The sequence below is a fragment of the Nicotiana sylvestris genome, chromosome 5, assembly GCF_000393655.2.
Source record: "Nicotiana sylvestris chromosome 5, ASM39365v2, whole genome shotgun sequence".
NCBI lineage: Eukaryota > Viridiplantae > Streptophyta > Magnoliopsida > Solanales > Solanaceae > Nicotiana > Nicotiana sylvestris.
This window is the reverse complement of record NC_091061.1, coordinates 19,821,012-19,893,100: the sequence shown is the minus strand read 5'-3', so window position 1 is coordinate 19,893,100 and position 72,089 is coordinate 19,821,012. Positions and strand designations below refer to the sequence as shown.

At 40.3% G+C, this 72,089-nt stretch overlaps 1 pseudogene; it reads left to right on the top strand.

Moving 5' to 3' along the window:
- Positions 1-31,199: 31,199 nt before the first annotated feature.
- LOC138868339 (uncharacterized) lies at positions 31,200-56,496 on the top strand (annotated as a pseudogene).
- Positions 56,497-72,089: the final 15,593 nt, after the last annotated feature.

Below are 72,089 nucleotides of genomic sequence, written 5' to 3'. Positions count from 1 at the left end.
GCAGATTACCATTACCACACAAGATCAAAAGGGCCCATTCCGGAAAGTATGTCTGGTTCGGACAAAAATGTTGAGGAGGAAAAGACGGAGATGCAAATGATGAAGGAGGAAATGGACAGGTTGAGACAAGAGATTGCTGGGATGCACCTAGCCTGGGCTAAGGGACAAACACCACCAATGCTTCCCCCTACTCCTACCCTTTCACCAGCTCGGACTCCGGAGTACCCTTCCACTGGTCCATCAGCGAGCTTCCCCATTACCCAATACTATCAGGGGAAACTTCCTATAATCCCCAAGCTTCACCACCTAAACAAAACCCTCCTCCACCAACTGTTCCTATTTTCGTGGCACCTCCACCCGCCACATTGCAAAAATCACCTGATGAACCAGTGTTTAAGGTTCAAGACAATCAATACTATCCTCCTGAACTCACCTTCAAACCACCCGAGCCATATACTTACACCCCTCACCTTCAGTTCCCTACAGAAACGGAGAGGCCAGCTAAGAATCCGGAGTAGGAAGAAGTGCTCCGTAAAGTGAAAAGCCTGGAGAAATGCTTCAGGAATATGCATGGATTGGGCAGCCAAGTTAGTGTGGCCTACAAAGATCTGTGTCCCTTCCCCGATGTTCAATTGTCGGCAGGTTTTAAGATGCCAAAGTTTGATCTATATATGAGGGACATGGTGATCTCATGGCACATCTACGAGGTTTCTGCAGTAAGATGAGAGGGGCAGGTGGAAAGGATGAGTTGCTGATTGCTTATTTCGGTCAAAGTTTAAGCGGGTCCGCATTAGAATGGTACACGAGGCAGGATCCCAGCAGGTGGTATACTTGGGACGATCTAGCACAAGCATTTGCAGGTCATTTCCAGTATAACCTTGAGATCGTCCCCGACCGTCTCACACTATTAAAACTTGAGAAAAAGCCCGGAGAGAGCTTCAGGGAATTCGGATTCCGTTGGAGAGAACAAGCGGCAAGAGTCGATCCGCCAATGAGGGAAGGTGAAATAGTGGACTACTTCTTACAAACATTGGAGCCAACCTACTTTGGTCACCTGGTGACGTCAGCTGGTAAATCTTTCAATGAAGTAGTAAAAATGGGCGGCATGGTTGAAGAGGGACTCAGGTCCAACAAGATAATGAGTTATTCGGCGATCAAGGCCACAACTTAGGCTATCCAAAGCGGCACGGGAGGTGCGCTCAGGAAAAAGAAGAGAGAGGAGGTCGCAACAGTTGAAGCAGGTACTTGGTCCAGGTCAAGAGGTCCAGCCCCTCGCTATCAAACCAGAGCCCATTACCCAAACTATCCACACAATCCATACAACCCTCCACAACCATATTATCCACCACAAGAGCCCCATTTCTCCGTCCATCACGCCCAAACTTACACCCAGCCTCTAGATCGTCCGCAATGGCATGCATCGGCTCCCCAACATACATATCCACCTCCACAAAACACATATCCACCACCGAGAGCATACATGAATCCTTCAGGGCCAAGCTTCCGCGGAAATCAGGCTTTCAAGAATGAAAGGATGCAGAAGCCGAGAACATTCACTCCGTTGGGAGAAACCTATACTACTCTGTTTCACAAGTTGAGGCAGATAGGCTTATTAAGTCCTGTTGAACCCAAATTGCCAAATCCCCTTCCCAGAAACCTGGATCATTCAGTAAGCTGTGAATATTGTTCAGGAGCTCCGGGGCATGATACTGAGAAGTGTTGGAAATGGAAGACTGCCATACAAGATCTTATTGATACAAATAGGATCGAGGTTCAGGCACCAGAGGCACCCAACATCAATGAAAACCCATTACCGGTGCACCATGAGGCCCGCATGATCGAGATAGTGCACGAAGGAGGGAAACTTAAAACACCCTCACAAACAATAATGATGATTCGTGCCAGTCCGAATGAAAATTCGACCAGTGGAAAGGCAGTGGTACGGTTGGGAAAGGCAGATGATAAGCCATTTGTGGTAATAGGGAAAGATTCGTCTATTGCTGCGAAAAAGCCAGAAACAGCCAAGGCAGCACTGCAGGGAGTATCAAGCACACCAGTATTGGTGGTGAAAGGGGTCCACGTGGAACCAGTTGTTATCAGACCAGTCATGCAGTTGCCGGTAACAAGTGAGAAAGCTGTGCCGTGGAGCTACAGTCAAGTGACAGTGATGCATAAGGGAAAGGAGGTGGTGGAAGAAGTACGAAACTCAGAGACTAACTCGTTCGGGAAGGTGTTTTGTTCCCGCAGAATTGAGAAGGGTCAATCCTGTAACAATAAAGAAGCCAGTAACAGAGGAAGAAGCAGAGGAGTTTTTAAAGAAGATGAAGGCACAAGACTACTTAATTATAGAACAGTTGAGGAAGACCCCGGCCCAGATTTCGTTACTATCTTTGTTAATCCATTCAAACAATCATTGTCAGACTTTAATGAAGATTCTGAACGAAGCCTATGTCCCGGACAAGCTCTCAATGAACCATTTGGAGAAAATAGCGCACACGATCTTCGAAGTAAACCGAGTAACATTCTCTGACGATGAGTTACCGGTAGATGGTACTGAACACAACAAAGCACTCTACCTGACGGTAAAATGCGAAGAATCGGTGGTCACTCGAGCACTAATTGATAATGGGTCAAGTGCCAATATTTGTCCTTTGGCCACTCTGAACAAACTAAAGGTTGCTGATGATAGGATCCACAAGAACAATGTCTGCGTCCGAGGTTTTGATGGGGGCGGTACTGATACAGTGGGTAATATCGTACTGGAATTAACCATTGGTCCAGTCGAGTTCACCATGGAATTTCAAGTGATAGACATGGAGGTGTCTTACAATCTTTTGTTGGGACAACCCTGGATCCAGGCAGCTAAAGCAGTGCCTTCTACACTGCATCAAATGGTCAAATTTGAATGGGATAGACAAGAGATTGTGGTACAAGGGGATGACGGCACACATGCCGTCAGTGATGCTATTGTGCCCTTCATAGAAACCGACGATGATAAGGGCCCATGGGTTTATCAGGTTTTCGACGCCGTCTCAGTAGACAAAATTCTTGAGGGTGGGGGCTTTCCACTTCCCAGAATCACAGCTGTAACCTTCATGATAGCCTCAGAAATGTTGAATAGTGGGTTTGCACCAGGGAAAGGTCTGGGGATAATCTGCAGGGAATGATCCAGCCAGTTTCCTTGCCTAAGAACTTGGATACTTTTGGGTTGGGATTCAAACCTACCGCAATGGATGTAAAACGGGCCCGCAAATTGAAGAAAAGAGTCTGGGTCCTTCCTAAGCCAATCCCACGCCTGTCTAGATCATTTGTCAAAGTAGGGTGCAGAAAGTTGCCAGTCCCGGAAGTCCTTGGACCCTTGATAGGGCCAGATGGAGATTTGAATGAGGGCTTTGAAAGAATGTTCGCAGATGTCAACATGATAGAAGTTGGAGAGGGTTCCAGTAAGGCAGACATACAGTTTGTGGGTCCTAAGACCAAGGTCAACAATTGGATAGCTACTCCTCTTCCTACTCGGAGGGAGTCCTGGTAGTTGGCTCTGATTTTCCTTTTCTGTTTTCTGGATTATTCCAGGGTTGTAATCCAGATTCCTTTTTATTGTGTTCAATAAAGTGTGAAACCTTGTTATCCCATAATTTAATAAAATGAAAAATTTCCTCTTTATTTCTTATTATATGTTATTTTTAATTTTGTTTCCTTCGTTTCTTTTTCTGAACAGTTCTTTTCATACTGGTTCTAACGACATGGCATGCACAACGGATCTTTAACCTAGTCTAAAAGATCAATCTGATTCCGAACTAACTATACAAGAGATCGATTATGATAATGAATCAGAATACGATGAGGATGAAGCATTCGAGGAGATAAACAGAGAGTTAAGCCAATTTGAAGAAAAATCCAAGCCCAACTTAAATGACACAGAAGCCATCAATTTAGGGGATGCCGACAATATCAGAGAAACTAAAATAAGCATCCACATTGCACCAAATATCAGGGAGGAATTGATCAAAACACTTATTGAGTTCAAAGATGTTTTTGCATGGTCATACGACGACATGCCGGGGTTAAGCACAGATTTAATGGTTCATAAATTGCCCACTGACCCGGCATGCCCTCCCGTCAAGCAGAAATTGAGGAAGTTCAAAACGAATATGAGTGTGAAGATTAAAGAGGAAGTAACCAAGCAGCTGCAAGTGAAGGTTATTCGTGTCACTCGATATCCTGATTGGTTGGCTAATGTGGTGCCGGTGCCAAAGAAAGATGGGAAGATCAGGGTGTGTGTCGATTACCGCAATCTGAACAAGGCAAGCCCAAAGGACAACTTTCCTTTACCCAACATTCATATCTTGATCGACAATTGTGCCGGATGTGAGATCGGATCTTTTGTAGATTGCTATGCTGGGTATCATCAGATTCTGATGGATGAGGAAGATGCGGAAAAGACAGCCTTTATTACGCCGTGGGGAACTTATTGCTACCGGGTAATGCCATTCGGTTTGAAAAATACTGGAGCAACGTACATGAGAGCGATGACCACTATGTTTCATGACATGATCCACAAAGAAATTGAGGTGTATGTGGACGATGTGATCATAAAATCCAAGCATCAGGGAGACCACGTAGAAGACTTAAGGAAGTTTTTTCAAAGACTTCGAAGGTATGATATTAAGCTCAACCCGGCCAAATGTGCATTTGGAGTTCCATCTGGAAAGTTATTGGGATTCATCGTCAGTCGGCGAGGTATTGAACTGGACCCGTCAAAGATCAAATCTATCCAAGATTTGCCCCCGCCGAAGAACAAGACAGAAGTAATGAGTCTATTGGGAAGGTTGAATTACATCAGCAGATTTATTGCACAACTCACAACAACCTGTGAACCCATATTTTGGCTTTTGAAGAAGGATGTCGCGGTAGAATGGACGGCGGAATGCCAGGAGGCATTTGACCAGATCAAAGGATATTTATCAAATCCACCTCTATTGGTTCCACCTGAGCCAGGGAGACCGTTAATTCTTTATCTAACGGTCTTGGAGAATTCGTTTGGCTGCGTGTTGGGGCAACACGACATTACAGGAAGAAAGGAGCAAGCCATCTATTATCTCAGCAAGAAGTTTACAGTATATGAGGTTAAGTACACTCAACTCGAGAAGACATGTTGCGCCCTAACTTGGGTGGCTCAGAAATTGAAGCATTATTTGTCCTCATATACTACTTATCTCATTTCACGCCTGGATACATTAAAGTATATTTTCCAAAAGCCTATGCCCACATGGAGGTTAGCAAAATGGCAAATATTACTCACGGAGTTTGACATTGTCTATGTGACGAGGACGGCCATGAAAGCCCAAGTGCTGGCCGATCACTTGGCTGAGAATCCTGTTGATGAAAAATACGAGCCGTTGAGGATGTATTTTCCTGACAAGGAAGTAATGCATATAGATGAGTTGGAATTACCTGAGGAACCAGGTTGGAAACTTTTCTTTGATGGAGCCGCAAATGCGAAGGGTGTTAGAATATGAGCGGTACTTATTTCTGAAACATGACGTCATTATCCTGTTACAGCTCAGCTGCATTTCTATTGTACCAACAACATGGCTGAGTATGAGGCATGCATTTTAGGTCTGTGACTGGCTGCAGACATGGATGTCCAGGATGTTTTGGTCTTGGGAGACTCGGACCTCCTTGTGCATCAGATTCAGGGTGAATGAGAAACACGGGATTTGAAACTCATACCATATCGACAATGTTTGCACGATCTGAGCAAGCGATTTCGATCAGTGGACTTCAGACACATCCCGAGAGTTCACAATGAGGTTGCCGATGCATTGGCCACTTTAGCAGCGATGTTGCACCACCCAGACAAAATTCATGTTGACCCGTTGTACATCTAGGTTCGTGATCAGCATGCTTATTGCAACATGATAGAAGAAGAAGTGGATGGCGAGCCATGGTTTTATGACATTAAAGAGTACCTCAGGATGGGGATATACCCGGAGCAGGCCACCGGAGATCAAAAAAGAGTCATTCGGCGATTGTCAAATGGAATCTTCCTCAGTGGAGTTTTGTACAAAAGAACCCCAGATTTGGGATTGCTGAGATGTATAGATGCCAGTCAAGCCACGATAGTTATGACAGAGGTACATGCTGGAGTTTGTGGGCCACATATGAGCGGATATTTATTGGCGAAGAAGATTCTTCGAGCAGGGTATTATTGGCTCACTATGGAGCGTGATTGTATCAATTTCGTGCGGAAATGCCATCAATGTCAGATACACAGAGATTTGATTCATTCTCCGCCGACAGAATTGCATACAATGTCAGCGCCATGGCCATTTGTTGCATGGGGCATGGATGTCATTGGACCTATTGAGCCGGCAGCTACCAACGGTCATAGGTTCATTCTGGTGACCATCGACTATTTCACTAAGTGGGTTGAAGCTAAAACTTTCAAGTTGGTAACCAAGAAGGCAGTGGTGGATTTTGTTCACTCCCATATAATCTGTAGATTTGGGGTCCCAAAAGTGATCATCACGGATAATGGTGCTAATCTTAACAGCAATTTGATGAAAGAAGTATGCCAACAATTTAAGATTACACACCGTAATTCCATACCATATCGTCGCAAGGCGAATGGAGCAGTTGAAGCAGCCAACAAGAACATCAAGAAGATACTAAGGAAGATGGTAGAAAGATCCAGACAATGGCATGAAAAATTACCATTTGCATTGTTGGGTTATCGCACTACCGTCCAGACTTCAGTAGGTGCAACCCCTTATTTGTTGGTATATGGAACTGAAGCAGTAATACCAGCGGAAGTTGAAATTCCGTCCCTTCGGATTGTGGCTGAAGCTGAGATTGATGATGACGAGTGGGTCAAAGCCCGGTTGGAGCAGTTGAACCTAATTGATGAAAAGAGATTGGCAGCTGTGTGTCATGGTCAGTTATATCAAAAGAGAATGGCGAGAGCCTACAACAAGAAAGTGCGCCCCAGAAAATTTGAGGTAGGGCAGCAGGTGTTGAAACAAATCCTGCCACATCAGGCCAAGGCAAAAGGCAAGTTCGCCCTGAATTGGCAAGGACCTTTCATTATAACCAGAGTATTGTCCAATGACGCTTTATGTTTAACAAATATCGATGGGAAATGCGTCGACATGGCCATCAATTCTGACGCAGTTAAGAGATATTATGTATGATTTCTTTTGATTGTAATTGTTGTTTGTTTGTGGTTGGCATTTATCGGAGAATGAAATGACGGAGGCAATTCTTTCATATATCCAAACACTTTATCATTTGCTTCCCTTTTTGAGCTTTATTCATTCTTTCATATCCCTCTTTTGGAATCAGTAATTAAAATAAAAGAAAAAGAAAAAAAAAGAGAAAAACAATGATAATAAAGACAAAAGAAAAGTCACAAGAAAACAAAGAAATTGGGAACTACGTTTGACCTGATTCCTCAAAGAAGGATACGTAGGCGCCTCACGGCTCGGTCATAGTGTAACAAAAAAATAAAAATTCCCCAAGCAAGAAAACTGGGGCAGAAGTTATGTTTTAAAGTTTCAAAAAAGGTTTGATTCCAAGAGTTGTACTGTTTCACCCATCAAAGTTATTTTTGAATTTTTGATAGCCTTTTCTTTTAGTCAGACACGAAAACCCATATTGATGTCCAAAAAAGACCTCCCGATCAGTATCTGAGAAGTGCCAAGTCATGCAAACGGAAGTCGGGAACGACACTCTGATCCCCAGTAAAGAAGAGGATCGTAAACCGGAAATGAATTGATAGCCGAAAGAATCCCCAACAGAGAGAGTCATATTAGCATCACTCCAATCCCCAGCTGAAAAATAAAATAAATGAGAGAGTCTTATCGGTGAAAACCTTCACAAGCACCATAAGGCGACGGGAGTTAAGAGAAACGAGAGAGTCTTATTAGTGAAAACCCCTCGAAGGGCACTATGAGGCGACATGACAAGATTGACGGAAAGGATCCGCATTTGGCAAAAAGTTGAATGCCTGTTTATCCCCAGCAAAATGAGGCCATCCGAAAGATTGATTAATACAAATAGACTGGGTTGATCAATCCGAAATGCACGACATGATCATTAGGATCGGTTATATCATTCAGATAAGTTCTTTTCTTTCTTTTTTCCCAGCATTGGTTCAGAAAGACTTTTCTTTTTCTATTTTGAAATCATCACTTTTTCGTTTCTTGGTTTAAAGAGTTTACCTCCCCAGCAGTTTGTTTTTGAAAAGGATTTTTAGAGCTTACTACCAGTTGCCAAAATGGCGCAAAGCAAAATACGAATAGGACAGGCCAAAGATAAGGCGACAAAGCAAAAGAAGTTGGTCGCAAGACCAAATGATGAATGAGTCTAGATCCCAAGAGGACCAAATTTCCAGGGGATGTTGGAGAAAAAACGGAAAAGCAACAGTTAAAAAGTTATGGATCAAATTCCAAGAGGATCCCCAGCAGATTTGCGAGATACAGGAACAACTCTGACAGATTCTCGACCAAGCTCCACAATGGTCGGACAACACAGAGCGGGGAAGGAAGAGAAAAGAAAAACCATCCCCAGCAGGAATATCAGCCCCAACAAATAATATCATCCCCAACAAGTTTTATAGCAAAGCAGGAAAAAGAAAAGGGAAAAACCATCCCCAGCAGAAGTGGCACGACCATTCGCCCCGTTTTAAACTAACAAATTTTTCTTTGATTTAAAGCAGGGAAAAGAAATATTATTGACCGCAGGAAGACAGGGTCACAAAGAAGATTATTAAACTGGGGCAGAAATTTTTTCTCTCATTACGAAAATTTTCTTGAAAGCAGATAGCCATTTGGGAAAGAGAGAAGATAACACAAGTTTTAAAGGAAATAAAATCCCCAGCAGTATACAAGAAGGTAGATACAAGTTTTAAAAGAAAAGCAATCTTAGAAGAAGCAAGATAACCCAAAGTTGTAAAAGCAATGATCTTTGAATCAATATCATCCCCACCATTGTTAAAAGGAGGAAGATAATTCCCCAGCAGTGTTATTCCCGACAGGTTTCAGGGAAGTGAAAGCACCAGCTTTAAAGGAAATAGTCTTTGAAGAAGGAAAATGACATATTGGTGAAATAAAATATCGGTGTTATCCCCGGCAATTTTCAGAGGAATAAAACACCAGTTTTGAAGGAAGCAGTTGAAGAAGTCAGGAGCCCGTCTGGAGAATGGAGGTGTTACATTTAAGTTGTTGTTGAAGTCAAGAGCCCGCCTGGAGAATGAAGGCTGAATTATTTTGAGAAAGTTGTTGAAGTCAGGAGCCCGCCTAGAGAATGGAGGCTGAATTATTTTGAGAAAGTTGTTGAAGTCAGGAGCCCGCCTGGAGAATGGAGGCTGAATTACTTTTAAGTTGCTGATAAAGTCAGGAGCCCGCCTGGAGAATAGAGGCTGATTTATTTTCAAAGTTGCTATGGAAGTCAGGAGCCCGCCTGGAGAATGGAGGATGAATTATTTAAAAGTTGGAGAAGTCAGGAGCCCGCCTGTAGAACGGAGGTTGTTAAATTTTAAGTTGGAGTCAGGAGCCCGCCTGTAGAACGGAGGTTGTTAAATTTTAAGTTAGAGTCAGGAGCTCGCCTGTAGAATGGAGGTTGTTTATTTTAAGTTGGAGAAGTCAGGAGCCCGCCTATAGAACGGAGGTTATTTATTTTAAATTGGAGAAATCAGGAGCCCGCCTGTAGAACGGAGGTTGTTTATTTTAAGTTGGAGAAGTCAGGATCCCGCCTGGAGAATGGAAGTTGTGTCATCTTTCAAAAGTCAAGATTGGGGTCAGGAGCCCGCCTACAGAACAGAGGAATACATTTCAAGATCAAATCAGAAGTCAGTAATAAGGAGGGTTACAACAAAAATCCTCAGCATAACAAGCTTTAATATAGGAAGCAGTGTCCCCAGTAGACTGAGCGGAATAATAAAACTTGTGTTCAGAAAAGCAAGAGGCCAGTGTCATCCCTAGAAGTTTTTGAAAAGAAAAGCACCAGAGGGAAACACAAGCCGACCAGAAAGCAAGGCAACTAGAGCAAGTGGAAGATCTAGATAAGATTTTGTAATTCATAGACTATAGTTTAGTCTAGCTTCTTGTTTTCTTTCAGTATAATGTAATAAGGTGGTCGGCAAGCAGTAATAACAGCATACAACAGCAGTAACATTACAGTTCCATGGTAGTCCCAGCTACCAAAACTTCCCGAACTACATTGGCTTGATTCCCTTTTAGTCGGGGATATGTAGGAAAACCTTCGAAACAAAGGTTCGGTCAAATCCTTTCAAAAAGATGCTTCACACGGAGTACTCAAACGGGCAAAAATCGCTCGTATCCGCTCACTTTATATTTGCACGAAAACTCTTCTTCCTCGACTCACCCCAAACGACCTCCGAGATCCAACCATGGCTTCCCTTCCCCCCCGCCTCTTCTCCTTCAACACACACACATGCATAACATGAACTCCAGCTCCACCATCGTCCAACGACAGCCATGAATGACCCAAAGCAACCACGAATTCTGCTCCTTCACGCCCAAGCAACCATGGCTTCTGCTCCTTCACATCCAAACAACCACCATCACTGCTTCCTCCATGCAACCAACGAACAACCATGAACGACCTCATCGACCACGATAACTCCAGCTGCCATGGTTGTCCCCCCCCCCTCGTGGCTTCATCGTCTTCGTAGCCTCATCGACCACCCTTTTTCCGTCGAGCAACAGCGAGCAGCAACGTTGCCCAGCCACTGCTGCTCCAGCTCCAGTCCGTCTCCAAACGACCAGCAGCTCCATCAACAGCTCTCGTCCTCGTCACCCATAACCCCACTGTTTCGATCTTCGTCTTCTTCATCGCCATCAAACCAGCCATGAACGACCACAACTTCATCTTCTGCTTCGCCCAGCTTCGACGGGCTGCCACTGCTTCGTTTTTCAAACGACCCCAAACGACCATCTTCTTCGATCGTCTGTTCGTGGTCGTCTTCGGCGTCGAGTTATTTTGGTGCGATAATTGTTTCCGGGCAGATTTGTTTTCATTCGAGTTCATCGTCATTCCGATCCGGTTAGTTGGTTTAAGTTTCATTTCTGTCCGTAATTTGTTTGATATTTTCGGATCTGAAATCAGATATGTTTGATATTAATTTCGTGTTTATTGTTTTTTTATATTTCTTCAGTTTGTTTCATTTTTTCTTGTTTTTATGTAAAAAATTGTTAGTTTAATTATAATGTTGTTAGTTTTAAGCTGAAGTTCAATTAATTATTTCTTCAGTTTGTGTTTATTAATTTAAAAAGGATTTAGTTTTAAGATAGAAATATGTTAGTTTGATAACTTGAATCCTTCGTTTTGACTGTAATATTATTAGATTTAGTTTGAGGTTCAATTCGTTATTTAATTTAGTGATTTGAATCTATGTATTGCCTAAAAAATAAATAAATGGTGTAGTAACTCTGCCTAGTTAATTCGTTATTGTTGTATGATTATCATGTCTCAAAAAGCATGTTAGCTGATTTAGACTATTCTTAAACATTCAACAGTTAGTTCATTAAACGAATAGACCGTTTCGGAATTTGTAGGAATATTGTTTAGTTAAATACTATTGGTTAATTTCAGCATGTAAATGGTCTAGGATTAAAATTAGATTGCCAAGTTTTTTTAGTTTGACAAACTGTGAACATGCCTAGTATAATATAACTAGGTAGTAACATGTGAATGAGATGACCCAGGTCCAGTTTTGTGCCATACACGTGGGGCCTGGGCCCGCTTTGGCAACGGATTGCCCTGCTTGCATAATTTTCAGATTTTATGAATCATATTCGAAACCCAACTATAACAACTCAAGCATGTAAATAAATTAAGACCTTTTCTCTTTCATTTCGTAGAGACAAATTTAATAGAAAAAAATGTAGGCACTTTAGGATTATCCTTTTAAAATAAATGAAATGAGCCTCGCCCAATAAAACGAACAAATTGCGGGGCCCTCGATAAATGTTTAATTGAATACTTAGAATTCGGGATGGTCCGTTTAGCAAATTTCACGGCTTTCTCCAAAGTAATAAAGCGTTAGATTCTTTAGGCACGATTTTAATAATATTACATCCCTAAACTCGGGTGCGCATTTATGCGACCCAAATCCAAATCTCAACGGAGTCAAAACGTGTCAACAACCACGGGTGCATTGATTGCGATGTGGTTCGAAACGCATTTTTACGACGTTGCAATTCTAAAATAATAATAATAAAAGCGGTTTAAAGTTGGTAAAAGTACATAAATTATAATATGTATTAAAATCAGATATCTAGTCATTACAACAGTTTAAGCGACCGTGCTAGAACCACGGGATTAGGGGGTGCCTAACACCTTCCCTCGGGTCAACAGAATTCCTTACTTTGAATTTCTGGTTCGCAGACTTCATTTGGAAAGTCGAGTATTTTCCTCGATTCGGGATTCAATCAGTGACTTGGGACACCATAAATCTCCCAAGTGGCGACTCTGAAATAAATAAATAAATCCCGTTTCGATTGTCCTTTAATTGGAAAAAACTCCCTTCCGTGCCCCTTTTGGGCGGCACGGGCGAAAAAAGGAGGTGTGACACATACCACGCCTCAAATATCCAATCATTCCACGAGAGATGCTCTGAAATTCCTCGGTGCCACCAAGCAAACTCGAATTCCCGCAATCGACCTAACAAGAAGGTGCCGCAATACTACCGAAGTACCATCAACTTAATCACATTGCCTTTCCTGAAACATATACCCTCGTCAAATCACTCCAATTAGCAATACCATTTCCTTAATCATCTGAAGATCATCTCCCTAATCATCTGATGCTCATTTCTCTAATAATCTGAAACTACCCGTGCTGCCTAAGAATTTTATGGCCTTCCGTTCAGAACTGAACTATAACCTTAAACACGCAAATATCTATCATCCACACATACTACATATGCCATACCATCCTAAGATAACCATGAGAACTTTCATATCCCTTCCAAACCCCAAGAAACTATGCATTCAAGCAACCAAGAACTTTCCATTGAGCCCAACTTGGAAGAAAATCACTATACATCCCATGCTACTCATGCCAGCAGAAATATACATCTCTAACCATGGTAGAAATCTACAAGAATTCTCCGACTCCCCTTTGCACAACAAGTCCGTCAGGACTGAATCTTCCTATCTCAGCCAACCTACGCAAGCCACTAAAACCCCAAGGCATTGCCGCTAAATACCCGTAAGAACTCATTACCTTGAACACCCCCAAGGAACTAATCATATACTTACCATACCGTTCCGGCCTACTACCAAGCTACCCCATCTATCTGAGTCCCCTTCTGATTTACCTTCAGCTTGATATCCCTCCTTGTTATATCATCACAATTCCTCAACCCAGACTTACCACACAGAACCCAAGCATAAGGCCACACCATCTAAGGCTCATAAGCCAATGAATACCTTTTTTAAGTGTTCCCCAAAGCCATTAACTTCACCTTCCCGATACTGATATATTGAATCTCATAATTAGTATAGAAAATACGACAAGTCTTGCCATCTTCCACTGAAAACTCAGTTTCTAGCAATAAGTACAACTTGAAAGCCTCTAATTATTACATGTAGAGTTTTAAACACAATAGGACCATTCTCTAGAGTCATTCACTCTATTCAAATTGTAATTAGCCTAACCAAACGAACAAAACCACCCGTGCCTCAATAGCACTCCGACATCGCTGAGTGTAACCTCATCCTAGAATAACCAAGCCACTTCCTGCTCTATGCACCGAACATCCATTACCAACAACTCAAGACATTCCGTGATTCTCATACCCTATGTAGCATAATATAACCTCTATCAAAATTTTCCTTTACTCGAGCCATCCTCGGTCTCAATTTCCGCAAGCCATAACTGATTCACCATAGCACCTAACCGTGCAATCGCCTAATCAATAACAGACTCCCCCACTTGGCTTGAAGCCATAGACCAACACAAACTCAATAACTCATAACGATTATTCTCTATTGATTCCATGATACCATAGTGAGATTAAACTCAAATCTTTTATAAGCTTGTGAAAACCACCGATCATCTAGAATTTTAACTCTTCTACAAATCTCGCATTCCACTCTCGCAACAGTTACACCCACTCTCTAAGTGACCCAATTTAAATTGCAACACATATCCTTCACTCGCAAATGAGATCTTCTAACAGACACATAAAGATCGTACAACCTCAGAACATTTCGCAGGAGGCAACCCACGTGCTTTGCCTCTAACTAACATTTTTGTATACCTTCCACCATCATAAACTGTATGCAGTCACTTAGTCTTCCTGAGTCTGAACTCATACCGCAACATGAAATTTACTTCACTTACAACTGGGAAACATGAAAAGATCCTTCACACGCCCATAACTCGGGGCTATACCTCGAATCAAGGTGGAATTCAAGAACCTAATAGTTCTTCTATCCTCTAACAAACCCTTCTCGTCGCCTCCAAATCATATGGATACATCTCGCAGTACTAATATACTCATCACATAGTTATCCAACTATCACTCCCACTAGTAGGGACACTACCGAACAAATGAGTTCAAAAACACTTGTTCACACAATCAGCACCTCGGTGCTCAAGCAAGATCCGGCCTCAAGTCTTCCAAACTGGCCCAACATCAACACACAAAGATCACATCTCGCCCCTTGATCAGGGAATCACAAGACATCGATGTACATCTGATACTAAGCGCTCATGTACGTATACGAACACGTGGAGGGAATTCAAAGAGTTACATTTCAAGCTGAATCAAAGAACACACGACTAGAATTCAAGAATGTGAAGTTTTTCCTAAAGGTTCTGCAGCCTCTCGAGGATAAATACAGACGTCTTCGTACCGATCCGCAAGACTCTACTAAACCTGCTCATGACTCGTGAGACCTATGTAACCTATGCTCTGATAACAACTTATCACGACCCTAACCCCGAAGCCGGTCGTGATAGCGCCTCTCGTGAAGATAAGGCCAGCCAATTAAACACAATTCACTTTTTAAAACAGTTTAACAATATAAAAGCAGTCTAAGCATGATTTAACGACAATAGGTAGTGGAAATACAACCCGACACAGCCCTAACCGGGGTGTCACAAGTCACGAGCATCTACTAGGGTATAAATACAACTGAAAGCCTGGAGTGTACAAATACAGTCTAATGAAATAAAGTGAGAGAAAAGCAGAGCTGCGAACGCCGACATCTACCTTGCTAAACTCTGATGACTCTGCCTCCGATGAGCCAAAACATACCTGAATCTCCACACAAGGTGCATGGAGTAATGTGAGTACTCCGACTCAGTGAGTAATAAAGGTAAATAACAACTGAGCGGTAAGAAATCACGTAAAACATATCAACATGCTGTATAAAAGCAGTATAAAACCATTTAAGAAAAACAGTGAAGCTGTGAAATCTCTTAAAAACATCTTAGCTCAGTTCAAACTTCTTTTGAAAATGACTTTTCAACAGTTATGCAAATGAATGCAAAATAATGAGTGCAGATAAGCACAGAATCCGCCTCTCTGGCACAAATACACAATCAACAGGTAATGACAGACAATTAATAAGATAAACACATAACAGTTCGCCACTTGGGCACAAATACACAATCAACAGGTAATTGACAGGAAATTAAGAAGATAAACACATAAAGGTTCGCCCCTCGGGCAATATCTCAGAACAGTACCAGCCCCTCGGGCTATATCTCATATCAGAATGGGTACCCGTGCTCACTAGGGGTGTGCAGACTCCGGGAGGGGCCCCTTACGGCCCAAGCGTAATATCAAGCCATCTCGTGGCATCCAATCTGGGCCCTCAGACTTATATCAGTCAAGCCACCTTGTGGCGTATATATATCAGGCCCTCGGCCTCATAAACAATATCAACAAGCCATCTCGTGGCGTACATATCTCAGGCCCTCGGCCTCAAATCAGTATCAATGTTTCCTCACAACTAGGCCCTCGACCTTACTCAGTCAAAAATACTCACAAGCCCCTCGGGCATTAGTAAAACGGTATTTCTCAGCCCAAAACATCATTTAAAATATCATTTAAGTCTCAAAAACGGCGTAAAAATGGCTGAGTAGTAAAATAGTAGAAAATAACATGACTGAGTTTAATTAATAAGTCAAAACAGTGAAGAAATAGTAATAAAAATCCCCGAAGGGTTCAAATAATTGGAACGAAGCCCAAATATGGCAATCAGCCTAAATCATGATGATAACAAATAAGTTTCAGTCAAATACGTGGAAAAATCATCAATCGAGACGGACCAAGTCACAATCCCCAATAGTACACGACCCCATGCTCGTCGTCAAACGTGTGCCTCACCTCAATATAGCACTACGATGTGCAATCCGGGGTTTCAAACCCTCAGAGCATCATTTACAATCATTACTCACCTCGAACCGGCTAAATCTCTAACTCGCGATACCTTTGCCCCTCGAATCGGCCTCCACGCGTGTCGAATCTATCCAAAATCAGAATGAATACGTCATAATATACTAATGGAACAAAGCCCAAGCGGAAACAATCGAATTACCACAAAGTTCCAGAAATTGGTCAAACCCGACCCTCGGGCCCACATCTCAGAATTTGATAAAATTCACAAAACTAGAATACTTATACTCTCACGAGTCTAACCATATGGAAATTATCCAATTCTGGTACCATTTGGTCCTCAACTCATCATTTTATATTTTTGGAAGATTCCAATAATTTTCTTCCCAAATTTCATCCCAAATCACGAATTAAATGATGAATTCAATAATAGATTCATGTACTCTAGCCAAATCTGAGTTAGAATCACTTACCCCAATGAATTTCTTGAAAAACTTTCGAAAAATCGCCAAACTCCGAGCTCTCTAGGTCAAAATATCAAATAAAATCCAAAAACTCGTATTTATAGAGTATCCCACAGCTTTCCACCTCCGTGGACCGCACAAAATCGACCGCGGTCCGCACAAAAACGACCGCGGCCGCACAGGCTTTCCTCTGCAGTGACAGGCTTTAGTATTTTTGACATAACCTTCGCTACAGATGTCCAAATTGCGATATTTTCACTTTCCTGAAAACTAGATATGAAGGGCTACAACTGTCGTTTTCAAATCATCTCAAAATTCCTTGTAGATCAAAAGATATGAGCTTCCGAAATAGGACCAACGAAACGTTCCCCACCGCGGGTGCACAACATTTTGTACGGTCCGCACAGCACCTACCACGGCCGCACTTTTTTTTCTGCGGTCCGCACAGCACATACCGCAACCACACTTCTTTTTGTGCGGACCACGCGGGTGAGTTCCGAGGCCTGTAACCCTTCTGGACCTGCTACAGCTATGATTTTCGGCCTAAAACATCCCGGAACCTACCCGGAACTCCCGGAACTTCAAACCAATTGTACCAACACATCCCATGACATCGTTCAAACTTGTTCAAAACTTTGGAACGCTCACAACAACATCAATCACCAAATTAACATAGGATTCAAGCCTAAGAACTCCAAGAACTCTTAAATTATGTTTTCGATCAAAAAGTCTATCAAATCTCGTCCGAATGACCTGAAATTTTGCACACACATCCCAAATGACACAACGAAGCTACTGCAACTCTCGGAATTTTATTCCGATCACTATATCAAAATCTCACTTATCAACCGGAAAATGTCGATATCTCAATTTCGCCAATTCAATCCTAAACCTTCCACGGACTTCCAAAATGCATTCCGATCACGCCCCTAAGTCCCAAATCATTTGACGGAGCTAACCAAATCATAAAAATTCTAATTCGAGATCATATACAAACAAGTCAAATCTTGGTCAAACCTTTCAAATTTCAAGCTTCAACTGAGAACTGTTTTCTTCCAAATTCACTCCGATTACCCTGAAAACCAGGACCAACAATTTACATAGGTCATAATACATCACACGAGCAAGTCATTCCCGAGAACTGGCGAGCAAAGTGCAAAAGCTCAAAATGACCGGTCGGGTCGTTACAAATTTCCCATTGACGTTTCATTTTATTAACCGTTAAATCACATCCTAATTGGATGCAGTATATATATATATATATATATATATATATATATATATATATATATATATATATATATATATAAATGAGTCACGGTTCTGGATAAAAATTAGTAGAAGTTTTTATTTTAAAAGGTAAAATTGAATGCTAGATGATTAGTGAAATTCGTTATGAGTTTGTTTGGAAAGCCACCGGAAAATTGGAATTGGAGTAATTATTAGGGTAGTGAATACACATTCTAATAATTATACAATATAGTAATTGCGACGACCTTTTTGTTTTTCACATTGTAATTACAAGTTTACTGTTTGGTTGCACAAGTGTAATTACAAAGTTAGATTAAATTTTAAATATAGAGTTAATTATCAAAATTAAAAGTTAATATTTAACAAATATATTCCTTTATAAATAAAGTTAAAATTTGACATTTAAGATAGATATTTTTTTTTAAAAATATATTAATTACTAATCATATACTTGTAATAAATATTGTAAAATAATTGATATATATTTTTCAAATTAATAATATTTTACTTTAATCAATTACAAAAAATAAAACTACATATTTTATAAGAACATCATAGACTTCATGCTTGATAAGATGATTAAATATTTACAAATATAATGACATAACATTACTCAAATGTTTTACGAAAAATTAATCTATCAATTTTAACTGAAAAATAAATGCATGCAATCTGAAATATTAAGTGAATACTACTAAAGCAAATAGAATGAAAGCGATAATATAACATATATTCAAAATCCAAAAAATAATTAACATGAAGTTTCAATTATGTTAATTAGGAGGAGTAGTTTCAAAATTAGAATAATAGCACAATTATGTTAAATGAAGAAAATAAAAGATAAAAAATAAAAAATATGAGCAACTATATGGAATTACAAAAAATAAAGGTTGAAAAATGAGAAGTTGTTTAAATATTAAAAAGTAATCTATCATTTTAACATAGTTAAGTTTGCTTATAAGCTCATCCAGTAACAAAGTTCAACTTTAATGACATCACTCATTATAAGTCAAGTTTGTGGATGACTTATTCTTTCTAAGATTACGAGGTATAATTTTTTTTAGAAAGATTAGAATTATAACATAGCCGAGTGTAATAAATAAATAATTAAAATAAAATAAAATATGAGAAATTATGTAAAAACACGTAAAGTAAAGGTTGGAAAATGAGAAATAAGGAAATAAAAAATAAATAATGTAAAAAAATAATATTTGAAAAAAAAGAATTTAAAAAGTTAAAAAATATATTAAAAAGAAAAAAAGAATAGAAATAAAAAGTAAATTAAAAAGAAAAGAAAAAAGATTCAAAATATAACTTGGTAATGTAATTACCAAGAATTCTCAGCTCCCCTTGAGAATTGTATAGTGTAATTACGCGTTCTCAATTACACTCGATCAGACAAACATGTCAAAACCGTGTAATTCCACCAATTACACACAAATCCAATGACAGAGTGCTTTCCAAATAGGCACTATGTGAATTCGTTGCAGTTTTTTATTTCTCTTGGTACAGAAGACTGATCCAAATTTTAATGAAAGTCGATACATCTTTTGTTAAGAAAATGCTATTAGCCCGTTTGACCAAGCTGCAAAAATCAGCTTATTTTGAGAAGTACTTTTTTTCAAAAGTATTTTTCTCAAAAGTACTTTTGGTGAGAAGCAGTTTGTGTTTGGCTAATTAGTTTGAAAAACACTTCTAAGCAGTAATTAGTGTTTGGCCAAGCTTTAAAAAACTGTTTATAAGTGTATTTCTCTCAAAAGTGCTTCTCAAAAAAATGCTTTTGGAGAGAAGCTACTTTTTCTGTTTCTCCAAAACTACTTCTGCTTCTCCTCAAAATCACTTTTTTCCTTCCAAAAGCTTGGCCAAACACCTCAATTTTTGGCCAAAAATGCTTTTGGCAACAAAAAAAAAGCACTTTTGGCCAAAAAGAAGCTTGACCAAATAGGCTATATATCTGTTTAGACGAGTTACTTGTAGAGTTAACTGAAAGATAAAAGATAGTAACGGAAAACAAAAAGATAAAAAGATAGTTAACTCGTTTAAATCCGTATTTAATATTAATGTTGCTAGAAAAGTTTAGTTAAATTAGGTGCTTCGGCGAAAAAAAAATTTTGTTAAGAGCCTGTTTGGAAAGCCACCTAGGAATTGGATCTGGGTGTAATTAAGTATAATTATATAGTTTAGCATGTTTGTTTGGCCAAGTAATTACTTGATTATCATGGAATTGGGTGTAATTGAAGGGGTATAATTACACTCTCTTGTTCTCAATGGGGAGGTGAGAATTTGTGGTAATTACTTTGTGTAATTACAAGGTTGTTTTTTTGTTTATTTCCTTTTTTTTATTTTAATTTAATTTCTGTATAACTTTTTATTTATATTATTTTACTTTTTTAATTTTACTTTTACTTTTGATTTCTTTTAAAATTTTAAAATATATTTTTCTTTGTACATTATTTTGTCGTTTATTTCTCTACCTTTACTTCTTGTGATTCCATGTAATTGTTTATATTTTATTTATTATTTATTTTATTATTCTATTTTTTGAAACTACACCTCCTAATATTAGAAATAATGAGTCATTAACAAACTTGGCATATAATGAGTGATGCAATTAAAGTGAAATTTCACTGTTGAATGTGGTTATAAACTTATTGTGTTCTCTAATCTTAAGTTGTAGTGGAACTACTACTAGAAATTCGGCAAAAAACCGACCAACTTTGTTCGGTCAAAAAATCGGTTGGTCGATTTTTCAAAATATTTTAATTTTTTTTTTTACGAAACCGACCAACTTTGGTCGGTTTTCTTTGGCGCAAAAATGCGGGAAACTATTTTTGAGTCCCGCAAAATTTATTTTTCAATAAATCGACCAACTTCGGTCGGTTTTTGCAATTAAAATAAATAAAAATTAATATTAAAAAATCGACCAACTTTGATCGGTAAATTTAGCCGGTCATTTTAAAAAACCGACCAACTTTGATCGGTTATTTTCGTGCGAAAATAAAATTAAAGATTATAAATAAAAAATAAGATAATCTTAAAACAAAATACATTAATGGTTTAGTGGTAGAATAGTATCCCGCCACAGTACACACCCCGATTCGATTCCCAGATGGTGAATCTTTTGATTACATAATTAAAATACCGACCAACTTTGGTAGGTTTTTTCTGCGACCAACCTTGGTCATTTTACCTTTGCGACCAATCTTGGTCGGTAATTAGCGACCAACCTGGGTCGATATACTAAAACGACCACCAAAATAGCGACCAAGCGTATTTGGACGCATTTTGGTCGGTAATTTTCCAAAACCAACCAATGTTGGTCATTTTTGTGATCATTTTTCACCGGATTTCTAGTAGTGAACTTACTATTATTATGTAGAAATTTGACATATGTTAAACTATTTTATTTTTTTGGATTTTGAAATTGTGTTATATTCATGGGACCAATTTACTTATTTTAGTATTATTGACTCACATTGCATGTTGTTCATTTTTTAGTTAGAATTGATAGATTAGTTTTGTCAACATTTGAATAATGTTATAACATTATATTTATAAATATTAATTTATTTTATCAAACATGAATTCCATGATGTTCTTACAAAATGTATGTGTTTTAGTTTTTATAAGTATCTAAAACAAATATTATTAATTTGGAAAATATATAATATATTTTTACAATATTAGTTATAAATATATGATTACTAATAAATGTATATTCACGAAAAATATATATCTTAAATACCAAATATAATATTATTTATACTTATAAAAATTTATAGGCATATATTTATTATATTAAGTTTTAAGTTTTGATAATTACTTAGTAAAATACATAAGTTACTCCCTGAACTATGGACCAAATCCATGTTACACACTTTTTACGGATAAAAATTACCTTACACACTCAACCTTTTCAGATTGTGCCTAAGACATACCTTTTTGTCTACGTGGCAGGTGCGTGTTTTACAAACAAAATAAGGTGTCTAAACAATAAAAATATATCTGATGCTTTGTTTGAAGGATCCAGATTTAATAAAACTTATCCAATGGTCAATAAAAATATATCTGACACATGTCATTGTATGATTGGTGCGTGATATTACACATGTTTTGAAAAATTGATCAAGAAAAAAGTGGTGTGTCTTACGGACACTCTGGAAAGGTTGAGTGTGTAGGGTAATTTTCGTCCGCAAAAAGTGTGTAACAAGGATTTGGTCCATAGCCCAGGGGTAACCTATGTATTTTGCCTTATTACTTTATTTAAAATTTAATCTAACTGTGTAACTACACTTGTGTAACCAAACAATAAATTTGTAATTACACTATAATCGCACTATGACAAACAAACATATCATCGAAATTACTAGGCTAAGTAAATGTTATTTTAATAATTACATCAATTTCAATTACACGGTAACTTTCCAAACAGACCCTAAAAGTTTCCCGGATTATTCGAAGAAATTGCTATTGGCAACCCAAATTTACTTGCTTTATAAGCTATTGTGGTGTCGCACTTAACACCTAACAATTACTAGTAATAGCTTGTGTGACCGCGTTTTTTTTAGCCAAAAGTAATTTTTTTATAGGTAAAAGTACTTTTTTCAAAGTTAAGGTGTTCAACTAAGTTTTTGAGTAAAAAAAAGTATATTTGAGTGTAAGCATAAGGAACTTTTTAGAAGCAGAATTTTTTTTTTCCCAAAAACACTTTTTTGAAAAATATATTTACAAATACTTTTTAAAAGTAATGCTAAAAAGTATTTTTCAAATTGATTAGTCAAATACAAATGACTTCTTATCAAAAATATTTTTTTTGATAAAAACTTTCTAAAATAAATTAATTTTAGAAGCAAGCCAAACATGCCATAACTTTTAGAACTTTAGCTTTAAAAAGTGCCTTTTCCTTCAAATGCATTTCTTCCTTAGACACGAAGGCAAAAGTACATATGACGATTTTTCATGTTAGCTACTTACCATATTACCATTGTGATTATCTGTAAACCACAAATTCTTCACCGTTTTTTCATGTAAATGGAAAATTTATTACGAACTAGAAAGAAGGAAAATTATGTTAAAATGAAAAAAATAAAGGAGTGGGTCAAGAAGTGTTGTACATCATAAAAATGAAATATTCTACATTTGTATATATGTGAACTGTAAATATTTTTGTAGAGAGTGTGACTTCTGTTATGTTTTATTTCTAAGATAAAGAGAAAGGTCTAACGGGTTGGGTCATAGAGTGGGTCGGTAGATTGTTTTCAACGAGTACTTTTAGGGGTCGTTCGGTATAATGATGGGATATCTCAAGATATTCCATAGGATAGGATATCCCATGAGATTAGTTATCCCACCTGATTAGTTATCCCACCTTTTACATGGAATTACTAATCCCATTATTTTAATATAAAAGTTATTCCGGAATTAGCTAATATTGTTTGACCAAAAAAGTGTTAAACCTTTTAGTTAAACCAATCAATGATGAGTTAAAGGGCGAGTTTTAGTCGAACTTAATAAATTCTAGACCGAATGCAACAGAATACTTGCGAGACAAGTAGTGCTCAAGAGTATTAAATAACAGATTTAATGCTCAATGATTGGCAGTGAATATGCTATCATGAATATGTAATAAATGTAGATAATGACAACAAGTGTAATAAGAAAGGATCTACCACCCAATTATTGTATAATTGGAATGTTCCTTTCTTCTGTTAGCGACGTGGAAAAGAGAGAAATGAAGATGGATGTGGAATCTTTGGGTCTTGTGAACAAAAAAGGAACAACGTGTGCTTGAATAATATAATCAGTGAACAAGACAACTTTTGTATATTCTCTTTTGTCAACCTTTACAATGTGTTCTGTCACGACCCGGATTTTTCGCCCTCGGGAGTCGTGATGGCACCTACTAATGTGAGCTAGGCAAGCCGAGTGTTTGAACAAATTACCTTTTTACCCATTTATATTCTTTAACAATTTTAAAGTAATAACGTGTAGGCAACGAAATTTACAATAAGTGGAAGAAAAACAATGAACTATCTTATATGTATCCAATACAACTGCTTGAACATCGACTACCCAGAACTGGTGTCACAGTTTCACAAACGGTCTAAGAATACTACATACAAAGTTTGAAAGATAAAAGATACACTGTTTCTGAAATAAGTAACGAAAATAGGATAAAGGGAAGATAGGAGGTGACGCCAAGGCCCGCGGACGTCTGCAGGACTACCTCAGGTCGCCTGTGTGGACTGAAGACAACACCCTCACTGCGGTCCAAGCGCTTCAGTATCAGTATCTACACACCGTGCACAGTGTAGTATCAGCACAACCGACCCCATGTGCTGGTAAGTGCCTAGCCTAACCTCGGCGAAGTAGTGACGAGGTTAAGACCAGACTACCAAATAAACATGTGCAGTTAAATCATATACAACGAAAAAATAAAAACAGATAATTACAGTTAAAGATGGGAAGGGGAAACATGCTTCAGGGAATAACAGATAACAACAGAATAACAAGAGGAATATAATGAAGTTAATCCCAAACTGTCGAGTCGCCAAATTTGGACCCATACAAATATCCCAAATCAAATATGGGATAAAGTTAATCCCAAACTTTATTCAAGATTAATACTCTTATCCCATGTACCAAACGACCTATTAGGGCTCGTTTAGCACGAAGGATAAAGGATAATTAATCCCGAATTAAAGTTGAGATGAGTTTATCTCACATTTGGTTGGAATAAAATCGCGTCATAACTAATTTCGAGATTGTAGTATTATTTTTATCCCTATAGAAGAGTGAGATAATAATCCCGAGATAACTAACCCCATGATAATTAATCTCGAAATAAATTATTTCCCAACCAAACGACCCTTAATTTTTTAGATGGTTCGGTTGAAAAGAAAATTGTCAATATACCCGAAAAGTATAGAGTAACTTTTCAATTACAGTGGACAAAACAAAATAAAGTAACATTCTTAATCAATTTCTATTAGCTCAGTGACATTTTAAGAAATCAACTCGTTTCTTTTGTATATAAGCCTTTGTAATGTAAAATGTTTAGCTTAAGTAGCCTCACCTATCATTTTTGGTGTAATTACAAAAGTACTGATAGTTGATAGTTGCTCTAAGAGTCTGGCCAGATTTCGATTTAGAAGTTAATAATTTTTTTCTTTTGGCTCAAAAGAAGTGCACACTTTACTCCTCTTCTTGTTGAAATGTCTCATAATTAAGTGAAGCATGGTTTCTGTTGTATGATCATAGCTGTACTCTTCTAGAGCTATTAAATGTAGTGACGTGACCACATCCATTGTATACAGCAGCGGAATCAAATTTTTTACAAAGGAGATTCAAAGTATAAAGAAGTAAACAGACAAAGAAACTAAAAGAATTTAATATCTCCTTGATATTCTTAAAAAATAATTTTAACTTTACCTATAGAGTGTAATTTTCTGATGAAAGGGTTCGGAAACCCAATTCCGTCATCTTGGCTCCGCCCCTGATTATACACTACTAGTGACTGATAGTCTGATACTTGAAGATTTGAACCCATATTTATAGTCTGTTTGGCCGAGCTTCTTTTGGCCAAAAGTGTTTTTTTTTCTTTTCCAAAAGCACTTTTGGCCGAAAATTGAGGTGTTTGGCCAAACTTTTGGAAGGAAAAAAAATAATTTTGAGGAGAAGCAGAAGCAGTTTTAGAGAAGCAGAAAAAAATAGCTTCTATCCAAAAGCACTTTTTTTGAGAAGCACTTTTGAGAAAAATACACTTAGAAGCATTTTTTTAAAGTTTGGCCAAGTGTTTTTCAAATTAATTAGCCAACCACAAACTGCTTCTCACCAAAAATACTTTTGAGAAAAGCACTTTTAAAAAAAAAAGCACTTCTCAAAATAAGCTGATTTTTGCAGCTTGGCCAAACGGGCTATTAATAGGTGATCATAACTTATATCTACGAGACCTGGTGTGAAAATCCTTAATTATACTTCGGTTGTCTTGTTCTCTTGTTAATTAACAGGATGTCACAAAAACTAAGAGCCCGTTTGGACAAAAGAATTTTTTTATTTTTTTTCGAAATTAGTGTTTGGCCATAAAATTTTTAATTTTCACTTGAAGATGAATTTTGGAATTTTTTAAAAATTGAAAAAACTCCAAAAAGCTATTTTTCAAAATTTTCATTCAGATCACTCACAAAACTTCAAAAACAACTCAAACTTATATTCATGGTCAAACACAACTCTAATTTTCAAATATTATTTTCCCTTGAAAAAAGATTCACTTTTTTTTGGAATTTTACAATTCTTATGTCCAAACGCCCATTAAATGTACGCACGTTGAGGTTTCATCCGTTGGTACAAAACTTATCCAACTTAGCAATTTTGCAGAACTGAATTCTGCATATCTGATATGGTGAAACCCTGTATTTGACTATAAAAATGCATATCTCATTTCCATCTCATTTGAGTTTGAGTTTCTCCTTAATTATTTAAGATCCTAGACGTGGTACTTGTGCATGAACTTGGTACTGGTTTGACCGACTTGTGAGCAAGTCAAGTAGAAGAAATGTCACTAATTGAGGTCCAAGGTATAGCGATAACCATAATAACCGTATAGTTAGCCTAAATAGTCGCATACCCAACCACTTAAACTTAAAATAATCACTGGAGGTATCATATATGCATAATTTATGTATTATATGTATATAATTATGTATAATCTATGTATATGGTTAGAAAAGGTAAACAGTGAATATGACCAGCTATTTGTATAAAGATCCTTTAAAATAATTGTAACGACCCGACTGGTTGTTTTGCCTTTTAGGACCCCGTTCCCTTAAATAAAACTTCTCGTGCTTTCTTTAACTAATTTACGACTTGCAAGGATGGTTGGTTCGGGATTTGGAAGAGTTTGGAGTGAAATATGCCCATTTGATTCCTTAGGATTTTTTTCTTAAAAGGCTAAGTTTGACTTTGGTCAACATTTTGAGCAAACAGACTCGAATTAGTGATTTGACGGTCCCGCAGGGTCCGTAGGAAAATATGGGACCTGGACGTATGCCCGGAATCGAATTCCGAGGTCTCTAGCCCGAGTAATGAATTTTTATTAGAAATTGTTAATCTGAAGTTTTAAAGATTTAAAGAAACTAATTAATGATTGATCCCATGGGTATTGGGCTAGCATGTTGTTTTCGGAGCCCGGTACAGGTCCGACATAACATTTAAGACTTGCCAGCAAAATTTGGTGTCAATCCCAGTAATTTAAGGGCGTTTCGGCTCGTTAGAGGAAAATTAAGAACTTGAAGTTCATAATTTTGATTCAATTGGTTTTAAGGAGTGATTCTTAGATTTAGCGTTGTTTCAGGCGTTCTGAAGGTTCTTGTAGGTCCGTTTCATGATTTCAGACTTGTCGGTATGTTCGGGCGGGGCCTAGAAGCCCCGAGCATCAATCAGACGAGGCTCGAGTGAAGTTGGAATTTTTGAGAAGTGCTGAAGCATCTGCTTCTGTCATAACCGCATCTGCGGTTGGTTGACCGCAGGTGCGAGACTGCAGAAGCGGTCCTCCTATCGCAGATACGGCCAAGGCAGGCCAGGCCAGGAACCGCAGAAGCGGCTCCCAAGCCGCAGAAGCGGCTCCCAAGCCGCAGAAGCGGCTCCCAAGCCGCAGAAGCGGCTCCCAAGCCGCAGAAGCGGCTCCCAAGCCGCAGAAGCGGCTCCCAAGCCGCAAAAGCAGCTTCAAGACCGCAGAAGCGGTCCCAGCCCACTTGGCCCATTTTCGCAGATGCGGTCTCTTCCTCACAGAAGCGGGACCGCAAATGCGAAAATCGCTGAAGCAGTGAGCTTTATTTAATACGGGTTCTAATTCATTTTTGCCACTTTTCACTCCTCCGTTGGCGATTTTGGAAGCTTTTGAGAGAAGACTTCCACCTAGCATCTTGAGGTAAGTTTATCCCACTAATTCTTAGTTTAATACTTGTGTCTTAGGTAGATTAAACACTAGAATTTAGGTAAAATCAAGGGGTTAGAGCATAACCTAGGGTTTTAATAAAAATTAGATTTAACCACGAAATTTGTTATGAAATGAATTAGAAATCGTACATTATTGACCCTTAGGTTATAGAGAACAACTTCCTTCGAAAAATTTCAGAATCCGGGCACGTGGGCCCGGGGTCGGATTTTAGGAAGCTTGTGTTTAAGGTTGAGAAATTGCTTAAATAGCTATAATACGATCTTGTAAGCTTATATTGACTAGTTCCTACCTCATTTAACTAGTTTTGGATCGTTCGGCTTCAAATTGAGGGTTTGGGCTCGTTCTCGGTATTGGAAGTGCACTTTGGAGCGAGGTGAGTCTCCTTTATAATCTCTTAAGAGGGAATTGTCCCCATAGGTGTAATAATTGAGTAATTTGCTACTAAATAGGGGGCTACGTACGCACCAGGTGACGAGAGTCCGTGCGTAGCTACTATTATGTTAATTGTCCGGGTAGTCTAGGACCTGTATCATGCTATATTGTGAATGTCTCTATATTTTCTTGCTAATGTGATCACTTAGGATATGCTAGAGATTTGGAAAGGAGTATAAGTGAATGTATATACTTGTTGGACACTTGTATGAATTTACTTGGAAATAAATGCGCATTCATGTGTTTTCTTGATATTAATTGATAATTGTGGATCGGGCCGATCGCCTCGGTAGAGATAGATGCATCTATGGTTTGCGCCATTCGACCCTCTGGCAGTGCATAGTTTATTTTCTGTTGGATCGGGCCGTCGATCTCGACATAATGTGCGCATGATATCTACGTGATATCTCATCCATGGATTGTTCTGCTAAATATTTGAAATGTAAGTGGCTAACTGTAAAATTGTTAAGAACATGACCTATTACCTCTTGCTACAAACTGTTGATTATTTGTGACTCCCATGCTTAGCATAACACTTTATTATATTATTTGATCTTAGTAAGTATCAAGTCGACCTCTCATCTCTACTTCTTCGAGATTAGACATGGATACTTATGGGGTACATATTGTTTATGTACTCATACTAAACTTCTGTACTTAATTGTACACGATCTGAGGCAGGTACATCTGGCTATCAGTCTGGTGCGCGACCCTACTTCATAGTCCAAGGCTTCCACGGTGAGATGCCCCTTCCTGTGCCGTTCATCAGCTTGATGAAGTCTCTCTTTATTTATTTTTAGCTGTCTATTCTATTTCGGACAATAGAATGGATTTATTCTTTGTATATTCTACTAGTTGCCCATAACTTGTGATACCAAGTCTTGACACACACATTAATAGACGTTTCTTTTGGGTTGTACAATTTTTATTGAATGTTGCATATTATCACCTGTTTTTAATTGAAAATTAAGAAAATGTTGTAACTGTTTTGGGTAAGCAAAATAAGAATTTACTAATATTTTCGTGTTGGCTTGCTTGACAACGGTGTTGGGCGCCATCACGATCTATTATGAGAATGGGTCGTGATAACATGGTATCAGAGCACTAGGTTCACATAGGTCTCACAAGTCATGGGCAAACCTAATAGAGTCTTGCGGATTGGTACGAAGACGTCTGTATTTATCTTCGAGATGCTATAGGGTGTTAGGAAAAACTACTCTTTATTCATTTCCTATCGTGCAGTGGTTGTTATGCTAAATTTCCCTCTTCTATTCTCTCACAGATGGTGAGGACACGCACGGTTGATGCTCCAGACCCGTGCGGAGCTTCTCCCCCCGTTGCTAGAGGCCGGGGGAGGGCACCAGCTTGAGGTAGGGGACGAGGGTATCCCAGAGTTATCCCAGTAGTACCACCAGCAGATCCTGCGAGATATCTTATCATTGAGGAGCAGGGCGAGGTGCCCATAGCTGAGCCTACCCCAGTGGACTTTATGACAACACCGGGATTCCAAGAGGTCATGGGTCGTATATTGCGGTTCATGGATTCTATGACTCAGGATGGTTTATTTCCAACAAATCCAGCCACATTACAGGCATGAGGGGGAGCACATACCCCTACTGCTTAGGCTCCTGGACATGCAGCTGTAGTGTATCAAACTCCGGGTGCACTACCCACAGATGGGGCCCAGCCAGTGGCTGCAGTGGCACCCCAGCCCAGACCAGCTACGGATGGTGACCCGCAAAAACTGTTGGATAGATGGACCATACTTTACCCTCCTGTCTTCGGGGGTGAGTGTCATGAGGATGCCCAGGACTTCATAGACAGGTGCAGGGATGGACTGCACAACATGAAGATATTGGAGTCGCATGGGGTTGACTTTACTACTTTTCAGCTAGAGGGTAGGGCCCGTAGATGGTGGCAGTCTTATGTTCTTGGCAGGCCGGCAGGTTCCCCTCCCCTCACTTGGGGTCAGTTCGCACAGTTATTCTTGGATAGGTACATTCCACCCTCTGAGAGGGAAGAGCTGCGGTATCTGTTTGAGTATCTGGAGCAGGGTCAAATGTCCGTGACCGATTATGAGGCGAGGTTTTCTGAATTGTCTCGTCATGCACTCATTATATTTCCCACTAATGCAGAGAGAGTGCAGAGATTTGTTGCGGGGTTGCACCCCGGTATTCGAGCTAGCATGGCCCAAGAGGTGGAGATGGGTATTGAGTATCAGCTAGTGGTAGAGATTGCTCGCAGGATTGAGGGATATTGCCAAAGGGGTAGAGAGCAGATTCAGCAGGACAAGAGGGCCCGATTTTTGGGAGAGTTCAGAGGTGCCCCAGCTAGGGGTAGAGGTCACTTCGAGAGGGGTCAGCTCATCAGACCCCCATATTCAACACCACCACCACCTCCCCGAGGTGCTCCAGTGAGACCATATTTCAGTGCGATGCCAGAGAGTTCTTATCACCCACTAGCTATTCAGAGTTCCTCCAATGGTTATTTAGGTCCACAGGGTTCTTCTGATTCTTATTTCAGTGCTATACCGGAGAGTTCATACCGTCCACCAATTATCCAGGCTTCTTCCAATGGGTCTACAGGATATCAGAGTCAGTCATCAAGGCAATAGGTCGCCACACCACGGGGTTGTTTCGAGTGCGTAGACCTTGGTCATATAAGGAGATACTGCCTCAAGCTTCGGGGCAAGGTAGTACAACAGGGTCAGCAACCTATGATTTCAGCATCGGCTGCCCCACCACCTAGAGGTGGAGGGCAGACTGGTAGGGGCCGTCCTAAAGGTGGAGGCCAGGCAGGGAGAGGTCAGCCAGCTACTACTCAGTCAGGTGGAGGCCAACCAACCAGCGCTCCGATCAGATTCTATGCCTTTCCGGCTATGCTAGATGCATTAGCCTCAGATGCCGTCATCACATATATTATTTCCGTCGGCGGTAGAGATGCTTCGGTATTATTTGATCCAGGGTCTACTTATTCATATGTATCATCTCTGTTTGCTCGTTTCCTGGTTATTTCTCGTGAGCCTTTGGGCACTCCTGTTCATGTGTCCACTCCTGTGGGTGATTCTGTGGTTGTGGATCGGATCTACCGATTCTGTATGGTCACCTTCTGTGGTTTCGAGACTAGAGCAGATCACATGTTGCATGACATGATTGACTTTGAGGTCATCCTAGGCATGGATTGGTTATCTCCATATCACGCCGTCCTGGATTTCCATGCCAAGACTGTTACTTTAGCGATACCAGGGTCGCCAGGGTTGGAGTGGAAGGGTTCCACGGTTGATATGTCTAGCCAGGTTATCTCTTTCCTGAAGGCTCGGCAAATGGTTGAGAAGGGGTGTTTGGCTTATTTGGCTTATATTCGGGACACCACCGTAGAGTCTCCGATGATTGATTCAGTTCTAGTAGTTCGAGAGTTCGCTGATGTGTTTCCTTCCGATCTTCCTGGCATGCGACCGGATCGTGATATTGATTTCTGTATTGATTTGGCTCCAGACACCTAGCCTGTATCAACCCCACTGTACCGTATGGCTCCGAAGGAGCAGCTTGATGAGTTGTTAGCAAAAGGGTTTGTTAGACCAGTGTATCGCCTTGGGGTGCACAATATTATTTATGAAGAAGAAGGATGGGACTGATAACTAGGGATTTTGACGTATTTCATGCTCCTTCTTGCTTACGCTTTGATTATAAATTCTTACAAAATAGTCCCAAAAGGCTCATAAGTTGTGCTTGATTGTAGGTTTGATCAACAAAGTGACAAGACGTCAAAGATCGGCTCAAAAGGAGTGAAACCTGTACAAGTACCAAAGACAAGACAACTCAGGACAAACAGGCCTAGTGCGACCGCACTACACTTTGTGCGGTCCGCACTAATGAGATTTAGAGAGCTGGATTTGAAGGCATAAAAGCAGTGCGACCGTAGTACATATTGTGCGGTCCGCACTGAAGACACCGCGGCCGCACTACCATTTTATGCAGTCCGCGGAAGCAAACTTCAGAGAGATGTCAAGTGCCAAGGTTCAAGCCTATGCGGTCCGCGGTCGTGTTTGTGCGGACCGCGCTAGACTCCTTCGTGGCCGCATTCCATTCTGTGCGGTCCACAGAACGTGGGTTTAGAGAGTTGATTTTTCAGAGTCAAGAGCCTAGTGCGGTCGTACACCATTTTGTACAGTCCGCATCGACCCCGCAGGGGCATTTTTGTCCAATTTTTCCAGCTTAGTATAAATAGAACCTTTTTCCATTTTTAGGGTATCAACTATTTTCTGAACTGAGCTGCGCTTGTGAGAAGACCATCTGTAGCCATTTTGGGCATTTTAACTTAGTTTTAACGATAGAATCTCTGTATTTACTTTAGTGTTTAATTAATATGCCTTTATCTTCATATATTTCTCTATTCTTCTCTTCAAGCATGAGTAGCTAAACCCATTAGCTAGGGTTGTGGCTCAACCCTAGTATGGGTAATTGATGATTATTGTGATTTAGGGCTAGATTGACTATGTGTGTTTGTTATTTGGGTCAATTTTATGGTTTAATTTATGAATTGGTGGTTGCAAACACTGGTTTGTGCTAAGTTGACTTGGCTCTTCTTGAGAAAGAGAGCCAAGTCTCCAAAATTGACCCAACAAGGAATTGGGATGGAGTCAAGAGAATTGATAGTCCCAATTAAAGGGTTAAACTTCGAGAGAGTAATTACCCGACTTGAACCCTAGTTGCTTGAGCAAATTTGCCTACCCATTTGGTCTTGAGAAAGTCAATTGGGCAAAATCACTCTCTCTACCGAAAGGTGTGATAGTGGGTAAAATCGTGCAGCGGTTATAGCATTTTCTCCAATTATGTCAATCGTGCCGTAGAAGCAATTACCCGTCAATTAGCCACCTAGGTAAAAGTCACTACCCTAGTGCCTTTTTATCCATTAGATACAACTTTTAGCAATTCTCGTTTAGCATAATTGCATTTATAATTAGTAGTTGATAATAGTAGTTTGTTAAAGAAAAACCAAAAATGATTAGAAGTAATATTTGGAACAAATACACAATTCCACTCTAAATAGATACTCGACTCCATTCCTAGCTCCATGTGGAAATCGATCCCGACCCACAAATCGGGTAAAAGCTATTGCGACCCTCTCTTCCTACTTTTTAGTAGTGCGGAGTAGGCTGCGATCACCTTCTGGCGCCGTTGCTGGGGAGCTAACGGTTTTGGCTATCTATTTAGTTTGTTTTGTGTATTGTTCTTCTTTCCTTCTTTGTTACTTACTTGTTTGTGTCACTACTCAGGTACCAACATGGCTTTAAACAACACTAATGACCCTCTTGGAAACGTGAAAGCGGGGGAGGAGGTAGATGATCTTGAGCAAGATGAGGTGAAAGATACGGAGAGGTAAGAATGCCAATGCTAATACAAATGACAATATTCCAGACCCTCCCCCGGTTCCTCCAAGAGTGGTTCCCAGAGTATTACTGAACCAGGGCTACGCAAATGCTATTGTCCCACCCCGAATCCGGGCAAGCAACTTTCAGATAACCAATGTGATGTTGACCTTACTTGAGCAGCGTGGGTACTTCATGGGCGCTACAAATCAAAATGCCCACAAACATCTCAAGGGGTTCGTAGATAATGTTGGGGGAACAAGCAGACGAATGTATCCGAGGATGCGCTGAGATTGAGACTTTTCCCATTCTCACTTCGGGGGAAGGCATTAGACTGGCTCAAGAGACTCCCCAACCATTCCATCACAACTTGGGATGAGTTGGCAGATAAGTTTATTGCCAAATTCTTCTCTCTTAGTCATGTGGCGGCACTTCGAGATGAAATAGGAACCTTTGCATGAGATTTGGGAGCGGTATAGAACGATGGTGAAGGAGTGCCCAAATAATGATATGACCGAGGCCATGATCCAACAAACCTTCTACCGGGGCATAAATACTACAAATCAATGCATTGTTAACCAATTGGCTGTGGACAATTTTATGAAGCTTTCTTATGATGAGGCATGTGAAGTACTTGATGAAACGGCAGACACTTCTTCAGCATGGCAGAGTAGAGCAAATGTGCCTCAAGGTGACCCTACTGTTATCTATTTGCACAAGGAATTGCACGACCACGGGCAAGCTATAACTGAGCTTACTACTACTACGAATCAATTAGCTAAGGCGCAGTTGCAACAAGTTCAGAATCCTCACCAAGTGAATGCCATGGAGGGTGTTAGTATGCTTGTCAACAAGAGAAGGCAAAAGAGGCAACAAAATCAAGGAAATTCTCAACAATTTGTTGATGAATATGATGGGTATCAAAATGATGGTTATGATGACCAAAGTGAAGAGGTACAATATGTCAACAACTATCAAGGCAATAGAGGCAACTCTTCAAACCAACAATGGCGACCCCAAGGAAATTGGGGCAATCAATAACAAGGTGGTGGCAATTGGAGCAACAACAAACAAAACAACAATTGGGGTAATCAAAACAACAACCAAGGCAATTTGAATGGAAATAACAACAATTGGGGCAGAAACAACAATCAAGGCGGGTGGAACAACAATGGAAACCAAGGCAACCGAGGGCAAGGCTTTAAAAGGCCCCCAATGTACCAACAACTGAACAATCCACCCCCTTTCCCTTCTCAAGGTCCTAGTTCTTCTGGTAATGATATGGGTAGAATTGAAATGATGTTCGAGTAGATGATGAAGAGGAATGCGGATTCTGATGCACAGTTAGCTTCTCACAACACCTCTATCCGAAACTTAGAGGTGCAATTAGGCCAAATCTCTTAGTCATTAAATACTCGCCCGAAGGGTGGTCTACCAAGTGATACGGTAGTGAACCCTAAGGGTGGGAACAATCATGTTATGGCGGTCAAAAAAAGAAGTGGGAGAGGCGGTGATGTGAATGCCTCTAAGCAAAAGCAAGTCATGGATGATGATGTTGAGTTGCAAGATGACGAAGTCCTTTTGGTAGTTGAAGATGTGGTTGATGAAAATGTGAACAATGAAGTAAGGATTGATATTCAAGAAGTCGATGTGGAAACCCAAAATGATGTGAACCCGTCTAGGGAACACATAATTGACATGCCGGAGCCCGTTGTGCCAAAAGCCAAGACTGCTTTGCCAAGGCCACCTCCACCTTATCCTCAAAGGCTCGCGAAGCAGAAGAATGATAATCAATTTAAAAAATTCATTGACATGATGAAGAGCTTATCTATTAATGTGCCTTTGGTGGAGGCACTTGAACAAATGTCGGGTTATATAAAATTCATGAAAGACTTGGTTACAAAGAAACGTTCTGTGGATTGTGAAACTATAAAGATGACTCACCAAGTTATTGCTATAGTGCATTCAATGGTCCTAAAGCTTGAAGATCCCGGTGCTTTCACCATTCCTTGTACCATTGGGAGTGCGGATTTTTCCAAGGCTCTATGTGACTTGGGAGCTAGTATAAATTTAATGCCCTACTCGATTTTCAAAACTTTAGGTATCGGGCAACCTAGGCCAACCTCAATGAGACTTCAAATGGCGAATTGGTCGATGAAGCGACCTTTGGGCATTATTGATGATGTGCTTGTCTAGGTGGACAAATTCATTTTGCCGGCCGACTTTGTCATTTTGGATTGTGAAGTGGACTATGAGGTTCCTATTATCTTGGACAGACCTTGCCTTGCAACGGGGAAGGCATTGGTTGATGTTGAAGCGAGTGAGCTCACTTTTTGAGTGGGAGAAGAAAAGGTCATTTTCCATGTTTGCAAGTCTATAAAGCAACCCAATAGCACCGAGGTGTGCTCATTTGTAGGCCTTGTCACAACTGTGATTGTGGATGATACCAGTGCTATGATCAACGTGGAGGATCCTCTTGATTATGTGCTATTAAATCTTGATGTCAATGAGGATACAAGTAGAGTGGAGTGCGTGAATGCCTTACATGGGATGAGCTCTTATTCTTATGAGCCTAGAAAATTGTCTTTGGATCTTGAAAACCGGAAAACTATACCAACAAAGCCATCAATTGAGGAGCCACCGGTGTTGTCACGACCCAAACTGGAGGGCCATGACTAGCACCCGACCATACTTGCCGAGCACCGACGTACATTTTATCTAACCTTTTTTTTATTATCTTTTAGGGTTGACGAGATCAATATAAATGGTAGACCTGGATCATGGACAACCAGCAATAAATATGATGGCATGAACATACATAGCAGGGGATGACCATACAATCAAGAAACTACATATAAGGTACGAGCTACCACGCTACCATGAATGACTATACAACAAAAACCAGCCGACAAGGCATACCAAACTATACATGAGTCGACACTTGTCCATGAGCCTCTAAATAAACATAAGTGCTACAACATAGCCGGAACAGGGCCCCGACATACCCATAATGCTATAACAAAAATGCATACCAAGACCACGGAAAGTCCGGAGAAGGGATCTCGCCAATCACTGCTGAACTAGACAACCTACTGTGGTAGGGGAGCTGCACCCGCCTGTCTATTAGGGCCTGTAGCACGACATGCAGCGTCCACAAACAAAAGGACGTCACTACGAATAAAGTACTGAGTATGTAAGGCAGGGAACCATAAATATGAACAGTAATGTAAGCAGGGATAGAGAATATACAACCTGAAACATCTGAGTACCTCTGAGAGCTACTGACATGAAATGCATGATACATATGTATGTATACATAAACTTTTAAAACATACGCCTCTGTGGGCATCATCATCATCATATCGTACCCAGCCATAATAGGCTTGGTAAAAACGTACCCGACCGTCATAAGGCTCGGTAGAATCGTACCCGGCCACATGGAGCTCGATAAAACCCAACTGATCAGTGGTTGCACAATATGTGCCGTACCCGGCCGACTATAGCGCGGCTCGGTAGAGTAAAATAGATACATATATATAATGCATGCTCGACTCATGGAATCACATTCTAAACCTTTCGGAGTGACGTAAGGTCGGTATCCTCTGTACACGTTATTAGGACCAACTCTTCATTACGAACCTTATAAGAGTCAGGAAGTACCAACAACATTGATAACATAAGAATAAGAGAAGCAACATTAACATCAATCGTTCCATAAGAGGGAAAGCAATGTAAGTACTGCTAGCTTCTAAGAGTAGAGTATCTTTGGAAGCTCGTTCATTACATTATGTACAATCGGAGTCGTGCAAAAGAAGAAAAGGGATAGCCTCACATACCTTGTATATACTGCCCCAATCTCAAGCTATGCAATTGTCAAAACTCCTTAGTCTACAATAAGAGAAACGATACTATCGTTATCATTTAAGCGTCATAACTATTATGTATCGACCACAACCTATTTTACGATGAAACGGACAGCACCTCCCCTATATATATGACTTCACACCATTCAAAACAATCACCAAACAGCCCAAACAACATCAATAATAAACATATTGAGCCTCCCAAAATAGTCCACGCACAGCCTAATCACTCCATACATACGACGACCACCGTAGTCGTGTCAAACGACCCGGAAATGTTACGAATAACTATCAGCCCACAACCATACATATATATGGTGTTCCTCCACACCCTTCCACCTCCAAAACTCCACAAAAAAGTAGTAAAACACGCAGCCCAATAGCAACACAAAACAGTCCACAAAACAGTCCGCTACAAGTGAATAACTCGAACTCACGGCTTCCGATCACCGTCCTGTGAGTTCTTACATGTATAGAACGAATTACCATGGATTCACAGCAGATAAAAATGTATGAAAGATGGCAGTAAATTACCTTACTTGTTGGATAACTCAGCCCTTCCCTTGGTTCTTCAAACTCTAGGTTTTACCTTCAAATAGAACTTGAAGGAGAGGGAAAATCGATTAGGGTTTGTGTGGGATTTTTGGGAGGAGTTGCAGGGGTTAACTTTGGTTTTGAGGGTCTGAAATATGGATGAAATAACTGAGTTCATAACCCCTTAAAAGTCCTCTCTTGTCCGACTTAGGTCTTTTAATTTTGTCCTATCATTTTGGCAAGTAGGTGATGCACCTACTTGTCATCTACCAATCTGCGCAGGCTTGCGAAAATATGAATATCTCTATACTCCGAGATCGTATTGACAAATGGTTTAATGCATTGGAAACTAGACTCGTAGATCTTTAATTTGGTGGGTAGATAACCCAGTAATTCCTTGTAAATTAGGAGAAAAGCTTAGAAACATTTAACCTAATGTTTAAGTAAAATTATGAACCTAAGTTGCGACAACGTTTGTCGACTTTTGTTTCATAACTCGTTTGACTTCAAGACTTATGATACGGATATTATATGATTCAAACACTTTAATACATGACCTTGAGTGTATTAAGAACCTCTAGGTTTACCTGAAAATACGAGTTACAACATCCTTGATTCGTTTAACTTCTAATACTTGTTAATCACCCTTATACACCCTTGTATCACTTAAGACCAATAGGATTAACTTCTTATCATCTCAAAGGTAATTCCTTCTTGGATTTATGTTAACTAATATATGGCATGAACTAACGCGTGTGGATATGGGTTGTAACACCCTTCCCCCTTATGAACATTCGTCCTCGAATGTAAGGGTTCATGGGGAGTTTAAATCATCGTGGATTCCGGTCAAGTTTCTCCCATAAATAGAGGACAAACTTGCAAGCGGTTAACTCAACGTATGGCCTTACAAGAGTATGCAAAGCATTATGGACATGTACATTATCTGCATATCGCCATTTTGTATTAAGGAAGAGTATTCTCAAGTTATTGCTTACCTCATAGAGCCATTTCACCTTCCAATGTATCATGTGTTCCACCAGCATCCTTGTTATCTTCATTCTGGAATAGGTACGGGTATTTAGACTTCATCTCCTCTTCTGCTTCCCATGTTATTTCTTCCATATTCTTGTTCCTCCACAATACTTTGATGGAAGCTACATCTTTTGTTCTCAGCTTGCGAACTTGTCGATCTAATATAGCCACTGGCACTTCTTCATATGATAGGTCCTCTATAACCTGTACATCTTTGATAGGGACGACTCGAGAAAGGTCTCCAATACATTTTCTCAACATAGATACATGGAATACCGGGTGGACAAATTCCAATTCGGATGGCAATTCTAACTCATAAGCAATCTGTCCAATCCGTCGAAGAATTTTATACGACCCGATATACCTTGGACTCAGCTTACCTTTCTTCCCAAAATGCATAATACCCTTCATTGGTGAGATCCTCAGGAAAACCCAATCACCAACCTCAAACTCCAGATCATGACGTCGGACATCGGAATAAGATTTTTGCTTGCTTTGTGCCGTCCTCAATTGCTCCTGTATCACTTTCACCTTCTCAATAGCTTGGTGAATCAAATCTGGCCCATATAATTATGTTTCACCTACTTCGAACCATCCAACTGGTTATCTACATCTTCTCCCGTATAGTGCCTCGTATGAGGCCATTTTAATACTGGAATGGTAGCTATTATTGTAGGCGATTTCTATGAGTGGAAGATGGTCATCCCAATTTCCCTTAAAATCTAGAACACATGCTCGTAGCATATCTTCCAGTGTCTGAATGGTACGTTCAGCCTGTCTATCAGTCTGCGGATGAAATGCAGTGCTGAGATTCACTTGTGTGCCTAAACCCTTATGAAAAGACCTCCAAAAGTTAGCTGTAAATTGAGCTCCTCGGTCTGATATAATAGATACCGGCACATCATGAATCCTAACAATCTCCTTGATATACAACTTCACATAATCTTCAACCGTGTAAGTTGTCTTAACTGGCAGAAAATGGGCACATTTTGTAAGTCGATCAATTATCACCCAGATGGAGTCAAACTTATGATAAGAGCGAGGTAATCCAATAATGAAGTCCATATTAATCACCTCCCATTTCCAGGTCGGAATCTCTATATTCTGAAGCAATCCACCGGGTTTCTGATGTTCTATCTTTACTTGTTGACAATTGGGACACTGGGCTACAAATTCTGCAATAGACTTCTTCATGTTATCCCACCAATACTGCTCCTTGACATCATGATACATCTTTGTCGAGCCAGGATGGATGGAATATCGGGATTGATGAATCTCATTCATAATCTTCTCTCGCAACCCTGCCACATTAGGAACATATAATTGGCCCTGGTATCTCAGTGTCCCATCTCTTCCGATCTCAAAACCCATACTTTTACACTGCTGAATGCTCTCTCTTAATCGTACTAAGATAGGATCTTCATATTGACGTGCTTTTACCTCGGCTACCAAAGATGATTCTGATGTATTCTGTACTGTAACACCTCCATCATCAGAGTCTAACAATCTGATTCTCATATTAGCTAGCTGATGAAGCTCTTTAGTCAACCCCCATCTACTCGCCTCAATATGTACTAAGATTCCCATTGATTTACGGCTGAGAGCGTCTGCCACAACATTGACTTTACCGGGATGATACAATATCTCGATGTCGTAGTATTTCAATAATTCAAGTCACCTACGCTGCCTCAAATTCAACTCTTTCTGCTTGAAGATGTATTATAAACTCTTGTGATCTATGTAGATGTCAACAAGGATGCTGTATAAGTAGTGCCGCCATATATTCAAAGCATATATTACTGCAACCAATTCCAAATCATGGGTTGGATAATTCTTTTCATGCTTATTCAATTGTCTTGATGCATAAGCAATCACCTTCCCATACTGCATCAAATATGCACACCAAACCTATACCTGAGGCATCACAATATACCATATAACCTTCTGTTCCTTCAGGAAGAGTGAGCACTAGTGCGGATGTCAATCGATTCTTCAGCTCCTGAAAACTACGTTCACAAGTGTCAGACCACTGGAACTTGGTAGCTTTCTGTGTTAACTTAGTCAATGGTGATGATATAGAGGAAAACCCTTCCACAAACCGCCTATAATATCCTGCTAGCCCTAGGAAGCTGCAGACTTCTGATGGTGTTGTAGGTCTCGGCCAATTCTTTACTGCATCGATCTTCTGAGTGTCGACACTAATACCCTTGTCAGATATCACATGGCCAAGGAACGCTACTGAGTTCAGCCAAAATTCACATTTGGAGAGCTTAGCATATAACTTACGATCCTAAAGCATCTGTAATACTATCCGCAAGTGTCCCGCATGTTCCGCCTCCTGTCGACGCCCCGTTTTTCCTCTAACCGTGGGGGTCAGAAATCGGGTATACGACATTGGGAGGATAACTCTATTCCCTTTCGAGAATTGGGTTTGTAAGTTGAAGAGTCGCCACCTAATGATTATAGTGCATTAGGACACTTTAAGAAAGGTTTGAGATGAAGAGACCAGAGATTAGGGTAAGGGCTAGAAATTATCCCGAGGGAAAGGTGTTAGGCACCCCTCAGGATCCACAAGTGTGGTTCCCGGCCATGTTACAATTGTGACTTTAAGAAGACAAGTAAGAGAACAAGAAAAGGGATTCACATAGCTTAGCAAACAAGCTTAAGAGTTGGAGAAATAGAGTGTTTAGAAAATTAGTCTTAAAAGAAAACTAAAAAAAATTAACAAGTAAAGGGAAAAGGGGTCCTAGGTTTATTGATAATATGGATCACATCAATACAATATCCAGCAATCACTCCTCAAAAGAGGGGTCGCACGTGATATTAGCGTAGCGGTCATCATATCCATATTCTACCCTTCCCACCCCATTAAGGTATTAAAGCGCGTTTAGTCTCGTTTACTTATTACATGCTAATACCCGTCCCGACCTATCAGTTCCGGGGTATTAGGAATTCTAATCCTAAGAGGGAAGAAAGGGATGGGGCCTTTATGGAGTTTTAAAGGATAAAATTCTAGTTTCGACATTCAAAACAAATATCAAATAAAGGGATGAGTAAACAAGCAAACAAGGCTCAAATAAACCCCTTAAATCAGACAACACTTAGTTTAGCATGTCTTAGCATATACTGATTTGGTCTTAAGTTAAAAATTAAGCGGCAAGCGAACTAGTTCAACACATACATTTAGATAGAAAGTCTACATTAGGCAACTCGGATCCGATTGTCAGAGATTAAGGTATTTCAAGCGAGTGATTTAAAAGGTACTGGTTTTAGGAAAAAAATAGTTCAATGTAGAGGAGTTATGAAAAGAAAGTATGGACTGCAGTAAAAATAAAACACAGAAATGGTTGTGAAAGAGTTTCAGAGATAGAAATATCTAAGGAAAGGGTAAGTTGCAACTGTTTTAAAAGACAATTTTAGGGACTGAGTAAAACGTTTAGGCAGAATGTTTAAAAGAACTGTTCAGGAAAAAATGCAGTTTTGAAGGGTTTAAAAAGCATACTGGTTTACAAGAGTTTTATTGAAAGCATTACATCAAGACATTAAGGACCAGTTAACGGACTGTTACTACTTAAACGAATCAGACAGGTTTGAGACAAAACCCTATAGGCATGGTATCTATACTTGATTTTAAGGCCTATTAAAGAGTTGGTAAATAGATGAATGTTTAATTACCCTATAGTTTGCCTAACGCATATGCATTTCCTATAAGCATGATTTCTATATGCAATTGATTACATGAATGTTAGAATCCTACAGGCAGGATTCTCTAGTGATTTGCAATATGATTAAACGTTAAACCCTATAGGCATGGTATCTAGGTGACTGAATTAGGAACATTAAACAAACCTATAGGCATGATTTCTAGTAAAATTTAAAGCACAAAAGACCTATAGGCATGATCTCTACCCTTTGATTTATGCAGGCAATATAAACCCCTCCCACACCCTTTACTAATATTTTTCCCGAGTTTCTTTTACAAAGTTATTACAGAACTGGAAGGAAAAGATTAAAAATAAATACATCAAAACTACAGACAGATCCGAGGAAGCCCAATGCAACCTTAATGTCCAGCACATGTGTTTCACCAAATCCAGATTCCAGTTCCAAGGCCTTCTCCTTACTCAGAATGTTTTCAAAGTTCCAAGGAGTCTTAAGAACTCCAAGCAATGCTTAACACTCTGAGTAATTATAATAGCAACAGAGTAGTGCAGTGTGAAAATGCCAGCCCTCAGACATCCAAGTTCAGAGGGAGCTCAAGGGTCCCAAAGCATGACTTACCAAAGGGGGTCAAAACTTATGGAACTAGGAGTAAGTGTAAAGTGAGGGGGGTTGAGGGAATCAGAGCAAAGAGTAGTCATACCCAGCCATGAGTATAGGCTGGCACATCCCTGACCCTTTACTTGATCCAAACAAATAAAGAGCAGACTTTTTAAAGTCAGACTTGAGCCTGGATGGTGATTAGGACACTACCATACTCTAGTCAAGGCTCAGCACATAAAGGGGGAAGAAGGGAATGGGACTGATTTGAGTAAGGTTCAAGAGAACCTGGTCCCAGGTCATGGATAACAATGGGATGCTACCCTAACCTAGAATAGTACTCACACATAAGGGGTCAAAGGGAAAGGGTTCACATGGAAAGCATGTATAGAAAAACATCAAGGAAGGACAAGAAAGCATAACAGAACTTAAAGGTGCATAAACATGAAGAAAGAACATAACAGACTAAAGTATAGCTACAGAATGCAGGAAAGCACAATACAAATATATAGTGAGGGACATGTGAAAGGGAGAAGTAAACACATAGTTTTGGAGAATGTTATTTAACTTATGGAGACATACCAGTTGCAACTTTCAAACAACAGAACAAACAAAGCAAGAAAACAGCCAGAGAGTCCACTCAAGCCTCAGCAAACACTTGAGAAAAGCAAGCAAGATTCTATAGTTTAGCCTTGGCTTTCAGCCGACTAGACACAACAGTAGTACTAATAGTGGTAAAGAGAAGAGAGCTTTTGGTGTGTGTGTGTTTTTGAACTCTATTGTTTATGTCTTTAAAGAAAAAAAGCAGTGTATTTATAGTTTAAAAACCAGGCAAGTAAGCAAGGCAAAGAAAAATTTAGTATCAATTAGAATCAATCAGGAGAAGGGGATTCCTTTAAGTAAGGAGTCCAAATTTGAACGGTAAAAGAGCAGAGTTTTATTTAAGGAAAGAAAATCAAGTAACACATTGGGCAATGAAGGGTAAATACATGAGGGAAGTTTAAAAATACACGGTTAGGTAAATAAGGTAAGAAGTAAATCAACTAGTACATAGTAAATCAAGGAATCAAGGATTCAAAATCAATAATGAACCAAGTCAGAAAAAGGTCCAAATTAGACAAAGAATCAAACAAGCTCACATAATGGTAGTCTGAAATCAATCCCCAAAATTAGGGTTATTTTGAGAGGGAAAGGTCTGACTATAAAGAGTGCATAGCTTTAAACATGCGAGGCTGGAATTAAACAAACAGAGTGGTCATGCAATCAAGAGTAGAAGAACATACCTAGAAGAGAGTGTCAGATAGCATGAGAGAAATCAGAAAGTCTTGCAAAGCTTAGCAAGAATCAGAGAACATGAGACGAACTTAGAAATTAGGGTTTTTGAAATCAAACTAGTTTAGACACAGGAAGCAAAACAATCGCACACAAGTGTTTTGAAAACCCCTAAATCTAGGGTTTCCTCCATAGATTAAATGTAAAGACGAAAGCGTAGAAAATCAGGCAAAGTAAACTCAGAAAATCCAAGGAACATAAACATTTCATGGAATCATAATGAAAGAAAACACAGTAAAGGAAATCACTAGCAAACCCTAGGAGGAAATACAATAAAAGAAAAATACATAGAAACCATAGTGAAAACACTTAGGAGTTACAGCAAAGCAAAATACGGTAAGAAATCACAGTAGAACAAGTAAAAATCAAGGAAACCCTAGGTTCGAGAAGACGAACAGTTTTGAAAGCAAAAACTTGAAATGATGTAAGAAATACTTTAAAAACCTCAGAAATAGCACGGATCTAAAGTAGATCTAGAGAGAAACAAGAAAACCTCGAAATGGCATAGGGTTTCAGAGAAACCCTAGAAAATGAGAAAGGCCTGGAAAAGGGGCTGGTCCGAGTCGAGATGGACTCATAAGGCTAAGACACGCCGGAGATGAGCCGGAGATGGCCGGAGAAGGTGAAAGGAGTTCATCGGAGAGGCGAGGAGGTGGAAGGTTCCAGAGAGAGTGAGAGATAGAGAGATAGAGACGAGTGGGCGAATGAGAGGGGATTGGGGGGTCGTTAGGTTAAAAAAGGAAAGGGCAAACAGGGCCGTTGATTAAAACAATCAATTGCCACGATTTTAAAATGGGATCCGGGCGGGTTCATTTAATTGGGTCTGGGTCGGGTAGAAATGAAATTGGGTTGGGAATTGGGGGTTAGAATTAGGCTGTAATTGAAATCAAAAAGAGGCTAAAATTGAAATAGCCATTTTTCGCTTTTGAATTTATAAAAATAGTAAAAGATGTTAAAAATCAAATTAAAAATATCGGGTTGATAAAAAATATGTAGGTATTAATTTAAAAATATTAGGATTGATTTTTTAATAAAAATTGCTATTAAATCTAGAAGTAGGCTAAAATTGCAATTTCATGCAATTTTAGTTTAAAAATACCAAATGGACTTGTAAAATTATGCAAAAATCATGTAAATTATATTTTGATGTAAATGAGAGAGTGAAATAAATTATTTACCAAAATGGAAAGTTTTGGGAATAATTAATGGATTTTATAGTGCACAATAGGCCATAAATTGGTCTTAAAAATTATTAAAAATGCCAAAATCTTTTGGGGTGCTCATATATGCAAACATATTCTATTTTGAAAATATATAGGGAAAAATTGGGTATCAACACCTCTGAACGAGAATATACTAGAATGTCATCAATGAATACAATCACGAACACATCAAGATAGGGCCTAAATATAGTATTCATGAGATCCATAAAAGCTGCTGGGGCATTTGTTAGCCCGAACAACATCACCAAGAACTCAAAGTGCCCGTATCTTGTCCGGAAGGCCATCTTCGGAATATCCTTCTCCTTAACCCTCACCTGATGATACCCTGAACATAAATCAATCTTGGAGAAATACTTGGCACCCTGGAGTTGGTCAAATAGGTCATTAATTCTTGGAAGTGGATACTTGTTCTTTATAGTAGACTTATTCAACTGTCGATAGTTGATACACATCCGTAACGACCCATCTTTCTTCCGCACGAGTAGGACTGGTGCACCTCAAGGTGAAGTGCTAGGTCTAATGAAGCCCTTATCTAGCAAGTCCTTCAACTGCACCTTCAACTCTACTGCCTCTGTATCACTAACATGCATAACCCGAAGTGTACGATGAACCTGGTCAATAAAAGTCTGCGGGTCCTCCTTGGGGTCTGATCCGGTAAACACTGGAGGGTCTAAATTAATAAAATCACGAACTCTCGTACTAACTGGTTTCTCAGCAGCACCTGTATTCTGCCTCTGAGCCTGAGCAGCTACCAAGCTAGTCAATAACTGCAAAGCACTCCGCATATCCTGGTCTGTAGCGCCAGACGGAGGAACTGGAGGTACTGGGTGCCTCCTAATATCCTCTGGAGGAGACGAGGTAGCTAAGGTATGAGACGGCATCTCACTCTGAGCCTCACTTTGGCCTGCTCTGGCTTGGGGCACCTGACTGGTACCCTCTCCCGCAGCTGTATCAAGCCGTCTACTAATTGTTTGCTTCCTAGTCGAAGGCATCGCTGAAAGAAAACAAGGTGAATATTAGAGACAAACACTTACGACTCAACTCTACGCACGATCTAGATTCAGGAAGAAGGTAACAACCCTAGATGTCATGTAGCCTCCTGATTATAAATGTGGCGCGCTACACATCCATAATCAAGACTCTACTAGACACGGCTCATAGACAACCCCTAGGACAGACTTGCTCTGATACCAAGTTTGTCACGACCCAAACTGAAGGGCCATGACTAGCACCCGACCACACTTGCCGAGCACCAACGTACATTTCATCTAACCTTCATTATTATCTTTTAAGGCTGACGAGATCAATATAAATGGTAGACCTAGATCATGGACAACCAGCAATAAAATATGACGGCATGAACATACATAGCAGGGGATGACCAGACAATCAAGAAACTACGTATAAGGTATGAGCTACCACGCTACTATGAAAGACTATACAACAAAAACTAGCCGACAAGGCATACCAAACTATACATGAGCCGACACCTGTCTATGAGCCTCTAAAAGAACATAAGTGTTGCAACATAGCCGGAACAGGGCCCCGACATACCCATAATGTCTATAACAAAAATGCATACCAAGACCACGGTAAGTCCGGAGAAGGGATCTCGCCAATCACTGCTGAACTGGACAACCTACTGTGGTGGGGGAGCTGCACCTGCCTGTCTATTAGGGCCTGCAGCACGACATGCAACGTCCACAAATAAAAGGACGTCAGTATGAATAAAGTACTGAGTATGTAAGGCAGGGAACCATAAATATGAACAGTAATGTAAGCATGGATAGAGAATATACAACCTGGAACATCTGAGTACCTATGAGGGCTACTGACATGAAATGCATGATACATATGCATGTATACATAAACTTTTAAAACATACGCCTATGTGAGAATCATCATATCGTACCCAGCCATAATAGGCTTGGTAAAAACGTACCCGGCCGGTAAAACCCAACTGATTAGTGGTTGCACAATAGGTGCCGTACCCGGCCAACTATAGCGTGGCTCGGTAGAGTAAAATAGATACATATATATAATGCATGCTCGACTCATGGAATCACATTCTAAACCTTTCGGAGTGACGTAAGGTCGGTATCCTCTGTACACGTTATTAGGACTAACTCTTCACTATGAACCTTATAAGAATCAGGAAGTACCAACAACATTGATAACATAAGAATAAGAGAAGCAACATTAACATCAATCATTCCATAAGAGGGAAAGCAATGTAAGTACTGCTAGCTTCTAAGAGTAGAGTATCTTTGGAAGCTCGTTCATTACATTATGTACAATCGGAGTCGTGCAAAAGAAGAAAAGGGATAGCCTCACATACCTTGTATATACTGCCCCAATCACAAGCTATGCCATTGTCACAACTCCTTAGTCTACAATAAGAGAAACGATACTATCGTTATCATTTAAACGTCATAACTATTATGTATCAACCGCAACCTATTTTACGTTAAAACGAACAGCACCTCCCCTATATATAGGACTTCACACCATTCCAAACAATCACCAAACAGCCCAAACAACATCGCTAATAAACATATTGAGCCTCCCAAAATAGTCCACGCATAACCTAATTACATCATACATATGACGACGACCGTACCTCCAAAACTCTACAAAATAGTAGTAAAACACGTAGCCCAATAGTAACACAACACAATCCACAAAACAGTCCGCTACAAGTGAATAACTCGAACTCACGGCTTCCGATCACCGTCCCGTGAGTTCTTACATGTATAGAACGAATTACCATGAATTCACAGCAGAGAAAAATGTATGAAAGATGGCAGTAACTTACCTTACTTGTTGGATAACTCAGCCCTTCCCTTGGTTCTTCAAACTCTAGGTTTTACCTTCAAATAGAACTTGAAAGAGAGGGAAAATCGATTAGGGTTTGTGTGGGATTTTTGGGGAGGAGTTGCAGGGGTTAACTTTGGTTTTGAGGGTCTGAAATATGGATGAAATAACTGAGTTCATAACCCCTTAAAAGTCCTCTCTTGGCCGACTTAGGTCTTTTAATTTTGTCCTATCATTTTGGCAAGTAGGTAATGCACCTACTTGCCATCTACCAATCTGCGCAGGCTTGCGAAAATATGAATATCTCTATACTCCGAGATCGTATTGACAAATGGTTTAATGAATTGGAAACTAGACTCGTAGATCTTTAATTTGGTGGGTAGATAACCCAGTAATACCTTGTAAATTAGGAGAAAAGCTTAGAAACATTTAACCTAATGTTTAAGTAAAATTATGAACCTAAGTAGCGACAACATTTGTCGACTTTTGTTTCATAACTCGTTTGACTTCAAGACTTATGGTACAGATATTATATGATTCAAACACTTTAATACATGACCTTGAGTGTATTAAGAACCTCTAGGTTTACCTGAAAATACGAGTTACAACATCCTTGATTCGTTTAACTTCTAATACTTGTTAATCACCCTTATACACCCTTGTATCACTTAAGACCAATAGGATTAACTTCTTATCATATCAAATGTAATTCCTTCTTGGATTTATGTTAACTAATATATGGCATGAACTAACGTGTGTGGATATGGGTTGTAACACCCTTCCCCCTTAGGAACATTCATCCTCGAATGTAAGGGTTCATGGGGAGTTTAAATCATCGTGGATTCCGGTCAAGTTTCTCCCATAAATAGAGGACAACTTGCAAGCGGTTAACTCAACGTATGGCCTTACAAGAGTATGCAAAGCATTATGGACATGTACATTATCTGCATATCACCATTTTGTATTAAGGAAGAGTATTCTCAAGTTATTTCTTACCTCATAGAGCCATTTCACCTTCCAATGTATCATGTGTTCCACCAGTATCCTTGTTATCTTCATTCACGGGTATTTAGACTTCATCTCCTCTTCTGCTTCCCATGTTATTTCTTCCATATTCTTGTTCCTCCACAATACTTTGATGGAAGCTACATCTTCTGTTATCATCTTGCGAACTTGTCGATCTAATATAGCCTCTGGCACTTCTTCATATGATAGGTCCTCTGTAACCTTTACATCTTTGATAGGGACGACTCGAGAAGGGTCTCCAATACATTTCCTCAACATAGATACATGTAATATCGGGATTGATAAATCTCATTCATAATCTTGTCTCGCAACCCTGCCACATTAGGCACACATAATCGGCCCTAGTATCTCAGTGTCGCATCTCTTCCGATCTCAAAAGCCATACTTTTACACTGCTGAATGCTCTCTCTTAATCGTATAAAGATAGGATCTTCATATTGCCGTTCTTTTACCTCGGCTACCAAAGATGATTCTGATGTATTCTGTACGGTAACACCTCCATCATTAGAGTCTAACAGTCTGATTCTCATATTGGCTAGCTGATGAAGCTCTTTAGTCAACCCCCATCTACCCGCCTCAATATGTACTAAGCTTCCCATTGATTTATGGCTGAGAGCGTCTGCCACAACATTGACTTTACCGGGATGATACAATATCTCGACGTCGTAGTCTTTCAATATTCAACTCTTTCTGCTTGAAGATGTATTGTAAACTCTTGTGATATGTGTAGATGTCAATATGGACGCCATATAAGTAGTGCCGCCATATCTTTAAAGCATATATTACTGCAGCCAATTCCAAATCATGGGTTGGATAATTCTTTTCATGCTTATTCAATTGTCTTGATGCATAAGCAATCACCTTCCTACGCTGAATCAATACGCACCCCAAACCTATACCTGAGGCATCACAATATACCACATAACCTTCTGTTCCTTCAGGAAGAGTGGGCACTGGTGCGGATGTTAATCGATTCTTCAGCTCCTGAAAACTACATTCACAAGTGTCAGACCGCTGGAACTTTGTATCTTTCTGTGTTAACTTAGTCAATGGTGATGATATAGAGGAAAACTCTTCCACAAACCGCCTATAATATCCTGCTAGCCATATGAAGCTGCGGACTTGTGATGGTGTTGTAGGTCTCGGCCAATTCTTTACTGCATCGATCTTTTGAGTGTCGACACTAATACCCTCGTCAGATATCACATGGCCAAGGAACGCTACTGAGTTCAGCCAAAATTCACATTTGGAGAGCTTAGCATATAACTTACGATCCTGAAGCATCTGTAATACTATCCGCAAGTGGCCCGCATGTTCCGCCTCCGAACGAGAATATACTAGAATGTCATCAATGAATACAATCACGAACACATCAAGATAGGGCCTAAATATAGTATTCATGAGATTCATAAAAGCTGCTGGGGCATTTGTTAGCCCGAACAACATCACCAAGAACTCAAAGTGCCCGTATCTTGTCCGGAAGGCCATCTTCGGAATATCCTTCTCCTTAACCCTCACCTGATGATACCCTGAACGTAAATCAATCTTGGAGAAATACTTGGCACCCTGGGGTTGGTCAAATAGGTCATCAATTCTTGGAAGTGGATACTTGTTCTTTATAGTAGACTTATTCAACTGTCGATAGTTGATACACATCCGTAACGACCCATCTTTCTTCCGCATGAGTAGGACTGGTGCACCCCAAGGTGAAGTGCTAGGTCTAATGAAGCCCTTATCTAGAAAATCCTTCAACTGCACCTTCAACTCTACTGCCTCTGTATCACTAACATGCATAACCCGAAGTGTACGATGAACCTGGTCAATAAAAGTCTGCGGGTCCTCCTTGGGGTCTGATTCGGTAAACACTGGAGGGTCTAAATTAATAAAATCACGAACTCTCGTACTAACTGGTTTCTCAGCAGCACCTGTATTCTGCCTCTGAACCTGAGCAGCTACCAAGCTAGTCAATAACTGTAAAGCACTCCGCATATCCTGGTCTGTAGCGCTAGACGGAGGAACTGGAGGTGCTGGGTGCCTCCTAATATCCTCTGGAGGAGACGGGGTAGCTGAGGTATGAGACGGCATCTCACTCTGAGCCTCACTTTGGCCTGCTCTGGCTTGGGGCACCTGACTGGTACCCTCTCCCGCATCTGTATCAAGCCGTCTACTAATTGTTTGCTTCCTAGTCGAAGGCATCGCTAAAAGAAAACAAGGTGAATATTAGAGACAAACACTTACGACTCAACTCTACGCACGATCTAGATTCAGGAAGAAGGTAACAACCCTAGATGTCATGTAGCCTCCTGATTATAAATGTGGCGCGCTACACATCCATAATCAAGACTCTACTAGACACGGCTCATAGACAACCCCTAGGACAGACTTGCTCTGATACCAAGTTTGTCACGACCCAAACTGAAGGGCCATGACTAGCACCCGACCACACTTGCCGAGCACCAACGTACATTTCATCTAACCTTCATTATTATCTTTTAAGGCTGACGAGATCAATATAAATGGTAGACCTAGATCATGGACAACCAGCAATAAAATATGACGGCATGAACATACATAGCAGGGGATGACCAGACAATCAAGAAACTACGTATAAGGTATGAGCTACCACGCTACTATGAAAGACTATACAACAAAAACTAGCCGACAAGGCATACCAAACTATACATGAGCCGACACCTGTCTATGAGCCTCTAAAAGAACATAAGTGTTGCAACATAGCCGGAACAGGGCCCCGACATACCCATAATGTCTATAACAAAAATTGCATACCAAGACCAAGGCAAGTCCGGAGAAGGGATCTCGCCAATCACCGCTGAACTGGACAGTCTACTGTGGTGGGGGAGCTGCACCTGCCTGTCTATCAGGGCCTGCAGCACGACATGTAGCGTCCACAAACAAAAGGATGTTAGTACGAATAATGTACTGAGTATGTAAGGCAGGGAACCATAAATATGAACAGTAATGTAAGCAGGGATAGAGAATATACAACCTGGAACATCTGAGTACCTCTGAGGGCTACTAACATGAAATGCATGATACATATGTATGTATACATAAACTTTTAAAACATACTTCTATGTGGGCATCATCATCATCATATCGTACCCAGCCATAATAGGCTTGGTAAAAACGTACCCGGCCGTTATAAGGCTCGGTAGAATCGTACCCGGCCACGTGGTTCTCGGTAAAACCCATCTGATTAGTGGTTGCACAATATGTGCCGTACCCGGCCGACTATATCGTGGCTCGGTAGAGTAAAATAGATACATATATATAATGCATGCTCGACTCATGGAATCACATTCTAAACCTTTCGGGGTGACATAAGGTCGGTATCCTCTGTACACGTTATTAGGACCAACTCTTCATTATGAACCTTATAAGAGTCAGGAAGTACCAACAACATTGATAACATAAGAATAAGAGAAGCAACATTAACATCAATCGTTCCATAAGAGGGAAAGCAATGTAAGTACTGCTAGCTTCTAAGAGTAGAGTATCTTTGGAAGCTCGTTCATTACATTATGTACAATCGGAGTCGTGCAAAAGAAGAAAAGGGATAGCCTCACATACCTTGTATATACTGCCCCAATCACAAGCTATGCAATTGTCACAACTCCTTAGTCTACAATAAGAGAAACGATACTATCGTTATCATTTAAGCGTCATAACTATTATGTATCGACCACAACCTATTTTACGTTGAAATGGACAACACCTCACCTATATATATGACTTTACACCATTCCAAACAATCATCAAACAACCCAAACAACATCAATAATAAACATATTGAGCGTCCCAAAACAGTCCACGCACAACCTAATTACATCATACATACGACGACCACCGTAGTCGTGTCAAACGACCCGAAAATGTTACAAATCACTATCAGCCCACAACCCTTCATATATATGGTGTTCCTCCACACCCTTCCACCTCCAAAACTCCACAAAATAGTAGTAAAACATGCATCCCAATAGCAACACAAATCAGTCCGCTACAAGTGAATAACTCGAACTCACGACTTCCGATCACCATCCCGTGAGTTCTTACATGTATAGAACGAATTACCATGAATTCACAGTAGATAAAAATGTATGAAAGAAGGCAGTAACTTACCTTACTTGTTGGATAACTCAGCCCTTCCCTTGGTTCTTCAAACTCTAGGTTTTACCTTCAAATAGAACTTGAAAGAGAGGGAAAATCGATTAGGATTTGTGTGGGATTTTTGGGGAGGAGTTGCAGGGGTTAACTTTGGTTTTGAGGGTCTGAAATATGGATGAAATAACTGAGTTCATAACCCCTTAAAAGTCCTCTCTTTGCCGACTTAGGTCTTTTAATTTTGTCCTATCATTTTGGCAAGTAGGTGATGCACCTACTTGTCATCTACCAATCTGCGCAGGCTTGCAAAAATATGAATATCTCTATACTCCGAGATCGTATTGACAAATGGTTTAATGCGTTGGAAACTAGACTCGTAGATATTTAATTTGGTGGTTAGATAACCCAGTAATACCTTGTAAATTAGGATAAAAGCTTAGAAACATTTAATCTAATGTTTAAGTAAAATTATGAACCCAAGTTGCGACAACATTTGTCGACTTTTGTTTCATAACTCGTTTGACTTCAAGACTTATGGTACGGATATTATATGATTCAAACACTTTAATACATGACCTTGAGTGTATTAAGAACCTCTAGGTTTACCTGAAAATACGAGTTACAACATCCTTGATTCGTTTAACTTCTAATACTTGTTAATCACCTTTATACACCCTTGTATCACTTAAGACCAATAGGATTAACTTCTTATCATCTTAAAGGTAATTCCTTCTTGGATTTATGTTAACTAATATATGGCATGAACTAACGTGTGTGGATATGGGTTGTAACAGGTGTTGGAGTTGAAACCACTTCCTCCACACCTCAGGTATTAATTGTTGGGTTCAAACTCTACTTTACCAGTTATTCTTTATTCTTGCCTTACTAACATGCAGGTTGAGGCCACTTTGGCGGTGCTTCAAAAGTGGAAAAGGGCAATTGGATGGACTCTAGCTGACATTCGGGGAATAAGCCCCGCATTTTGTATGCACAAAATTATCTTAGAGGATGATGCAAAGCCTTCTTTGGAGCATCAAAGAAGATTGAACGAGGCTATGCAAGAAGTGATGAAGAAAGAAGTGATCAAATGGTTGGATGCTGGGGTTGTGTACCCCATTTCTGATAGCTCATGGACTTCTCCGGTGCAATGTGTACCGAAAAAAGGGTGGTATGACTGTGGTGACCAAAGACAACAATGAACTTATTCCTACTCGGACAGTCACAGGTTGGAGGGTTTGCATGGACTACCGGAAGGTAAACAAGGTGACCCGAAAGGACCATTTCTCATTGCCATTCCTTGACCAAATGCTTGATCGTCTCACGGGGTGTGCTTTTTATTGCTTTTTGGATGGGTACTCGGGGTATAATCAAATCTTAATTGCCCTGGAGGACCAAGAGAAGACCACCTTTACTTGTCCGTATGGAACCTTCGCTTTCTCTCGGATGCCGTTCGTATTATGCAATGCTCCGGCAACATTCTAAAAATGCATGATGGCTATATTCATCGACATGGTAGAAGATATATTGGAGGTCTTCATGGATGATTTCAGTGTGGTTGGTGATTCCTTTGAAGAATGTTTGAGAAATTTGGATAGAGTATTGGCCCGATGTGAAGACACAAACCTCGTACTCAATTGGGAAAAATGTCATTTCATGGTTGAAGAGGGTATGGTGTTGGGTCACAAAATTTCAAAGCATGAAATTGAAGTTGACAAAGCTAAGATAGAGGTGATTTCAAGGCTACCTTCCCCCATTTCTGTCAAAGGGGTGAGGAGTTTTCTTGGGCACGCGGGCTTTTACCGAAGGTTTATAAAAGATTTTTCAAAAGTGGTAAACCCTTTGTGCAAGTTGCTAGAAAAGGATGCAAAGTTTGTGTTCGATGAGGGATGTATGCAAGCATTCGAGCTTCTCAAGCTTAAGTTGACCACTACCCCTATCATTACCGTACCAAGTTAGAGCTTGCCCTTCGAGCTCATGTGTGATGCAAGTGACATTGCGGTTGGGGCTGTTTTAGGTCAAAGTATTAAAAAGATGTTTCATCCGGTGTACTACGCAAGCAAGACCATGAATGAGGCTCAAAGGAACTATACAGTCACCGAGAAAGAGTTGTTGGCTATATTATTTGCAATGGAAAAGTTTCGGCCATATCTTATGGGGGCCAAGGTCATAGTGCACACCAATCATGCTGCTCTTAGGTACTTGATGAAAAAGAAAGACTCCAAGTCAAGATTTATGTGATGGGTGTTACTACTTCAAGAGTTTGATCTAAAAATTATGGATCGGAAAGGTAGTGAGAACCAAGTGGCGGACCACTTGTCCCATTTGGAGGAGGAGGGAAGGCCTTGTGATGGCCTTGATATCAATGATTCATTTCCCGACGAACAACTCCTTGCGGTGTCAATGAATGATATTCCATGGTTTGCCGATGTTGCAAATTACCTTGTGACCGAGTAATCCCGTGTGAGCTCTCTTCTAACCAAATGAACAAGCTCAAGCGGGATAGTTTGGATATCTATTGGGATGAGCCATACTTGTTCAAGATTTGCATGGATGGTGTGATTTGTAGATGTGTCCCGGAGGAAGAACAATTGAGTATCTTAGAGGCTTGCCATTCTTCACTCTATGGTGGCCATCATGGTAGGGTGAGGACCGCCTCGAAAGTTCTTAGTTGTGAATTCTATTGGCCCACCTGGTTCAAAGATGCATGTGATTTTGTGAAGAGGTGTGACGATTGCCAAAGAGCGGGTGAAATTTCAAAAAGGGATGAGATGCCTCTCAATACCATTCTTGAAGTGGATATCTTTGATGTTTGGGGCATCGATTTCATGGGTCCATTTGTTAGCTCTTGTGGGAATACTTACATTCTCGTGGCGGTTGACTATGTCTCAAAATGGGTTGAAGCCGTGGCTTTGCCTAACAATGAAGCCCGGAGTGTTGTTGCATTTCTTAAAAAGAGCATTTTCACAAGGTTTGGCACTCCTCGTGCTATTATTAGTGATGGGGGGGTCTCACTTTTGCAATAAAGATTTCGACACATTGCTTTCCAAGTACGGTGTCAATCATAGGGTTTCGACCCCTTATCATCCTCAAGCTAGTGGTCAAGTGGAAGTCTCCAATAGAGAAATCAAAAGTATCTTGTCAAAGACGGTCAATGCAAATAGGACCGATTGGTCGAAGAAGTTGGATGACGCTCTATGGGCTTATCAGACGGCTTACAAAACTCCGATTGGGATGTCTCCGTATCGATTGGTGTTTGGAAAATCATGCCATCTTCTGGTTAAGTTAGTGCACAAGGCCATGTGGGCTTTGAGGAAGTTGAATCTTGAATGGGATGTTGCAGCTAATCTTCGTGTTGAAAAACTCAATGAACTCGATTAATTTAGACTCCATGCCTACTCCAGTTCGTCCTTGTATAAGGACAAGATGAAGTACCTTCATGACAAATATGTTCGTTGAAAAGAGTTCAATGTAGGTGATTTGGTTCTCTTGTTCAACTCCCGGTTACGTCTGTTTCCGGGAAAGCTCAAATCCAAATGGAGTGGACCGTTTGAAGTTGTGTTTGTGACCCCTTTTGGTGCTCTTGATTTGAAAAACAAAAATGGTGAAGTCTTTAGAGTTAATGGGCACCGGTAAAGCATTATCTTGGAAAGTTTGATGACAGCCACGTGGTGGTCCTTCATCTCAAGTGATGTGGTGGTAACATGCGTCGTGCCGCGACGTCAAATCAGGCGCTTCTTGGGAGGCAACCCATGTGTTTTTCTTCTTATTTTCTTTGATTTTCTTTGTAATATAGGATTGATTTTTGGGCTAACTGGTTGTGAGATGTTTCAGGGATTGTGTTGATACAGTGCAAGACATAGTGAAGAAAATGTTCAGTCTCTGAAGTTTCCAGTGCGGCCGCACTGGTGAAGGCCAAAATGATACCTCTTTGAAGTTTGCCACTACGGCCGCACTACACTTTGTGCAGTCCGCAATGGACCACTGCGGTCGCGGTCTGTTTTGTGCGGACCGCAGTGGAATACTGGATCAAGTTTGATCATAACAGCCTAGTGCGGGCCGCGGTCCATTTTGTGCGGTCCGCACTAGTAGGTGAGACTGGGCCCCATGGGCTTTTCTATAAATAGACCCTGGGGACCCCCTTTTACCCTTTTTTCAATTTTAACTCTCACAAGCATAGAGCATTGTTCATCTTCCTTTCTTCTTGTAATTAACTACTTACATCGATCAGTCCTCACTTCATCTAACAACTGGTAACATAATTTTCCATTTTCTTGTTTCAATTCTGTCAATTTCATTTTATTTTCAATTTTTCTTAGCTTATAATTCTTGTTCCTCCCCTAATTAGTTCGCTAGCTGGGTTAGATTGGTTGTAATGCTGATTCATGAGGACTTAATGAGTTTATGGACTAGGTAAATATGTAGGGACATAAATTAGCAAAAGTTAAACTTAAAAGAAAAATCTAAGAACCCTAACTCAGTGCCACTGCTAGGCACCCTGTGCGGACCGCAGTCACTTTTGTGCGGTCCGCAGTGACCTAGTGCGGTCAGCAGTACCACTTTGTGAGGACCGCGTTGACAAACTTCAAAAAGATTACTCTTGGTCAGTGCGGCCGCACTACATATTGTGCGGTCCGCACTGGCCTAGTACGACCGTGGTACCATTTTGTGCGGGCCGCATTGGTTAGATTCAGATGAACGGTAGTCTGAACCCCATCCCTGTATGGACTGCATTCATTATTGTGCGGTCCATAGTAGTCCCTATGCGGCCACACTCTATTTTGTGCAGTCCGCACTAGGTTGTTTTTGCAACCTGGCTGCAACTTTTCAATTCTGTCTGCAATCCTTTCTGCATAAATGTTGCCCATTGCTTCTATTGATACTAACAATGTAAGATGATTGTGTTTGCAGATAATGGTTAAACAAAGAGGAAAAGGCTCCAAACAACCCGACAGAGGTGATTCCTCCCGGGGAGGGAAGCAGAGATTGGTTAAACTCACACCCTAGGCTCGTCAAAACATAAAGAAGATGAGAAAGGCAATTAAGGCAGCTGATAGAGCCTGTGATCAGTCAGGGAGTGAGTATGTGCCCCCCCAAGATATTTCTTCAAACTCATTACCAACATATTTCCACTCAAGTTTTAGATTGATAGATGACACTCCTCCACCATCACCCACTGCCCAAGCACCAGAGCATGTTTCTACTGAGTCGTCTGAGGGCTCAGCAGCCGGCAGTAGTGAATTCTCCACCTCTCCCACAACTTCATTATCTGGGGAGGGTGCAGACGGAGGTGAGGAGGAAGTGCAAGGGGTTGAGGAGGTAGCTGAGGGTGGTGAGCCTCAGGTTGGGGGCATTGCCCGAACTAGAAAACCCGAAGTTTGGAAGGATAGATTCGTGAGCCAGGTGGCGTACCACAAATTTATGGAGTGGTGGCTGGTGAGAAAATTGATACCAGAGCGAAGTTTCATTGACAGAGATCTTTTACCCCACAACCCTGACGTGCATAGATAGTTCAGAATGAGAGTGGGTTGGGAGCACTTCTTAGATGACTGTATGGATGCCAATGAACACTTGGTCAAAGAGTTCTGTTGTAATGTAGCCCACATCGTAAAAGGGTTCCAAAGTGACCAAGGTTCGGAACCTCAAGTTGTTTTTTGACGGGAAGTCACTCAATGAATACTTGGGTTTCAATGAGGAAGATGAGTCTCTTTATATGGCAAAGCTGGAGATGGGCGAGGAGGTCCGTCCATGGTTAGCTTAGTACTTGGCAATCCTAGGTACCATTCCGGAGTGGTTGACTGTTGGGGTCAAAATACTACGGAGGACCCTACACTTTTAGGCGAGGGGCTGGGAGACATTTGTGTGCAGTCGGTTAGACCCTACTACCCATGTCCAGACACTGGTGCGGGCAGCTAGTATATCCTCCAAATAGCCTCAACAGAGGCATCCACAGCCTTCTTTCGCACTGTTACTACACCATTGACATGTTCTTTTACGTTGGCATAGAATTCACGAACAACCATCATATTCCCATCGTCCGGCTCTTCAAAGAAGATTTGCAGCCCCCGCTTGACCAGCTCATGATACAAGTTAGGGCAGCCAAGCTGGAGCAACCCTATATCCCTGCCCCTCTCCGGTATTGGTTTCTCAGGAGCCTTATCGGCAAAATGATCCCGAGCCTTGGCGGAGATGAACCTATTACTATCAAAAGGACGAGCAAGAGCTGACCTGCGCGCCCTGGAAGATCCAGCTTGACCGTTGGATGAAGCACCTGTGGTTCGGCGTTTCCTGGAGGGAGCCATAGTACTTGGAAGGAGAATAGCATTAGCACAGCACAAAAGGTGTGACTCAACTGCGGTTACTCAGACTTCACCCGCACAATTGGTCACAATTACCATTTACACTCACGGTGTCATTTAAACAAACACCTTGTGGGCATTATATACCGGAACTCCCAATTAAACATATTGTAACCCAATTACCACCACAATTTTCCCAAATTCACCCAACTAAGTTAAGATATACAATTCGACAAACATCAGCACCCACAAGCACTACACACACACTACAAATTACTTCTAAGGAAATAGGAGAAAAAGCTACTACATGATTAAGAAATTAAAACGAAAATCTGCAAAAAAAATGGCAAAAAGAAAACCATACCTGTAGTGAGAGAAGATGGTGAGAAGTGAAGAAGAGTAGGGTAGGGGGTGGCTTGAACCTTGTGGAATTTGAGCTGGGATTAGTTGGGAATGGAGAAGGGGAATTTGGAGAAGAAGGGAATTAGGGCTGGGATTCGTTGGGTGTTTGATAAGCGAAAGGGGAATAGTTAGGGTGGGGGGGGGGATAAACAACTAAAACAATTAACATACAAAAAAAATAAAATGTTAAGTTAAACAAAGTGGCAGGCGGACGGTACTAGCGTGGTTCGAGCGCGGCCGCGCTAGTGAGATAAAATGTTTGGCCTTATGCACGACCACTAGCACGGGCGCACTTCAAGCGTGGGCACTAGCGCGGGCGCGCTCCTGGGTGTAAAGTTGAGGCAGAATGTTTGGCCATATGCGTGGCCTATAGCGCGGGCACGCTCCTAGGCTCAAACGTTTTCCACTTTTTTACCTGTTCCTTCCGCGTCTGACGGCCTTATCACTCGCCCAAGCTCACCTGCACTGGTTAGTACTTACCAAAATCAAAATTAACAAATACTAACTATACTAAAGTCACTACGCATTGGGTTGCCTCCCAACCAACGCCTTAGTTAATGTCGTGGCACGACAGTTATAACAAGTAAATGGGTTACCTCTCATGCAGTGCCTGATTTAACGTTGCGGCACGATACAGATGAGCGCATTTAAGGCTCTCTCGACCTCTGAGGTTCAGTCATATGGATCGTTGACACTTCCTTGGGTTCATCCATGCCCACATATGGTTTCAATCTTTTCCCATTGACTCTATGGGAATCGTTTTCTGAGGCAATATCTATGGAACCTGAAGGGAGCACTTCGACTACCCGAAATGGTCCAGACCATCATGACTTGAGTTTACCCGGAAATAGCCTTAATCTTGAGTTATAAAGCAACACCATGTCTTCGGGATTGAAATTTCGCTCAATAATGTTCTTGTCGTGCAACCTCTTCATTCTCTCCTTGTACAACCTTGTGCTCTTGAAAGTAAGAAATCGGAACTCGTCTAGCTCATGCAATTCTATGACTCTATTTGTTCCCGTAGCCTCAATGTCCAGATTTAACTATTTCATTTCCCACCAAGCTCTATGTTCTAGTTCCACTGGCAAGTGACAGGTCTTCCTGAACACCAACTTATATGGTGGCATACAAATCGGTATTTTGAAAGCGGTTCTGTAGGCCCAGAGTGCATCATCTAGCTTTTTCGCCCAATCAGTTCTTGTGGCGTTCACAGTCTTGGTCAGCACACTCTTTATCTCTCTATTCGACATTTCAACCTGTCCATTGGTGTGAGGATGATATGGGGTTGCCACCTTGTGGCACATATCGTACTTAGCTAGTAATTTCTCGAAGGCTCGATTGCAGAAGTGAGTGCCTCCGTCACTGATAACAACTCTCGGGATCCCAAAACGGGTGAATATATTCTTCTTCAAGAACCCCACCACCACTCTTGCATCATTGGTGGGTAGTTCTGCAGCTTTCACCCATTTGGACACATAATCTACAACAACAAGTATGTACTTATTGCCAAAGGAGCTGACAAAAGGGCCCATGACGACAGAAAATGTTCACGGTTTGCTAACATTCATCACAGCCCTTCACCCATTGATGTGCATCCTTAAACATTGTTGGATAGTAGAACCCGACTTCTAGAACTTTTGCTGTCATCCTGACTCCTACAAAATGTCTGCCATATGTTGATGCGTGACATGCCTGCAAAACAGAAGATTGTTCTATCTCGGGGACACACCTCTGGATCATATTGTCAACCCAAATTCTAAATATATAAGGTTCATCCTAGTAATACATGTGGAAGTCACGGTAAAACCTTTTCTTTTGCACAGAGGAAAGGTCATAGGGAACTATACCGCTTGCCAGGTAATTTGCAAAGTTTAAATACCATGGCACTTCCTCAAGGCTTGTGGCGAGTAGCTGCTCATCTGGAAAGGTTTCCAGAATATCCTCTGTCTCAACTGAGTGTTCAACTCCTTCAAGTCGTGATAGATGATCATCAACTGGTTTCCATGCCCTTACGGTCACGAATCTCCAGGTCAAACTCTTGCAGTAGCAGTACCCAACGAATCAGGCGCGGTTTGGACTCCTTCTTTTCAATTAAGTACCTGGGAGTAGCATGATTAGTATAGACAATTACCTTAGAGCCGATAAGGTATGATCTGAACTTGTCGAATGCAAACACCACAGCCAGTATCTCCTTTTCAGTCATAGTGTAGTCCAGCTGAGCTCCACTCAATGTTCTATTGGCGTAGTAAATTGGGTGCATTATCTTTTCTTTCCGCTGTCCTAGCACTGCCCCCACTGCATAGTCACTAGAGTCACACGTGATTTTGAATGGTTGCTCCCATTTGGGGGCAACAATGATGGGTGTTGTGACTAGCCTCTTTTTCAACTCCTCGAATTCTACCTTGCAATCATTAGAAAACATGAAAGAGTGATCTTTTTCTAACAACTTATAGAGAGGGTTGGCAATTTTTGAGAAGTCTTTGATAAATCTCCGGTAGAAATCGGCATGCCCGAGGAAGTTACTGATTGACTTGACTGATGTGGGGGTGGCAGCTTTTCTATCATATCAACTTTAGCATGATCCACCTCGATTCCCTTACTTGATACCATGTGTCCCAAGACTATACCCTCTTGTACCATGAAATGGCACTTTTCCCAATTAAGTACAAGGTTAGTCTCGATACATCTCTTCAATACTCGGGTTAGGTTTGTAAGACACTCATCGAATGAGTTTCCTACCACTGAGAAATCATCCATGAACACCTCCATTATGTCGTCAACCATGTCAGTGCATATGGCCATAATGCGCCTTTGGAATGTGGCTGGTGCATTGCATAGGCCAAAAGGCATCCTCCGAAAGGCATAAATTCCATATAGACATGTGAAGGAGGTCTTCTCTATGTCCTCTGGTGCAATGGAGATTTGGTTGTAGCTTGAGTACCCATACAGAAAACAGAAGTGGGACCTCCCTGCCAGTCTGTCAAGCATCTAATCAATGAATGGAAGTGGGAAGTGGTCTTTCCAGGATGCCAGATTTAATTTCCTATAGTCCATACAAATTCTCCAGCATGTGACGGTTCTTGTAGAGATCAGCTCATTGTTGTCATTTTTTACCACCGTCATACCACCGTTCTTAGGAACACATTGCACCGGGCTAACCTAGTTACTATCAGAGATGGGGAAAATGATTCCCGCATCCAACTACTTAATAACCTTCTTCTTCACCACTTCCTTCATGTTGGGGTTTAACCTTCTTTGGTGCTCCCTGGAAGGTTTGTGCCCCTCTTCCAATAGAATTTTATGCATACAATATGCCAAGCTAATCCTCTTAATGTCTGCCATGGTCCACCTAATGGCAGTCTTGCACTCCTTGAGTACCTGCAAAAGTGTTGTGCCTGCACATCTAACAAACTAGATGAGATAATAACAGGTAATGTGGAGTTAGGTCCTAGGAATGCATACATGAGATGGGTGGGCCGTGGCTTCAACTCCAGCTTTGGTGGTTCTTATATGGATGGCTTGGCCGGAGGAGTTTCTCTGTTTTCTAAGTGCATGGGCTCGAATTCTAGTGTTCTCTCCCAAAATCCTCTGCCCACTAGAGCCAACACCAATTCTGCTAATTCTTCCCCGTTCACCTCATCTAAATTCACAAGACATGCAGCAAGAGGATCTTCAATAGTTAATGCCTCATAATCCTCTTCCACGATTACATCCACGACATCAATAAGAGAATAATTGGCGAATTCACTTGGTCGCCTCATAGATTTCTGCACGTTGAATGTTATCTCCTCATCGTTCAACCTCATCTTGAGCTCCCCAGTTTAACAATCAATGAGGGCTCGCCTTGTGGCCAAGAATGGTCTTCCCAAAATTATGGAAATTTCTTCATCCACTATACAATCCAGAATCACAAAATCTGCACGGAACACAAATTTCCCTACTTGTACTAACACGTCATCCAAAATACCTGAGGATCTTTTCACAGTTCTGTCAGCTAGCTGCAACAATATAGATGTGGGTCTAGATCTTCCAATCCCCAACCTCTTGTAGATCGCAAGGGGCATAAGATTTATGCTAGCCCCCAAATCATAGAGTGCCTTGGCAAAGGCGAAGTTACCAATGGTGCAGGGAATTGTGCTCCCTGGATCAGACAACTTCTCAGCAACTCGTCTAGTCACCACACCACTGCAGGTCTGAGTTAGAGTCACTGTGGCCAAATCTTGGAAGTCGAATTTTTGGGACATCAAGCCCTTCATCATTTTTGCATAACCAAGCATCTCCTTCAAAGCATCAATCAATGGAATATTTACCTGGATTTGTTTCAACATTTCCAAAAATTTCTTGTAGTGTTCCTCCTTTTGGTATTTGGCCAGCCTCTGTAGGAATGGTGCTGGAGGTCTCTTCTTCCCAATGATTTGGGTTTTCTCTATGTAAGACACCACCTCAACTATCGGTTCTTGGGCTGTCTTAGCTTTTTTCTCAACCTCAATCTATGTGTTGGTTTCTTCTTGGGTAGGCTGTACTGTCACTTCTATCAGTTTTGCTAAATCATCTAGCTCAATGGGCACTGGTGCAAGTGTCTCAGCCTGTCTACTTTCTCGAGCCCTCTCTTGCTCCAAGTCTAAGTCTCTTCCATACGTAGACTCACTGCCATCAGCTGCTTCGGGTTTTGATCTTTTGGATTTACCTGAGTGTCTGCAGGCAATGTCCCATGAGGAAAATTATTTAAAGACATCAAGATCTAGCCCATTTGCACTTCAATATTCTTTATGGCTGACTCATGTGCATCTACTCTTTTACTCATTTTCGCATTTGACCCAATAACCTGTTGCATCATTACCTCGAGTCTAGCAAACCCATCTTCCTGTCTCCCACCATGTTGCTGCTGAGGAGGATGATAACCCTGCTGCTGAATTTGATTGTTGTATCCCGGTGGCCTTTGGTAGGGCGTCACATTATTGTGAGGTTGCATGGCTCCCATATTTCCATTATTGTGATGTGGCTGGACTGACATGTATGGTTGATTCTGTTGGCCCTAATTCTGACCACCCTATCTCTGGCCCCCATAATTAGACACATAATTCATGTCCTCAGGATAATGATGATGATCCCTTTCTGCATTCCATTGGTGATCACGCCCAACTCTAGTCCTAAAAAGGATAAGAGGTCACTGCAAATATAATCCGATCTAAAAGTCTGAAGTCGAATCCCACAAAGAACTAAGACTTAGCTATATATGTTTAATATCACTACAAAAATAAGTTTGAACAATTTTCTAAATTATAAAGATTGAGATTTATATTTCTAACTAATTAACTAGCAAATACTAGAAAACGGTAAAATTATCAACTAATTATACTAAGGGTTGGAGACTAAATGAAGAAGGTCTAGAGTTATGATTTTCCCAATTGTCGGAATCCTTCTAGCTATGTTCCCTGCAATTTTGCCAATGTATTCTCTACTGATCGTGAGCACTTTAGCTGTCGTAATTCTATCTTGAGCAACTACAACAATTTACTAGACATATTCTCTTGAACTATGCTAGTTGGCTTTATCTAACCGCTCATTATGACCACGTCAAGGCTTTGTTATTTCTAAACCTGCCTTTAAACCCACTGTATTGATTTCTCACATACGTTAGGAGTGATGTTGTTCAACAACTACCTAATATATACTCTCTCTCTCGAGCACTACACACTATCAATTTATGGCCATTCAATTAACAACAACAAACACGTAGTTGACCAAGTAGAGAAATCCAACGGCTCAATTATATAAAAACATAACAAGAATTTATCCTACAAAAGGTTCTATCAAAATCCTAGATAACAAATTAGCTATTCATAATAGTATATAAAACTACAATACTAAAAGTCATAACCAACAATGAAAAAATAGGAAGAGGAAGGAAAAACTCGTAGAAGAATTCTCCGCCTTGCTCCTATTGTGTCTCTGCCTCCTTAGGTCGAATCTCTGTCAAAAATTGGTCTCCTCCCCTCAAAATACCATTTTTTCATGCATATATACCAAGTAGGGTCGGGCCCAAACTATTATACCTTCTCCTACACGAAAAAGGACAAGTTTCCATGCTTGGATGCCCGCGGCCGCGACTCGAGCGCGGTACGGGCGTGGTATTTGGCAAGTCTACTACCTCAGCCCGCCTCAGGTTTGCGGTCGAGGTTTCGACTGCGCTTTTCACCCTGTTGCTTTTGGAATTTGGAAAACCGTAAAACATGAAAGTTATATCCCTTTGAGTTAACTTTCCAGCAATATATTGTGAAGCTCAAATGGAGCTCTGAGAAAAAAGTTATATACATTTTACTAGACAGTGTGCAATATACCTACTCGATTCTTCGTTTTGTTGCTCTGTCATCCGTTGATCCCCGAATACGATCCCGGCTTAATTCCTTGGGATTTTACTCAGACTTCAAAGCTCCAAATCACTTGAATTCATTCTATAACATCTACATAGCTCGGAATCACTCCTACAAGGCATAAAAGACACAATTAGTGCGAGATACTAGCGATTAAAGCTCAAACTCAATTAAAGTGCAGTAAATTTGAGTGTAATAAGCGACTAAAATAATTAATTATAGCCTATCATAAACACCCCACACTTAAACCATTGCTCATCCTCGAGCAATCAAACTACATTTTTTTTATAGACACGACCTTTTTAAACAATTCTCCTAACTCATCACACCAAGAGTATTTAAAATAGACTAAGCACAAAACCATAACATATTCACCTCAAGATTTGACTCACAAGTACCACGCATTATTCACAACTCACCCACTTACTCTAACATAGAGGTCACTGACATTACCTTTCCTTCATGAATCAAGTGCCCTCACACAACAAAAGAGAGTAGTTCCACACAATAAAATTTAAGAACATTAGGAACTCAAGATAGAAAGAATTCACTCACTCTAAAAAATAACATTCATATGCCACAAAAGATGCACCATAAGCTTGCCTGTAGTGTACTACTCTACTAATCGAGCTCATTCAATCTAGGATCAATTAGGACTTTATTTGGTTGTAATGTAGGCTACAGGACGGGTAGGATGCATTTAGATATAAGAGTGACTATAACCCCCTAAACACTTTAATACATATACTTTAACATTCAAACCCCGTACTTATGTCAAACCAAAACTCCACCTTCACATCAATGTATATTACCCCATTCTTCTTTAAGTACACTTACATCAAAAGCCACCACTTATCAAGGATTTCTTTTTACAACAATCCAACTATTTTTTTCAATTCAAGTGGCTCTTACTTTTTCAAAACAATGCACCTTTCTCTTTATTTATTTAGTTCCACTCAAAAGTCAAACAAACCACCCCACACTTTAACTTTTACAAAGTTCATAAATAATTCAAGAGCTCATGAGAAGTTACAAGGTTCAAATAGATGATTAATTCAAACAAATGGGTAAGGCTTGTAATGTGGTTGCCAAAGAAATAAGATTACATGCTCAAAGGGGTTAACTACGATACATAACAATTAGGTAGGAAAAATATACATATCTGGCTCAACAAAGGAATGCCTATATCACTTCCAAGACTGAACAAAACTACTATTTCGCTTTGCAAACACACATGGCAAGTTCTAGGCATCAAATGCAATGCACAGAATATAACAAATCCTTACACACACATGGCACATAACTCACTCAGGATTGCACTCATCAAGACATTCTAGTCAAAACAGTTAAGCAAATTTAAGGTACTTATATAAGAGTCAAAAACTGCGCCTAAGCGTCACAACCAAAATACTCACTATTCTCAAGGCATAACAAAGTCAATAGATATTGCTTCAATTCAAAACAGAATACAATGGCTCTTATTCCTAAAAAAAACTAACTACACCCGGTTCAAATAAAACTCTTGGAAAAGAACCGTGGTTTAAAGAAAAACCAACGGGTAATTACTACACTACCTAACAAAAGAAAATTTTTTTGTTTTTTTTTCTTTAGACTTAAATCCCTCAAGAAAATTGTCTAATAGATCCATCATAGGGAAAAGTCCAATCTTTTCTATTTTAAGAAAAAAAATTATTCAATTAAACTAACACAACTAAAATAGCATAGAAAGCCACACAGACAATCTCCTCACCCCACACTTAAAATTGTGCATTGTCCCCAATGCACACTATAACTAATAAAATGGTAAAAGAGACTCTATGGTAGGCCAAAGGCCGAAGCACTAACAGCTCATGGGGTACTCAGACTTCTCCCAAGCTTGGTCCTTCGTGCGGGTACCGCTCACTTAGTTCCAACCATTTGGTTTGTTGTTGCATCCTTCCAATACCTTTGCTTTCCATGCTCCTAGAAAATAAAAAATTGACACTACAAAAATAATAAAATAAAAAAAATAAAAAAAACAATAAAGCTGGGTTGCCTCCCAACAAGCGCTTGATTTAATGTTGCGGCACGACGCAAATCACTTTTTGCCTCCACCTCGAGCTTATGAATTGAACCCCCAATTTGGTATCAAGTTTTTGGCTATGCTCCAGGGGTTGATGAACAAATCTAATTGTCCCAAGCAACCATTGTACTATTTTACACTTCTTGGCTTTTAGATGAGGTATGTAATCCTGTCTTTCTGGCAAGAAAAATTCCAGAATGTAGGCACATTGTTCCTCATTCCTTGACTTCTCAATCGGCTCGGATGACTCTATTTCCATATCGTCATCCAAGCACAATGTATAAAAATGTTTGGAGTGAGGACCAATGCGCTCGCACATATGAACTTCAGGACTTTTAGCATCCTCAACATCAATGATACTAGAGTCAACAAAATTTGTATCCTCAATGTCCTTGGCTGACTCTAGGGTCACTTCTTCAACATTGACATTCTCAAATTGTAGTTGGCTAGGTTGTTGATGTTCTACTCTGACCTCCCAAATTAATACCTCAAATTCATGCTCTTCTTGGCTACTACCATCAATATTGGCTTGTTGAGCATTAAAAGCTCCAACCCATTGACTCAATTGAGCCTCCAACTTGCGAATAGTTGCCTCTTGCCTTTCTATCTGCAATTGTTTTTCATTATTTTGTTTCAGAAGGCACTTTAACATGTCATTGATCTCTTTCAGGTCTGCATTCCCTGGTTCTTTATTCCTATTAACTGCACAAGAAAAGGTAGAACCATCATAGTAAGGAGTTGGGGGAAGATAAGGAATATAAACACAACCATTAAAGTGACCATTTTTACCACCACATACATCACACACCACAAATAAGATTGAGTTGGTGCACATAACTCGCTCTCGGGAATATTTTGATAATTTTAATACGGGTGGTTTCCTTCACAATATGTACGAGGATCAATAGTAGAATTATCTACACCTAAATTCCCATAATTCCAAGATGTCATGTTTCTCAAATCAACAGTTATAAAAAAATACAAAAAAAACAAAACAAAACAAAAGTTCAAACTTGAACCCTAGCAATATATACAGCTACAACTACACCGTTAGTTCCCCGACAACGGCGCCAAAATTTGATCATGCCCAACTCTAGTCCTAAAAAGGATAAGCGGTCGCTGCAAATATAATCCGATCTAAAAGTCCGGAGTCGAATCCCACAGAGAACTAAGGCTTAGCTATATCTGTTTAATATCACTAAAAAGACAAGTTTGAACAATTTTCTAAATTATAAAGATTGATATTTATATTTCTAACTAATTAACTAGCAAATACTAGATAACAGTAAAATTATCAACTAACTAGACTAAGGGTTGGAGACTAAATTAAGAAGGTGTAGAGTTATGATTTTCCCAATTGTCGGAATCCTTCTAGCTATGTTCCCTGCAATTTTGCCAATGTATTCTCTACTGATCGTGAGCACTTTAGATGTCGTAATTCTCTCTCGAGCAACTACAATAATTTACTAGACATATTCTCTCGAACTACGCTAGTTGGCTTTATCTAACCGCTCATTATGACCACGTCAAGGCTTTGTTATTTTTAAACCTGCCTTTAAACCCACTGTATTGATTTCTCACATACGTTAGGAGTGACGTTATTCAACAACTACCTAAATATGTACTCTCTCTCGAGCACTACACACTAAATAGGACAGTCAATTGATGGCCATTCAATTAACAACAACAAACACATAGTTGAACAAGTAGAGAAATCCAACGGCTCAATTATATAAAAACATAACAAGAATTTATCCTATAAAAGGTTCTATCAAAACCTTAGATAACAAATTATCTATTCATAATAGTATGTAAAACTACAATACTAAAAGTCATAACTAACAATGAAAAAACAGGAAGAGGAAGGAAAAACTCGTAGAAGAATTCTCCGCCTTGCTCCTATTGTGTCTCTGCCTCCTTAGGTCGAATCTCTGTCAAAAATTGATATCATCCCCTCAAAATACCGTTGTTCCATGCATATATACCAAGTAGGGTCGGGACCAAACTATTATACCTTCTCCTACGTGAAAAAGGACAAGTGTCTGTCACACCTCCTTTTTCACCCGCGCCACCACAAAGGGGCGCAGAGGGGAGTTTTTTCAATTAAGGGACAATCGAAACGAGATATATTTATTTATTTCAGAGTCGCCACTTGGGAGATTTATGGTGTCCCAAGTCACCGGTTGAATCCCGAATCGAGGAAAAGAATGACTCTGTTTAACAGTCTGCGCACTAGAAATCCGGATAAGGAATTCTGTTAACCCGGGAGAAGGTGTTAGGCATTCCCGAGTTCTGTGGTTCTAGCACGGTCGCTCAACTATCATATTCGACTTGATTATCTGATTTTATACAATTATGAACCTACGTGCAAATTTTAACTGTTTACCGCTTTGTTATTATTTATTCAAAGAATTGCAACGTCGTGAGAATGCATCTCGAATTGCGCCACATAAATGTACCCGCAATTTTTGATACTTTCCAACTTCGTTGAGATTTGGATTTGGGTCACATAAATGTGCACCCGAGTTTAGGAAAATAACATTATTAAATACGCGCCTAAAGACTAACGTGTTGTTATTTTGAGAAAAGCCATAAAGTTCGCTATGCGGCCTATATCGAAATCTAAGCATTCGAAATAACTATCCGTTGAGGGCCCCGCAATTTGTGTATTCTTGTTTGTCGAGGCTCGTCTCATTCATTATTTTTTAAAGGAATTTGCAACGTCATGGACATGCATCTCGAACCACGTCACAATCAATGCACACCGTGATTAGCGACACATTCTACTCCGTTGAGATTTGAATTTGGGTCACATAAATGTGCACCCGAGTTTAAGAAGATAACATTATTAAATATGCGCCTAAAGCGACTAGCGTATCATTATTTTGGGTAGGACCA